This window comes from Parambassis ranga, chromosome 10 (assembly GCF_900634625.1).
Source record: "Parambassis ranga chromosome 10, fParRan2.1, whole genome shotgun sequence".
In the NCBI taxonomy this organism is placed as follows: domain Eukaryota; kingdom Metazoa; phylum Chordata; class Actinopteri; family Ambassidae; genus Parambassis; species Parambassis ranga.
In genome coordinates, this window is record NC_041031.1 from 772,501 (window position 1) to 841,104 (window position 68,604).

At 41.9% G+C, this 68,604-nt stretch overlaps 1 protein-coding gene across 1 annotated transcript; it reads right to left on the reverse strand.

Moving 5' to 3' along the window:
- Window positions 1-835: 835 nt before the first annotated feature.
- Window positions 836-45,313, reverse strand: gfra3 (GDNF family receptor alpha 3). Its single transcript, XM_028416420.1, has 8 exons — window positions 44,896-45,313; window positions 25,071-25,367; window positions 19,287-19,358; window positions 18,551-18,905; window positions 16,743-16,852; window positions 11,777-11,911; window positions 9,883-10,019; window positions 836-2,172 (listed from the first exon to the last, which is right to left on the reverse strand). The coding sequence occupies exons 1-8, from the start codon at window positions 44,942-44,944 to the stop codon at window positions 1,954-1,956; spliced, it is 1,374 nt and encodes a 457-aa protein (XP_028272221.1). The 5' UTR covers window positions 44,945-45,313; the 3' UTR covers window positions 836-1,953.
- Between the last annotated feature and the right edge of the window lie 23,291 nt (window positions 45,314-68,604).

Below are 68,604 nucleotides of genomic sequence, written 5' to 3' on the forward strand. Positions count from 1 at the left end.
AAAAAGCTTTGCTCAATATTCTTATGTCTGTGCACGCAAACATCACATCACATGCCTGGAACTTGATGTTCATCAAACAATGAGAGACAAGTGTGTCATTTGTCATTGAGCGAGGATGCGGCAGAGAGACGGGGATCGCTCCATTCATCACTGTGATAAAGTTTGACTCTTGCGTCGTATATCAACGCCCATTTCTTCTTCAGTCTCGGTTAGGATGACCCACAGACAGGTAAGTTGCAACCAGAGGCGAATCATCATCCATCAATAAGTAAAAAAAAAACAGTTCTCACTGCGGCTGTGGAAGGCATTTCTGAATTTTGGTTTCTTTAGTTTCTCTACTTCTTATCAACTTTTAGGTTTGTTTAGAAAAAAATCATTAACCAAAAGAAAAAGTCTGTGAGGGAGTCACACATCTCAAATCCATCTCGCCAGGCTTCACATTGCAGCCAAACACGATGGTTTGACCCAGTCGCTTCCTTCACAGGAAGCACTGCCAATCAAAGGTGTGTTTTTGTGTGATGATGATACCATGGCCTACACTGATGACACCAACAACAACATTCCTATGTAATCACTTTTTCATAATATTATTTGTACCGATTGTGCCCATATTTTTCATACATGGACAAAAATCCGCCAACATGCTAATCGCTACTTGCTGGCTTTCAAAGACATTCTGCTGCTGCGTGTGTTTCCTCTTTCGAGGTTTCTTTAAGTTAAATGTTTTTTCGAAAGCGCCTGCAATGGCAACTTCCTGCAGATCCACGTTAGCTATAGTTAGTGGATTTGGATTTGGAAGAGTCTGTGGTTGTTCAGTATTTTTATTGTGTTCCCTTTTGATAAATGTAAACATAGCTCAATTTTGCAAAAGCCATGGATCACATATTGCATCTTAAAAATGACGTTTATCTATACAGTGATGTCCTTATTAGTCCAATTAGCTGACTGTTAGCATGCTCAGATGTTTGAATCTACTGTGGTGCACCAGCCTCTTGTTGTTTCTATAGACTTTGGAGCATGTTTCTTTAGTCAGCAGTATATCATAATGTTAATGCAGCCTAATCGATAACGGGAGCTAGAAAGCTAGTCAATATTTTCACTGAACTGTTTTCAATAAAAAATAGCCAATCATTTCATCGATAAATAAATTAAATACATTTGAATTTAAATAAAAAGACAACATAGTCGTTTGTTAGCAAAAGAGCTAACACAGAATGGTACAGTAATGCGTTAGCACGACAAAGTATAGTAGTGGTAATGTGATAGGTAAATGGCATGCTTTCATAGAAAGGTGAATGGGAAATTGTCTGGTTTAGCATCTTGCTAAATCAGACGTTAGCCTGTAAGCTGTGCGGCTCTTTTTATTTTAACATGTTTGTTTTCCAGTGTTTAACTGCCAGGGACAGTGGCAGCCATTTTGGCACGTAGGTGGATGCTTCTGTATTTTGTTGAGCAGTCCAAAATTGCGATCACCAAATTATGATGACACTATGTGGGTTAATATGTGCCAGCTGATTACAGTCACTTCCTGTGCAACATGACACAAACCCAAACACCCCACTGCTAATATTTATTTGCTAATAATAAATTAAGTTTACTTAAACACATGTTTTGGACCTATGACAGGAACAGCTACACTATGCTCATTGGTTGATGGCAGCATGTAAACACCCTACCACGATGAGGTCTCCTGGGCTCCTGGGACAGCAACACCCCACACACTGTAGCTCCAAGTCAGACCACACCGAACAAAGTCCCACTTTCAAATAAGGAGAGAAGCCAGGACAGAACACAGGGATCGGGGGATGCTACTGACAAAGGTGAAGTCCATTTCTTCACTGTGTTTTTTATAATTTTACAGCGATCAGTCTAGCATTGTTGGCAGGTCCATTACATGTGAGTGTGTGTGTGTGTGTAAATGTGTGTGTTTCTGTGTTCTGAATATCCTGTGTTCTACCCCCAGCTGAGGGAAGCAGATAGGAGCAGAAGGAGCAGTAGTAGGGGCTTAGCCGGCCCCGTGTTGAGAGACCCAGCCCCTCCAGTTCCAGAGGAGCCCAGGTTGGACACGGTGGCCCTCTCCGAGTAAAGCGGGATGACATCAAACTGGCCCCCTTCATCATCCTCTTCCTCCTCTGTCTGTGCCAGTTCCTCCTCTTCCTCGCTCTCCACCACCTGTCAGGGAGTAGACAGGGTGAGTGAACATATATATCTATATATCTTACAGTGCTGAAAACAGGCAAGTTCCAAACAGGACAGAGTAGGAGTGAGATATCACTTATCTTAACCACGACCACAAGCACATCTTTATCCACATGTTTATTCAGTCACTATGACAGCCATATTAAACAGACAGGTTTCTGAGTGTTGCATCACAGGATCAGCAGTATGTAACCAACAGACGTAAACAGTAAAACAACATCATGGAGTGACCATGTTATTGTACGTTGTTTACTTCAGTCTATATTAAATGTATAATGTGTGCCATCTAAAATGAAGATGATGGAGATGGAGAAAAGTGATTTATTCGGAGGTGCAGGGGCTAAAGTTAGCATGTACTGTACATCTGAGTGACTTGTTTGTCAGATGATGTGGCTCTTTATAAATTCTTGTTTATTCGGTTTGCTGTATTAAATATGAATGAATTTGCTTTTGAGTATATTTACAACAAATTCATGTGAATCATCGTTATAAGTCTTGTTTTTGTTTCTCTGTGCAGCCTGGGTGTTTGGTCATTGTGGGCTCATTGTTCACTGCAATAAAGAATATTTACTTCTATGGAAAATCCTGAGTTAGAAAGCAGAACATTTCAAATCAAATCAAATCAAATGAGTGCCTAAATGCGATTCAGTTGTAAAAATGGTGGGTTGAGCCTGCTCAAGTGGGCTGTGGTGATTCGGTTTACAGTGTGAGGTTGACAACTTATTAGCTTTTACAGTACAACACAGTAACATGAGAGACTGTTCTGCCAGAAAACCTGAATACATGTCTGCTCACAGATAGTGTGAAGTGTTTCATTAAATTGTAGGAGTTCTCTAAATGTCACTTTTCAGTGAGATCTAACTTTGATGCTGAAGTGATGTTAATAGTGTTGTGATCATGTGTGATCAAACGGCTTCCTGATGAAAGAGCCTCTGCAGCGTGGCAGTGTTGGTGGTTGGAAGTTGATGATGCTCCAGCTGTTTCTCTACAACGATATGTACAAAACATCTGTAGGAGCCCAAGGCCCATGCTTGGATACTGTGCACAGACTTTTGTTGTAACCACTCATATCACTGGAATACTGCTGTATGCATTTTTGACAGCCAACAGCTGCCACAGCCATCTACCCATGACTAAACACACCACTTATGTCCACCTTCCTTAGACCCTGTTCACACTGGGAAAATCAATACAGATAGAATGGGATTCAGGCCATATCCGGATACATCCGGATAGTTTTTTTCTCAGTCTGAACAACGCAAATCCAGATATATCTGGATTGATTTCAATCCACCTCCGAGAGGTGGATCTAGCCAGATTGGCTTACATCTGGCTCAGGTCTGAACGCAAATACGGCTAGCAAATCCTGCTAGTGACGTGATACTTCCAGGTTCATGGGGACAGTGTCCGGGCCGCGTACAAAAGCCGGTCTGAACGTATCCAGTTTAAAGGCTATCTGGATTCAATCCTACTCAGCTGGATGACTTCCTCCAGTGTGAACGGGGCCTAAGTTCACACAGTTATTATGAGTCATCTTCTTTTACTGAGTTTTGTGACCTTTCCTTTGATCTGCTGCTTTTACACCTCCGAAGCCTAAAGAACACTGTAGGATAAGTGAATGGAGCAGACGGGCTTGGGCTCTTTTAAGGAGCAGCATGTCCAGTTTTTTTCTCTCAGCCACTGACATTGATGAAGAACCTGTAATTCACATTCTTCAGCCTGGTGACCCCTGTGCTGTTAAATTAATCCTCGTCCAGCTGCCATTTTTTAGACGGCTGCAGAGCATGTCACAATCAACGTCGCCTGGAACTACTAAAATGGATTTAGCATAATTCAATTTGTTTTTTTGTTGCAGCTTTCTTTTTATGAACTGAATAACATCAGTGTCAATAAATCAATAAATGTCATAAATGTGCCTTGCAATGATTACACACATTTGCTGGCTGAATGCATAAGACCTATGGAGTCAATCCAGTACTCCAGCAGTGTAAGAGGTAACTAGAAACTAGCACAGAGTTGATGTAAACACACCTGAAAGCACACACAGAGCTACAGTTCTGCTTTGGCATGAGGAGAGCACGTCTCATAAAGGAAGCTGTCCTAAAGCACTGGGCGAGCAATAAAACATCTCACACCAGATCAGGATCAAATACAGGTGGACAAGCTTTGGACATTTTTACTTGACAATATGTAAATAAGGAGCCATCAGCAGATGCACACATGCTAATGTTTGGACTACCACCTGTACAACAGGAGTGGGAGAGAGTTAGAAGATATACTCATTTTAACAAACACTGAGGAATTATAAAACACGGTCACTGCTCAATATTTAAAAGATGATGTAAAGAAGGTTCTGAGAAGTTCAGAACCAGAACATGTGAGCAGGATTGCATGCAGGCAGATTTTGGACAGACAGCTGAGGGGCTTTTAGAGGAGGCAGCGTCGCCTGATGTCCTGCTCCAATTTCACTTTGGAGTCTGAAGCTCGCCAAAGCCCACACTTGGGCAATATGCAGCCCATGTGTCCTTATAATCGGGACGCTGGCCATATGCACCATGAGCACACAGGGGGGAGGAGGGGGGACAAGAAGCGACAGCAAAGATTTTCATGATGAACGAGTCAATGGGCAACCCCAGGGAAGGAGTGTGTACTTTTACCAGTGGAATAATGACTTGATTAATGCAGCGATTCCAATATTGCCAATCTCTACCTAAACATCTCATAGAGGACTTAGAATGAAGATTGCAGAAGGTATTTCTTCACTTTTTGTCAGTACCTTTAATTGATTTTTTTTCAAATCTTCTAAATTTTATCAAAATCACATGTGCATTTAAGGGATTAATAAGGAAGTGTTAGCATTGTGCTAATAATAGTTTGATTTAATAACCATTAAATTTGGGGTTATACTTTATAAATTACATGGTAAGTATGTGGTTTAATCTCAATTTGTCTTCATTAAAAATATTAACAAAACAAATCCCTCCAAGGTCCGAATGTTAAACTAAAATGGTTCTGTCTGCAAATAAGAAACATAGTGGGCCTCCGGTGTTCACAATGACTGATTAAAATCCCACCTCACTATGATTGCATCCTCTGTGGAAATGTAACATTTAAAACAAAGCGCAGTCATCTGTGCTTCTAAATTTGACTTCTTTTTCATTCTGCTGGAGCGGATACTCTGCTTTTTGATGTGAAACCTTTCCATTTCTAGAAAAATCACTTTAGAGAAACAAGCAAAAGCTCTTCGGAGAGACAAGTACCTGAGTGACAGACAGATGAGGAGATGTGGAGCAGGTATGGAATAGGGTGTGGGGGGGCATGAGTATGTGAGATGGAATGAGCTGGGAGGAGGAAGACAAGGGTGAAGGAGTATGAGGAGGATGAAGGTATTGAGGAAAGGACAGAAGGAAGAAAGTAAAGATTTGAGGGAAGAAAGAAACGGAGGGGGGGACATATGGGCATGAATAAATTCATACTAATGAAGCTTGACTGATGCACTGCTTCCAACCAACACCTCATCTAATACGCTCACTGGGAGAGAGACACAGACGGACACGTAGAGAAGGAGAGAGAGAGAGAGCAGAGGAGGGCAAGTGAAGAAGAGAGAGAGAGAGTTTGGAATCCCCTCTTGTCTGCTGGCCCAGATTATCTCTGGCAGTGAGGCATGCTGGGAGCTGGGGAGCCACGGCCGAGGCAGATTGTGGTCAGGCCAAGGTTACAGTAGCCAGGACTGCAATTGGATTGGACCATATTTAATGGTCAGCGTTAGACAAGGGGAGCCAGGAGCTGCGGCTCCCAAAACATATGTGTTCTCAGCACATTGGAGCCGGTCTGTGTGTGTGCATTACTGAGCTGGCACACTGATCCAACAGGGCTGAAAGCAAAACACTTCAGGGCCAAGACATGTCTGTGCGCCACAGACTGTGAAGCTCTCCTGGTTAGGAGAGACAAACTGAGCAGACACAGGACTGTTTGTCAGGACAGCTGAATTGTTTGTTTGCTCATAGTTGAGGTGTGATCCTGACCCTCTCACCACCCACCCACCACCACCACCCACCTGGTGATCACCAAGCAGCAGGAAAATGTAACTAAAAACTGAAGGAGCACTCGACTTTTCAACCATGATCAAGGTTAAGGGTAATTACTACTTGCTAGTTAGAAATTGATGTTTTCTAACCTTTGGAAGCATTTAATGGTGATTTACAGAGATCATCTTTACCATGTCCTGAGAGCTGCGTGGAAGCAGGATATAAAATGTGTAGCTGAACCAAATGGCAGTGCTGAGAAATGAAGACCAAAGTTCCAAAACTGCAGATTCTCTTTGACTTCAGTATTCATCCATCTTTATTTATGGTCTAAACAGCTACAAAGTCATGTTCAAATGTTAGTACCAACTCTCACATCATTGTGGAGAAAATCTGGTCCATTCATCTTCATTGCTTCAGTTCATTGAAGTTTTTGCATTCACTTATACACCTCTTAAGGTCCCACCACAGTATTTCAGTTGGGTTGATTTGTCTCTAGAACACTCTGGTATACAGAGGAGTTCATGGTCCACTCAGTGACTGCAAGGTGTCCAGGTCCTGGTCCAAACCATCAGTCCTCCACCACCGTGCTTGACAGTGTGTATGAGGTGTTTGTGTGTTTGGTTTCCAGCAGACATGGTGGTGATCATTAAGACCAAACAGCTCCACTTTGGTCTCATGTGTCCATAGGACATTGTTCCACAAGTGTTGTTCTTTGTTCAGATGCAGTTTAGTGAACCTCAGTCCTGCTTCCATGAGCTTTTTAGACAGAAGAGTCTGTCTCCTGGTAACCCTTCAAACAAACTGTGACTGTGCTGTCACGTTAACACTGAGCATGCTCAGTGAGGTCTGCAGGCTCTGACCTGTAGCTCTTGGTTTGTTGTGTTCCTCTGATCATTGCACGGTCTGATCTTGGAGTGAATCAGCTGGGACGTCCACTCCTGTGCAGACTGACAGCTGTCTTGAATGTCTCCACTCGTGAATAATCTTTCTCTCTGTAGACCGTTGAACTCCAAATAGTGTGAAATGGTTTTATAAGTCTTTCAGATTGATGCAGCACCAGCTGCTGCTCTAACACCATTGTTCATGTCTTTGTATTGAAAACATGTATTTGTTGTTTTTAATAATGACAGTGGAAAAGAGTTCTACTGTATGTTGATAAAACTAAGACCCACTACAATCAAATGATTTTGTATCATGTTTTTACACAAAAACAGCATAGCATAGCAAGAGGGGGTACTGACTTGTGAACATGTCTGTACCAGCACAACTCCATTTGCTCTGTAACAGCCTCAGTCCTTCATGAGATGTTAGCAACCTTCCTCTGAGAGTCTGCTCCCTGACATGATTCATCATTTCTGATTTATTCATGCCGCCAATCTCCTCTCTGCCTTACCACCTCCCAAAGGTGTTCTGCTGGATGCAGATCTGCTGACTGTGGTCCGCTGAACTCACTGTCATGTTGATGAAAGCAGTGCGAGACCTCAGCTTTGTGACATGGTGCATTATCATGCTGGGAGCAGCCATTAGAAGATGGTAAACTGTGGTCATAAAGGGATGAGCACAGTCAGCATTAATACTCTGAGGATCAGACCAGAACTGATTTGGTATTAATGGGTCCAAAGTGCACCAAAAAAAACATCCTCCCTCACAGGCAGACACACACACACACATCTGTCCAGACTGCATACATGATTAGCTGATTGGATAATTGCATGGCTTTGAAGAAAGCTGCACAGGTGTCCTATTAAAGCGCTCAGTGAGTGTGTACAAAGTAGATAAAACTTCACCTGAAGAAGCTGCAACGGTAAAATATCACTTACATGCTGAAGTTTAATCGTAAAGTCATTAACAGCATCATCACTGTGGGCTGAAAAACTCTTTTTTAGCTAATCTATATTTGACTTCCATATCCCAGTATCTTCTGAGTAAGCCATCCTGCACTGATGAAGTCTCACCGCGCGGACCTCAGATGAGACAGCTCCTGATGGTACACGCTCTTGAAGCCTAGCACTCGAGCTGCTTTGATAACTTGTGCCCCGGAGCTACTCCTCTGATCTTCAAATCAAATGCTGACTCACTATTGTGTTCAAGTGCGGCTGCTGAGAGGTTTGACCTTCTCCTGAGGATGACAACCGTCAACAGCAGACTGTCTGGCCACTCAGGTGAAAAACAAATGCAGAGGAAATTCACCATTGGCACTTCCAAATGTCCCCTTGTCACAGTTTTAAAGGTGTAAATGTGCTGCATAGTGCATTGTTCTGTTGGAGTGGTTAGCACTCACATCACCTTAAATAATCTGCTATTGGCCAGGCTGCAGCTCTCAGTAAATCCCTCACACTGACTTGTCTTTGAAACGGAGTATATTTTACACATCACAGTAATGTGCAGCAACCGAGACAATCAATTTTCATGTGACAGCAAATCTCGATAAAAAAGCATGAAAGTAAACTAACCATTAACTTCAATTCTAATATTATCATACATTATTATATTATATTATTATACATAGTATTATGTATTATGATATTTGGAGTGAATGAGCTGCTTTCATGTGTGTTTATATCTCCTATGTGTTCTGAGAATACATGATATTACCAGCAGGACAGATACTGGCCTTAGAATAGAATATCTGCCGTTGGCCAATAAACTGGAGACGCCAGCAGATAAGTTGACAGTGACAAATACTCAGAGTCCCCATTGGACGCATCAGAGACAGTGTCAGTATGTCAGTGAGCGTGTAACTGGGGCGAGCATGTCTGTGCTGTGGAAGCTGTTGGCTTGGAGCGCTGTGTGGAAGCATATTAATGGAACATTGGAAGGTAAAAGGCTGGAAAAGGTGCTGGAGGATTGGTAGGAGCCTGCTGTTGGTCCAGTGTGTTTTATCAAGTCTAAAGAACCTCAGAGACAGTCTGTTGTACCGTCATGAGGAAGATGAGGAACAGTCCACCCAAATAAGAAGATGAGAAAAAGGCCACTTTTTAAAGTGTTATTAGTGATACTGGGTGCCTGAATCGTTATTTTTCAAGCAAAAACCACAAACATGTGAGGCAGATTTCTGCTTTACTTAAAGGCTAGTTTTAAAGACTGAAGAGTCAGTTATTGCTTCAGTGGCTATTTTATGAAGCAAAATAAAGAGAATGCTAATGGATGCTAACCTACGCCTACATGTGTATGGACATATCTGTATCTTAGCATTACCACTGTGAGATGTCAGCAGGCTAACAAAGCTTTGCTATATTTTTTTAACATGCTAACCGTACCACTCTGGTGGTCTAGGTGCGCTAATGAGTTTGGTGGTTGTGCTTGTGTAAGGACCAGAGCTTTATTCTCCATACAGTGCCTAACACTAGGCAAGAAAATAAGGCAGATTGTTGAGAAACATGAAGGAATTGTGGTAAATTGAAAATATTGGTAAATGTGCAAAAAATATTTGTACAAGTCAAAGTTTTAAGTCTCCAAAAACCAAAAACCTGACACGGTAAAAAGGGGAATAAAAGATAAAGAGCCTAGAAATGGAGATAAAACACAATAAGTAAACAGTGTGACAGTGATGTGATGGGCTCAAAGCAAAGATAATAGAAGGCCTGAGGATAAAAGTCGGAGAGGTAATTTAAAATGTGCAGGCGGCGCGTGTGATGAGCCGGAGCGTACTCACGATGTTGTTGTTTTCAGGCAGGTGGTTGTTGCTCAGCAGTTCGTCCTCCTGAACCAGCGGGGAGGGTCTGGGAGCAGGAGGTTGGGTGATATCTTGAGGCAGGGAGTCAGGGCTCCCCATCCAGCTGATAGAGTTACCTGCATGGAGACACAGCCACATCACTGCCTGTGCCTGTGTGTGAGTGGGCGTGAACCAACATATCTATTTGGCAGTTTTATTGTTACAGCTGTCGGCAGCTTGATAAATCACTGAGCTTTATGGGAAGAGCATTGACGCATCGATCCAGGCTTTAGTGTTTGGACATACAGGCTCAGTGTGTATGGACAGCCTTATTGACAGCTGCTGTGATTGAATGGCAGCCGGAGGGGCTTTACCCTTCCAGCTTCTCTCCAGCCAACCTGGTGCACATCCTCACTGCTGCTGTGAATGCTGAAGCTGTAGCATGTCGCTGACGTATAAAGTGCAGTTCAGCTCATGCTGCGAGCGTCGCTGCAGGAGGCAGCCACCCAGACACATTCAGCAGACATTGTGTAGAAGTCATTCTTTAATTTATTCCCTTTGAGCTGTTTCTTGTTGTATCTGCTGACAGTGACACATTGGTGCTGTTTTCATAATTCAGATAGATCTCTAAAAAAACAGCATTATTCAGAGTAAGCCTAATGCATGACGAAAACCAACGCTACACAGATCACTTTAGGAAAAGGCAGTGTGATGGAATTTCAGTTGAACCTGAATGCCCCGTGTGGATTTTAGAAATACAGAGGTCCAACATGACAACTCACTAAGATGAAATATACAAAATAGTTTGTATTTTGCACAATAATGTGATAACAATTAACTAATAATAATTATTGTCAGAGTGATCCTTTCTATTACCAATGATATACAGTATAATGAATAGAACTGTGATTTTTATATTAACAAAATAAATGAAATATAAATTATGTCACAGTATAAAGTCATATTTCTTCATGTTTTCTTAAAGCCAATGAATAAAGACTGAAACCTGGTCCTTTCTTTTCCCTTTTTGGCTGAGCACACATACCATAAAAACTTGTACACATCCACACCTAAAATCCTTGCATCAGCCATCTTGACTGAATTTCTATTCTTTTGATCGTCCATCCACCCACACACTAAACGAGCAATCACACCAACATCAGGATAATCACATTGGTTTTATAAAATCTTTGCAGCAACAGGTAAATGCCTGCAGTAACGGCAGTCCTTCATGTGTGGAACCAAATCTAAAGTATCATATATATTTCATTCTGTATACACTCCTCAGAACACCTACAAATGTACAGTTGGCTGCAGCAGTCACATGACAAGAGATCAGTGAATAACTGGCTGCTCAGCAGGCTTTGAAACGTTGATGAAGTTGGAGTGAAAAACTTTTTTGCAGAGGGTGTAATTGAATTTTTCTGAGATCATTACTACCTGCTGCAAAATGTGTACATGCTGATTTCACATTTTTACATTTGTGTCAAATAAAAAAGAATTTTGCTTTGCTATGATTTTAAGTTTTGTGTGAGCTATTATATTTTTTATTATATATATATAGCATTTTTACAGCCCCCTAGATTTTCCTTCTATTCTGCACATCAGCAGCCCCATTCAGCGATGTGCCTTTAAATGTTTTAGTTACATGATTGCTGCTTGTAAATGTGTCCATCATGGCTTCACAGTAAGGCCGATGAGCACAATTCTTAGAGGATTCATGTAGACTGGTTGTTATCGTTATTGTCTTGGTCTTTGCACCCGTGCATTGATTTGGCCAAATCCTGTAACCCCTCTTTACATACTCATGGTAATATGATTAAACCGGTGACCTTTAGATGGTGATGAGACCTGTCTGAAACATGTGCGCGTGCTGTGGACAGTGCAGACTCACGCAGGCAGGAGTTGTGGGTGAAAAGGCGCTGCAGTCTCTGACAGTCCTGCCACTGGTTCCCGCTGCCCTCACAGTTGCACCACAGCGACACCTCTGCAGAGTTGTTGCTGATGTAGTTGGGCGTCATGATGGTACCTGTGGGTCAGAATGTCAGAGCGTTTTGACTCAGCTTGGAACAAGTAAAAGAAAGTTCTACATGTTTCTTTTTAATGACGCTCTAAAAGACTGAAAGCCTCCTCTGGCTCTCTACACTGCAATTTACTCCTGGTAATTTGGCAAGAAATTGCTTCACGGCAAGAAAAAACAAACATTTCTGTTCTTTGCCTGCAGAGCAACGTGATGTAAAATCTGTGACCTCTGAACGGATGTTTCAAAGTCAGGAAGAAGTTTATTTTTCTGTATTAAGCCATCCTTGCAATTTTCTGGTGCCTGAATTGAGGTGAGATAGCATACAAGGGGTTGTGTCACACACACACACACACACACACACACACACACACACACACACCGGTAACACAAATCACTTTGAAGTCTTTGGCTTAGTTAAATCTCATGTCTCTGAGTTTAATTTTTAGGTGAGCACACAATAAGCCTAGCTTGTGTTTTAGTGCCATTTTGATTTCGGTTGCTTCACTGTAAGCTGTAATATTTTCAATCAGTTTGGATCAATGTTGGGATGTATTGTTGTTGTCCACTGTGTTTGGCAGGGATACAGAGGGTATACACACATGGTGGATCACTGTGGTTACACCCAGTGAATGGCAAAACGCTTGATGGGAAGCAGCATTGTGTTGAAATCAGGAACACGTGTTAAAAAAGTGAAGGGCTGCTGAGTGAGTGACTGGACCAAAAGATGTGATATGTGCTTTTACAGACTGCTGAAATCTAAAGAGAGAGGAGATAAATGGATTGATGCCATTCACAGAAACCGCTGGAAGCCAGCAGCTAAAACATCAGTCTGACTGACAGTCGTAGCAAACATGTATATTTACTGTACAAAGAAGGGCAATGATCTCCTGCAGCCTGACGGCACGCCTTCTTTATTCAGTTTCAAGGCTTTGGTAGCCTCCAGGTTTTGCCTTGTGTGTTTCTGGTTTTAATATCAGGTACATATAAATCAGAAGCCTGATTCCACATGTCAGTGTTCATGGACCACTGCTTCTTTGGCAGTGTGAGGATCACTGCGGAGTCCAGCTGCCTTCAAGCAGATAATGCTCTGTTTTACTGTGATGAAACAGCCGAGTGTTTAATACCAATGAAATGTTTCAAATGTTTCTGCACATTATTGAAGTCTTCTTGGATATAATAATAGCAAAAATAATCAAAGTGGCATTATGTTACTTCTAAAGAATATTTGCTGCTGGATTTTAGTAGATGAGAGATGGCAGCCTTTGCCTTAACCTCACATCATAATGTAGCTGTCTGTATTCATCTCATGAAACAGAAGATAGTTAGGGCTGACAGAAACAATGAGCCAGCATCTGAGTCTGTTGGGACTACATTTAATTTGCTGCTTTAAAAATAACTTCCACTGTGACAATATGTTTGTGTGTTTGTCAGAAACCCTGTCTGTGGCAGGCCACCCCGCTGTAAAGGTTTGTGCCTTTAAAAAAGCTCAGAGAAAAGTCATCCATCACTGTCAGAGCCAGCATAGAGCACTCAGCACCTCTCTATCCACAGCTGGTGTCAGCTGTCGGGCCTCCTCACTTTCTATCTTGCTGCTTCTTCTCCTCCACTGCTGCTCTGCCTGTTCCCCTGGTTTACACACTCTCACTCTCTCTTGTGTTCTGACTACTTATCTTTCTGCACGTCCACTCTCTCTGGATTCTGGACTGCCACCTTTAGTTTCAGATTTTAGCTCCATTATGGAGTCTCACAATGATATATTGGCTGTTCCTCTGTCTTCCATGTAAGTGTCACTCAGGATGACAACGTTGGGTCCAGTCCCAGCTTCTTTTGTCTTTTGGCTTCAGTTCAGTCTCTCTTCATGCAAGCTAGCATGTCCATATGCTGTCTCACAGCCACAGGTATTAGAGTCCAACAGATGACAGTCTTCCAAGCATGAACGTTTGGAAATAATTTTCCTTCTTTGTCTGGTCCTTTCTGGTTTTCACATTCAAAGTTGTCATTTGTTATGTTGCCACACAACTCCGTGAATGAGGTCTAACCAGTTGTGCTTCTCAGTGAAGTTCACACAGAAAGTCTCTGTGAGGAGGCCCAGAGCCTGAAGAGCAACAGCATCAAGAAAAAGAGGGGAACAAACATGCAGCAGTTCATGTCAAGTTTCAAAATAAAACACCAAGTGGACTCCAGCTCATAGAACAGTCGCTGTCATTAACCCAGGTGTGTTGTTAGATCAGGTCTTCCATATAAATACAAAACAATTCTAATCATGCAGCTAGAAGAATGCTGCTGGTTAACAACCATCCGCATTTCAAAGCCACTCACTTTGTTGCCTAACAACGGAAATATAGTATATATATATATATACATGCATAAAACTGGGAAAAGCTTCAGTGGGGATCTGGCTGCTTTATAACACAGCATTTCTTCTGAAATGTGTAGGGTCACTCTAAACTGACGTACAGTCACACTGTGGACAGAACACACGGCAGCAGCCAGGTGCCACAGTCGGAACACGGTGCATGTATGCATGTAAAAGTCACCTGCGGTGTGACCTCATCCTAAAACTTTCAAAAGCATAAAGGTTTGTGCCATTATGCCTGGAACCTTGTATGTATTGTGCTGCAGAATGACATGCAGTTTGCATGTGCATGCTGACCTGTTAGCCATGGGCCAAACCCTTGTGTAACACTAGAAGGGGTCTGAAGAGTCAATCTAGTGTCTAATCTGCCCTCAATCCAACCAGAGGAGATTTAGAGTTAAGTGACTCCTTAATCTATGGCTGTGGTTGGATTATCCACTCAATCACTCTAATGTACTACACAGTCTATCAGCCCTTTGATAGTGCTGTTCAAATCAGTTCACTCAAATTCATCATGTGACACACCGAGAACTAGGGGTGGGCGATATGGCAAAAATTTTATATCACGATTCTTTATTGATAAAATCACGATCTGGATTTTATCACGATTTGTTTTTACATTGACACTAATTTGCATGTTTCTGTGTAAATGACTTCAGGTAGCCTACTCAAAAAAAAAATCAGTAGATTTTAAAGGCAAACAACACTCAGTATTAGTTTTCAATAAACATGAACATTTAAATAACAATTACAGAACAAAATAAAGTTTTATTTCAAATAGGTTAAAAGAAGACTAATGTAGTTCTGTAAAGTATTATTCAACAGTCATTTAAACAGACTGAAGTGTGCCTCCTAAGGTTAAACAATAAATACAGTATGAGACTTAAGTAACTCTTAAAGTTCAATGTGATTTAGAACAAATGATCAAACTTTCATGGGAATCATATCTAAGGACAAACGGAGCTGCTGCTGTCAGCTCTGTCCACCTCTTCATCAAATGCCTGCATTATTGTTTTGGTGACGTCATGTTGCCTCTGTCTGATGTACACACGCGGCCGCGCACACACACACACACAGGCTTAGAAGATGTGCTGCTGCTGCCGGCAGAAACAGCACCGAGCATACAGGTGGAGTTCGTTTTAGGGACCAGTTCCTCTGTTTTCTTTTCGTTTTCAGCCGTAGCATTTGACAAAACAAAACCTGATTCAGTTAGGAGCGGTGCAAAAAAACGTGGCTTTGACGATCTCAAAATCGTGTTGTCTGAGATCACAATTTTTGGTCTAAAACGATAGATCGTTCAGCCCCACCGAGAAGTATACTGTACATAAAAATATACCCTGCCTTGCAGTCTCTCTGTTGTCACTATAAGAAGAGCTGTCGGATATGAAGGTGACTTCTCGCCTCTTCCTCTAAGTGTGCATCAAGATTTCAACGATCAGTATTAGAGTGAAACCATGTCGGATATGTTTTCAGGCTAAACTGTAAATACTGTGATACATTGACACATAAACTGTTATGCCAGCTGCTACAACTGTCATAAAATGATTGTTATCGTATCTGACACAGTTGTAATCTGTCAGTGACACCACTTGACAGACTGACTCAACAAATATAGTAGAACTGCATGTGTCATGTACTACAACTTGACCACAAATGACACCTTTAACACTAAATATTGAATTAGGAGATAGTAATACTATATATTCTATACCTGAGAAAAGTGCTGTCTCTACACTGATTCATGTTTTAAATGATGATTATTATTATGTGAAACTTGGAGCTTGATAGCTCATAAAAACATCCAAAAAACACTGTGAATTATTGATTATTATCCAGGTTGCTAGGTGACAATGCCAAATGATAAACAGACCAGACTGTCCCATTGAAGAACTGCTGGTGCATCATTTGTGCTCATACTAAGTCACTTCCAGAGACAGCCCTGATGTGGACTGCAAGGATGCATGATTGTATGATAATAATTAATAGGTAACAGCATGAGGAGGAAAATCATCTGATGGTGGGACCTTCAGCTGTTATGGTTCCAGCAAAGAATAATAGTATGCTATGTGAAACTCTGATCACAAGCAGTTATGCTTTGAGGCATGCACACGCTGTTTGTAGCCTCCACTAAAACCATGAACACGTATTACTCGTTCTGCTTGCTCAGTAGTTTTGTGATGAATGGAAATCCACATACACACTGTAGGCTTTAGATAACATGTTCACAAATCTCCTTTCAATTCAAATAGTTGGTCTGAGTGTGGCTGTTGCCGAGTAGTTACAGTTTTGGTCCAAATCACTTCCAAAGTGAGTTGTGTACCAGACTGGCTTCTGAAAAAACATGCAGCAAAGCATCCTCACCTGGAAGCGTTGTGTGTCTTTGTGATCGTAAAATGAATACTGCTATTTTATGGCATTCAAACTCTCATCTTCCCTCTCTTGCACCTTGCTTCCTCCCCTGCGCCCCTTTGCATTGTGTACCTATGAGTCCGGCGTAGGCTCGGAGGCAGAGTCCTGCTGAGTCTTTCAGACAGCCGCTGGCCGTCAGATGAGATGGCTGGCAGTTGTTGAGGAAATCAGCCAGTCTGGACCTGGCAACAACACAAACAACAACTCCACATCAAACACTGGGCAGAGGGTTGGGCTGTTTCTTGTAAATGTAGGTTTGGATGTTTGCTTTTGAGTCCAATCATTATTTATTTTCGCCTAATCATTATTGTTTTCTTCTCCACATTTTGCCATAACATGAGATATTAGAAGAAGAAACAGAGAATCTTCACGTGCTGTATGCAGGAGTTCCTGATGATGCTAAGCTAGCCAGGCTTTCAATCCCTGCAGTGTGTGAGTCAGCCCTGCTCTTTCTAAAGGCTTCTGGGAGGTGGTTTAGTGCCGCAGCTGTCACAGATCATGAAAAAAACTCTACCTGTCAGAGAATTACTCTAGATGTCTGACCGGAGACAAATAATCTGTTTTGTCTAAAAATGAGAGTATATAAATGCAGAGTTATTGGAAAACAAGAAGCTCTCTTGTATTTGGGCCAATTGGGTACATTTATTGGAAGATTATTATATTATTATTATTAACTACAAGTTGATTCAGAGAAGCAATATAGTGTACATCTATGATAAGTGTTTGCATAGAGGAACACAGACACCTACATCCATACATCTCTTGTAGAAGCAAGTATCTATCAGGCTTGGCTGCTGAACTTGATCATTTTAATGTTCAGGACTAAACTCACCAGTAATACTGAGCAGTGACTCACATTCACCAGTTAGTGCTGGATGCTGGTATCTGAGAGTACCTCTGTGTGAGAGATTACATATCAGAAAGAGAGTAACACAGCTTGACAGCTGCTCATTGTTATTGTGTCCACTCTTCTCTTCTCTTTATCAGCTCTGTCTCATCCTCAACTCTACAAAAAGTTGTCCTCCATCATCATCATCTAGATAAAAGCAAGTGCTGAAGAATTCATCATTATCAAGTCTCACACAGTCAGTGTGGGTCAGAGCTATAAGCAGCGAGAGCCAGACTGCTCTGTGTTCCTCCAGCACACTGACAGTAAATGCAGTCCTTCTCCAGGACGGTTATAATGAATGAATATGCTTGGTGCTCTGTTTGTCTGGAAACACTGCCAGTCCAACATATTCATGTAAAGAACCACTTAGGCTGACTTACAACTTACAACACATGTAACTGACTGTTTGTTATGTGAAGCTACGATGATTTTTTGGGAGATGTACGTGCATTTATTAGCTGCTGACCCAAATACAGGACAACAAACTGACACATTTACAGGAAATACATCAAATTAGCCTCTATACCATTTCCTTCAACGTCTCACGGAGAAAGTTGTTGCAGCTTTTATTACCTGAGGGGATCATGTTGGAGGTAGCGCGGGCATGATCTCAGTTTCAGTCACCAACACAAACTCCACACAGCTGCTTTAAAACCCCACAGCTGAGAGAACGAGGCGGTCCTAAATCACTTCCTACTCACTATGTAGGGCCCTATATAGTGTCAGTGCCGTTATGTAGTGCTGTCCGAATGTGCAGTGAGAATTTTTAGGCCCTATTTAGTGCCCTCAATTTATCAATGTATACAATTCCGGACTAGCCTAGACTAGATGGGCCTTGTGGATAATCCTCTGGTTCACATTCGTTGTGAAATATTGCAATATTGTTGTTGGTTACAATAATAAAATCACGTTATTTACCAGCTTTCCACCCGGCAGTTGAATAAATAAACCACAGAAAACAGATGTGTTTATTCCAGGCTCTGTGTATTACCTGCACAGGTCGTCCCGGCGGCAGAAGCTCTGCTGGTGGAGGCAGTTGGGTTGCAGACCCTCCATGTCCTGGTAGGAACAGGAGGGTACGATGGTTTTCCTCCTCCTCTCCCCACATAGGGTACTGGTGCAGGGACAGAACAGGACGCCTAGGCTGTACTCCTCAGGCACTCGCTCCAGGAAGCGCCGCAGGGCCCGGTGACACTTGTGCTGGTTGCATCGGTTGGTGCCAGTCATGCGCTTGGTGCAGGCCAGGACGTACTCTGATCGAAGGGAACCGCACTTCTCATACAGGCCGCAGTCCTGTGCTGCCTTCAGGCACTGGTTCTCTCCATCCAGCTGCATGAAAGATGAGGCTGTAACAAGAACAGAGAGACAGACATGCTGAATACTGTAATCACCAATTTAAAGACAGACTCTAAAACAGGAATTCTCTAACACCATTTTATTATGTAAGTATAGATGAAAACCCCTGAGGGCTAATGCATGCCTGCAGACAGAGAGCAGTGTAACCTCAGTCACTACTTACACTGTATTGACTGACACATATTGAACATCATGTCTGTGGTTTAATGATTCATTGATCTGCTTTACTGGCATGTATTTCTCTGACAGACACTGCAGAGCTACAGAGCTGTCATTAAATAATACAAGTGTGACAGTGATGGGCACTGACTCACACTGCCTAATCAGAACAAAGCTGCGTCAGTGACTCAGTGTGTGTGTGAGTGCTTTACCTGCCACTAAGGAGGCCATGCGTGTATCCACTAGTGTGTCATAATAAGGGGAAACTTCCAGCTCATCCTCACCTGCAAAAAAAGGAATACATGCAATCAGTGGAAAACAGCAGTAAGGTGGAACAGAACTGTAAAAACAATCAGAACAATAATCCTCCATTTTGCACAGATAGGTGCAATCTGAACATAAAACCAAAGCATGACGGACATTATGTGAGACAGGTTGTGTGCATCAAGGCCACTGTAAATCAGCAGATGTGGCACTGTCAATACACTGAACAGTGTTCACAATAGTTTCTCCTTTTTGCCCATGCCCCCCCCTCCACATACACATTACTTGTATTTTATTCACATTTGCATTTCTGTGTTTACTTCACTGTACATGATAACATCTCCATCTGCATTCACTTCAGTAATACACAGCTTCTTCTCTGCTTCTGCACTGTGGCCAACAGAGAAACGCCCAGCTCTCTCACCTACTCACTAATGTTGATCACAATTCATTTGCCGAGTTAACCAATTATTAACCCTGGGTTTACCAAGACAAAAGCTGAAATACAGCTTCATAAACCTTTTTGTTTCTACCTCTCTGTGATTTGTCATATCCCATTTTACCCCCATTTGATCAATTTTGATCCTGGGCTGACCTATTAAAATAATATTATGCTGTTTGGGATATGTTTTAATTAAATGATTCCACATGTGCTGATTTTGAATGACGTAAAGATGGTCTGCTTGTGTCTCTGTTGTTCAAGCAGCCCATCTGGTGCTGGGACATAAAGCTCATGCAGAGTGTTAAACATTGGCGTGTTGGTCTGTATAACGTCGCAGAAGGTTCATACATAGTTGTTTAGTTGACTGTCTGGCCCTGCTGCATCTCTGCTCATGCTGACACACTTCTACTCAGAATTTTCCCTGTTACAAAATATACATGTCCCGTTAACTTGTCAATGTGAACCATGCGTAACCAGCCGGGTCTTTGAGCTAGGCATAGGCATTACACATTCAAATATTAAATGTGTTTTATTGAAAATAGAGCATTAATTCCACAAGTCTACAGTATCCATTATATGTGATGTCACAACAAGAACGCTACACCTGCACGTTCATACCCCCCCCCCCCCCCCCCCCCAAAAAAAAAGGCAAAGTAAAAAGTAAAATACAAGGTCCACCTTTGTTTACTTTTATTGAAGATTGTGTTCGTGTTGCATAATATCTTTCAACAGCCTGAGTAATTGAACGTTTTTGGTCCGTCTAGTTTAGCAAGATTAGGTGTTTGGCAGGCAGTGCCACAAAACTCAAAACAACACAACACAACACACTATTACTAAGGACCACTCCTGTTCCACACTGAACATTGCTGTCTCTTAGGAATCTTAGACAAGGTCTCTAAGGTTTTAGTCTAGTGATGTTGGGGCATGTTCAAAACATGTGTGACAGTGAGGCTGAACTCAGCCCACAGCGATGGGGGGGCTCACTCCAGGAAACATTGGACATCTTCAGTTTAGACAGATGCAGCCTGTGCAACAGGAGTGAGTGAAATATGAAACATTAATGCAAATACTTCAAGTTGGCTCTGTTAATGGCAATAATGAAGGCAATCAGATGAGGAAAGGTCTCCTGATGAAATTTAGGCGCAATCCCATTTCAACCCTTGGCCTAAACACATATGTCTTCAGTGAGAGCGCTATAAGACCACCACTACTATACTACAAGTACACACAACTCTCTCCATAACAAGGAACCTGCTTGGTCTCTTCTTTAAACACTAACACATATGGCCATATGACACTCTCAGCTCAAACAAAGCTGCATGTTCCAATATTGCAAATCCAAACTAGTCCTAACTATGGTAGATATTATGATTTACTGTGCTGAACATGGCAACGTGTGCACAGAAAATGATTCTGTGATATATTCAGCTCCGTCTCTAAATTAAATTAGACTGTATTTTCCAACGGTTCACGGTTCTGAACTGACATTTACTTCACAAAAGCTAATTAGGAGAACAAAGCCCTCCCCCTTCATCTCCCGCAGTGCAGATCCCTGAAGTAAAGTCAACCCTGAGCACATTCAAAACTTCCTACTTCCTTTTATGAGTTTCCCTTCACACTTTAGCAGTACTCAGCCTCACTCCCACTGCCACACACTCTACTACCTAAGTAGATAAATAGATACCCACTGTGCAGGTTGTGATTTATTGTTCAGCTTTGAATTTCACCCTTTGATAGCAACACAGCTACATGTGATGGATGTGCTCCCCGCAGTAAGCTCTTTCATTTACCATGTGATACAAAGTGTTTGTGGGAATGTTGACTTTGCTTCATCGCTGAAGATGAAACCTCTGCCATGTCACCTCCACATTTACATTTTTTCATTTACTCACATTCGTTGAGTCAGAGCCAGGAGCAGCTCTGCAGTGGCTGAGCTGGTTTCCTCCTCTCTTGTGATCTCCACATGCTGGCTCAGCTTCCATGGACCTCACGGCATTTAGTCATGTTCATGGTAGGTAGTATTAGGCTATTCCTTCTAATTCATTTGATTATATATGAATTACAGCGTTTATATATGGATTACAGTAGATCAATACATTGATACATTGATAGATAGAGCGACACAGATTCTGTGACCAAGAGTAAAGGGACATCATGTGCAGCTTTACATGGTCTGTTTTTAGTTGTAAAGGTAAGAAAATGTTTGTTTTTAAGACTATTACTTCCATTCACTGACTAATTGTTGCAGCTTTACAGCATATAATGAGGATTTAGATGATAACTTTGTCAGTAAAAACTCAAAGAAATGATCTTCCCAGTTTGTTGTGGAAGAACTTGCCATGTGAGGAAACCAGTGAGGAAAAGACAAGGCAGAGCCGGAGGTATCAGAAAGGAAGATGTTGAGGTTCTCTTCAGGAGTGACAAAGATGGACAGGAACAGGCTCATCAGAAAGGCAGCTCAGGTTGGCTGTTTGGGGGACAAAGTCAGCAAAGCCACATTGAGATGGTTTGGACGTGTTCAGAGGAAGTTATAATGGTAGAGGGATGCTGGAAACGCAGGAGATCAAGAGGAAGGCCAAAGAAGAGATACATGGAGAAGACATGAAGTTAGTTGGTGTGAGAGAAGAGGATGGAAACGATTGAGATGGATTTACTACCTATTTCCTTACATCATTGGATTTTTGCAGACAGTCCCTCAAGACAGCTGGCTTACGGCTGCTTCCTTCCTTAGGACATAGGACTTACATAATGACAACACAAATGCTGACGGTTAGTAGGTAAATTTAATGTTCTCAACCCATGAAATTCAACCTAATGCATCAACCTAAGGATACAACTTTTATCTCCCCCATTATTCACATGAATCATTTTTATTTTTAGTCTGATTAAGAAGGCAATTAAAATGGGAGTGAATGCAAACTAGCCTGTTTCAACTTTACTGATGGAACTGATGAAAAATACGTTAAAAGAGGCCTTCAGGTGTTGGTCTAGTGTGGGACATTTCCCTTCTGTCTTCTGTCTGTTTTTTTTTATCCCAGCAATAGTTTTTCTAATAAAGTCCTAATATTATATAACACAATATTATTTCATAAATGATATAATTACAGAATGTATTTGGACTGAAGGCTTTCTATAAATGTAACATCATCCGTTATCTGACAATAACACGTCCCTCATTTAAATCTCATCACTGTGGATGAAATGAAAGGTAAGACTGATCGGGGGCCAAATCCAAAGACACCATTAGCTCATGTTGTTAAAGGCAGCTTTTGTCCAATTGTGAAATCCATTAGCAGAGCTCTGATTGACCAGTGGACAAGCTGTTTGTTCCTGCAAATTATTTAAGCACACTCCAAAGTGCAAACTCAATCAAGAATGTAATGGCATGTAAAGTGTTTATGTATGTAAATCCTATTCCAGGCTATATATTTATGGTAATGACACGCTAGAGCAGCCTAGCAGCGTTGGGAGCCGAAGAGTGTGTAATTACACTAATGCTCCGATGACTAATAGGCCACAGGGGAGGGGGAGTCCGCTGGCTACTGCTAGCTCAGTTACTGATGCACACATCACACACATATGGTTTGTGAGTGTGTGTGTGTGGGGGGGGGTCTTCCTGACAGGCTGTCACTTGGTTTTTGACACATATCTGTGATGTTTATAGTTGAAATAGGTGATTGACCATTTCCATGTAAACAACCAGTGATGGCTTACTTGGTGAAACATGTTTTATTTAAAATCCCTTGGGCTCCAAATATTGCCACATCCCAGCCATCACACCCTATACTATACTGTTACGTAAAATGACTGCAACTAAACAACATAGTTTTAAAAGACAATGCTGGAAATCCACAGTGAATGCATCCTGCTAAACTAGCATTGTGTGTATGCTAATCTTTTGCACCACAGAGCTGCCCTGTAGTCCAAAAGCTATTGAAAGCACATCAGTGGCCACATAGTTACACTGGGTTCTACTCACTAGAGCATCATTTTACAAAATCTTTGTAAGGTCAGAAATACTCATCTATGCATCTATGCATACTCATCTAGCTATGCATTTGTTTAAGACAACACACACAAACCTCCACACTCACAGCCAATATAGTTCAAGCAGCAGTGAGAACCAAAACAAAGAGCTAAAAGGCTCCTTAGGACCACAGTTTTTAAACATCATGCCTGTCCACTCAAAGACCAAAAACACAATATGCAGAATTAGGCGTGATTTTTATTGTCTTAATTCGGTGACCTTAATTTGGTAAAATAATGATTGTTGTCTTTTAATTGTGAAAAAACCAAATGAACTCAGAGTGAATAATGAATTGAGCCATCTGGCCCCCAGCCACACTCCTCTGGTAGCTCCTTCGCTCCACGCACACATCCTCTTTCCTCACACTTTTCAGCATTTAGCCTGCATCCATCAGTACCCATGCAGCAGTTCAGAGTGCAGGTAGGTATGAATTCACCTAAGTCCACCAGGTCAGAGTACGCTTTATGACGTGCACTAGGTATACTATCAAAAGTCTTACTATTGTGAAAACTGTGCCTACAGCCAAGCACTGATTTAATGTCTTTCTATCTGTCTCAGATACAATCCTGTAAGTCTCCCCCACAGGTGTGTGCACACCATTGTTGATAGTTACTTGGTGTAGAATGGATCTGGATGTAAACTGAATATAATCTCTCCACCCATTTTCTTAACCTGCCTCGTCCTCTACCACAGTCATTTAGCCGATCCATGACCATTTTCACGGTCACCAGTCTATCTCAGGATTGACATCAAGAAACAACCAACCAGTCACACTCACAATTAACCTAACATTATGGTATTCGTATATTGGAGGGGTTAGAATGTGCAAGGAGATCATGCAAACTTTAAACAGTGAGACCCCAGCCAGACTAGGATTTCAACAATCAGTCCCTTAAATTGCACACCTCCCTGTAACATCGCAACCACTTTGTGAATTTATTGGAAGCACATTGTTATCTGAGATTTGTAATCTGTAAGAAAAGTCCAGATTAATCACTATTCAATGCCACACAGGCAGCTGTGGACACCACAGCTGGCTATAAGTTTATGCATCCAAGAGCAGTGACACTCAAAACCCTGAGCAGAAAGCAGCTAAAAGGCTCTGTAGAAGTAGAGTATCATCATGCACTGCTGAGCAGATTTAACAATAACCATTTTAATTTAAAGTGACTTTCAAAAGTAACCCTGCTACACATATTCCCCCAAATAGATGCTAGCATATATACCCCTCCACACTCTGGGCCCAGCTGAGGCCAGACTGACCTGGCAGCAGGCGGACGCTCCAGTATATGCGCAGGCACTGCTCCTCCTTGCGAAAGCCACGCTGGCACTTGCAGGCCAGCAGAGAAGGGTGTCTGGCCAACAGGGCGTCCTGTCTCTCCAGGCACTCGGACGCCGCCTGCTCGGCCAGTGGGGACACGGCGGCGTCAGCTGCGCATAGTTCCAAACCCCTGTACAGAGCCACGCACCGTGGGTCAGTGGCACACTCCCGGTGAGCTTCCAGACAGTCAGTGTGGGACGAAGGGAAGGGGAAGATGGGTACAGACAAAGGCAGCACATCTAGGAGAGAGAAAACAGAAAGCGGTGTAAAGGTCAGATACTTCACCTCACTGTAGTATGAACTTGTAGCATAGTATAACTAGCAGCGTATATCCGTCTGACGGCTAACTAGATAACAGCTTATTCTGTGGTTACATAAAGGTGAAGGGTGCACAGCAGCTTCCTCCATTTTAGAGTCTCTGGCTGACTCTCAGCTCCTCAAAGGTCACCCCTGTCAGGACGACTTGCCATTAATAAACAGCACATATTTGCTTTGCCTGTGATTCCAGCTGAATAATTTGAATTAGCCTTTGGTCAAAAAATGTGCTACATCAGATCTTAGTCTGCACATATCTCACTGTGATTAGTCTGTTCTGGAGCATGTTGTTGTGACGTGACAGACTCAATCTCAAACTGCAAATTGAAAATAACACACGCTACGAGACATCCTGCTGTGCGAGCACATCATGTGATCCCAGCATCTGACAGGGAAGCAAATGTAAAGACTGTGGTATCATGCTACGGAGATTTTAACATAGTATCAGTGTTGGAAAGTCTACTATTGCCTGGTAACATCATCTACTCTGTGTTCTCCTGGTTTATATCAAACATGCTGGATATAAACCAGCTCTGTAAGACTTGACGCTCTAGTTTGAAGGAAGGTGGGTTTTTCAGCACCAAGGACAGCGCTCAGGCACATTGGCTTATCATTGTTTGAATTTCTATACAAGCCAATCTAGCCTGGGCACTGTCCTTGGTGCTGAAAATCCCACCTTCTTTAAATATATATATATATAGTACAGTTATATATATATTACTGTACTGTACAAGTGTACTGAATTAACAGTTTATTTCTATTAAAAACTTTGACCTTGCATTCAGTCTATAAATAGCACAACTTTAAGTTCACAGACAAAGTACCATCACCATGAAGCCATATGCAATCCTTAGACACCTAACCATGTGTTTTCAGCCTATTATTTTTCATGTCAAGGGGCTGCTTAGCTACTAAGTGTCAGGGAGTTCCTTAGGTTCTTTACACTATAAAAAATGCACATATTAACATGGTGTGCTCCTGTAGCCACTCGATGGTACATATTGTAATGAAACATAAAATACTGAAGAGCTGTAAAACGTGTAGCCTCATTTAGTTATTATTAGAAAGCATAGCTCCAGTTTATGGGAGAATTAATGCATTTAAAGGAAAACCTTTCCAGAAGGGCCACGCAAAAACCCCAAATCCCACAACACAACAGCAAACCAACAATACAAAAACAAAATCCACAATCCGACTGCAAGACGCTGCAACACAAATGCACAAACAGAAGTTAGCTTCACGACAAACGCTGATGAAACCGGTGTGTGTGCAAGTTTTCTTATGCCTTCACTCTAATGCTAACGTAACTATGAAGGTAGCTTCATTACAGCCCAACAAATAATAATAACCATGTAAAAAGTTAGTTTTAAAAGTGATGCTACACGAATCTGCTGCTAACAATATCTGGATCAAACAACTGTCAGTCTGTGGTTCCAGATTCTGGTGATGTGTTAATAATAATAATAATAATAATAATAATAATAATAATAATAATAATAACTTTATTTATAAAGCACTTTTTTAAACACTCAGCTTCAAAGTGCTGTACAATAAAATCCAAGCAGGAACAGCAGAACTTGGTTAAAATACCATCCAGTAACATTCATAAACACAAGGTAAGTCAATAAGACGTAAAACAATTTAAAATATTAAAAATAGAATAAAATACAAAATAATGATAAAAATAAGAATAAAGCATAAAAACAATTAAAAAGCAATAAAGTAAAACAATAAATGAATGGATAAATGAACCAGTTTATGAAAACGCTAAACAATAAAAGTGAGTTTTAAGAAGAGATTTAAAAGAGGTCACTGAGTTAGCCTGCCTGATTTCCTCTGGCAGGGAGTTCCAGATTTTGGGCGCATATGCAGCAAATGCGCGGTCACCTTTTGTAATTAGCCGGGTTGTGGGGACTGATAGGAGGAGTTTTCCAGAGGATCTCAGGCGGAGTTCAGGCTCGTGAGGGGTTAAAAGGTCCTGCATATAGGAGGGGGCGAGGCCATTTATTGCTTTAAAAACCATCAGTAAAATCTTAAAATCAATTCTAAAACTCACAGGGAGCCAGTGAAGGGCAGCTAGAACTGGTGTTATATGGTCACTTCTCCTTGTATGAGTGAGAAGCCTTGCAGCGGCATTCTGTATTAATTGTAGTCTGTGAATGTTATGTTTACTGATACCAGAGTAGAGGGCGTTGCAGTAGTCTAGCCTGGAGGAGATTAGTGCATGTATAACTGTTTCAAACAGAGGTGGGGAGAGGAATGGTCGAATTTTTCTTAATTGCCTTAGCTGTGCGAAACAGGATTGGACAACCTTGGTAACTTGAGTGTCATAAGAAAGTCTGGAGTCAAAGATGATACCCAGGTTGCGGGCCTCAGTGCATATATTTTTAGACCAGGTGCCAAGACAGGTGGAAAGGTGGGCAACATAGCTGGGGTTGGGGGTGGAAGGTGTAATGATAATAATTTCTGATTTAGCATCGTTTAACTGTAGGAAATTGCTGGACATCCAGTTCTTAATTTCTGTTAAACAGGACAGGATATGTGAGCCATCAGAGCTACCGGGTGTGAGTGGTATATAGAGTTGGATGTCGTCAGCATAACAGTGGAAGTTAATATTGTGTCTGTGCAGGATATCACTGAGGGGTAGCATGTAGATAGTGAAGAGAAGAGGACCCAGTATGGATCCCTGGGGCACACCACATGACAGGGGGGCGGACACTGAGGATGTGTTACCCAGTATCACAGAAAAGGACCTGTTTGACAGGTATGAGGTGAACCATTCTAGCGCCACTTCACTGACTCCAACAGTGTACTTCAAACGGCTGATTAAAACATTGTGATCCACAGTGTCAAATGCGGCGCTGAGGTCTAGGAGGATTAAAATTGAGTGTAGACCAGAGTCAGCCGCCAACAGAAGGTCATTTGAGACTTTTACAAGTGCCGTCTCCGTGCTATGCATGCTCCGGAAACCTGACTGGAACTTCTCAAAAATGTAATTATTATTCATGAAAGAAGTTAACTGGGAAGCCACAACTTTTTCTAGAATTTTTGATAGAAATGGTAGCTTAGATATCGGTCTGTAATTACTTAGAACAGCGGGATCGAGTACAGGCTTCTTTAAGAGAGGGCAAACGATGGCATGTTTGAGAGAAGATGGGACAATGCCAGAGGAGAGAGAACCATTTACAATGGCTAGGATACTGGGACCAACCGTGTGAAGTACATCTTTTAAAAACCAAGAAGGGATGCAATCTGAGAGGCAGGTGGTAGGCCTTAACTGCGTAACAATGCGTTCCAGTGAGGGGAGTGAAATTTCATGAAACTGTTTTAGAGCGAAAGGGGTGGAACAAATATCTTTTGGTTCGACAAAGACAGAACGGAATTGTTTGCGGATGTCACGGACTTTAGTTAAAAAATAGTTAAGAAATTCACCGCATTTCTCAGGAGAGGGTTCAGCAGGCTCAATCGCAGGGGGACTCAGAACAGAATTTATTGTTTTAAAGAGGAGTGTTGCATGTATGTAGCAGACATTACATCCAACTTAAGCTAGGCACTAAAAACACCACATCCTACCAAACTGCTGTGTCAGCACTCAGTTGTTGTGAATATGATGAATAACTTGATGGCACAAATTAAGGCCCATAGCAGCTGCTGCAGACCGTATAAAACTGGCTGCTCATTTATGTACTAATACTTTTGCATTAAACTATAAAGGTTCAAGATGGCAACACAATGCCTTTAATAAACTTCAGTGGGCTTATGTGTGTGTGTCAGTCTTTGTAGAGTTCACAATTCTCATTTTAACCTTTAGAGCTTCTTCAAAGTGAAACCAGAGAGAAGCATTTAGTGTCTGATTGGTCTATTCAGTCTCAGAGTGTCAAACACATTATATTAACATAATATTCTACTACTCCTGCATGATGAGCATCAGTTGATTGCATGCAAATTTAAATTATGCAATTACATTCACTGACACAGTGCACATACAAAGATGAAACACCAACAAGGTCACCCTAAAAGTTAAAGGTAATTCTCAAAAAAAACAAAGACTGTAGTGTGCAGCAAAGTTTGAAGTGTCCATGAACTGGACAAAAGATCACCTCATCAGTTCTGGATCTGCATACGATCAGATTATCCAACAACAAAATGCTTCTTAGGTCAACAGATCAACAGGTAATTTAAAAAAAAATACTTTATACGACATGTTCACAGCAAAAAAAGTTTTCATTATAAGGACTTAAAAAGCTGCATAGCTTAAGGACATGACTGCTTTAAATGACAGTCAGGTGCCGAGTCAGTTTGCAAGCTGCCTGTTTACACCACCACAGCTCCACCTGTGCTTCATGTTTGGATTAAGCAGGAGTCAGGCAAGATGTCAAGGTGGCCTCCAGGATGAAGTTGTCTTTTCAAACATGATCAGATGGGTGTGGATGCCAGTCAAAAGCCCTCACTCAACACAGGCAGACCTTACTGTGTGTTTAATGTTTAATAATGTCTTATTATTATTATTATGCACCTAAAGCCAAGAGCTGCTGAACAAAATGTCATTGTGCTCTGCATAATGACAATAAAATCTTGATTTGACTCATTTAAATGTTGTCCATTATTACCACTATATAGTAAGTGCTAATAACACACAGACATGTGTTTTAAGCAATGATGAAACGTGTATTTAGTCTACAAAGATGCAAATGAATGAATACTTATTACCAGTAAGTTTCAGGAAAAAGAGAGCAATGATCTCCTACAGCCTGTCTACACGCCATCTTTATTCTCTTCCAAGGCTTTTGTAGCTTTCAGGCTTTGCTTCCTGTATTTTCCCATTGTTACGTCAGATACATATAAACTTTTTTGGTAAGTTTTAAGGGTCACTGTTAAGTCTGGCTGCCTTTAATTCAAGCAGATAATCTTTAGTTTTACTCCACAGTTTCCACTGAAGGCAGCCATGCTGCTGCGTGTTTTGCCACTCAGACTGAGTGAGGAGCATTCTGTGGAGCAACATCTGTGCATATGAAGGTCCACAGACTGCAACAGTCACCTGACTCTAGACAGGTCTTTGTGACTCAGCCAGGTCATAATGATTTTTATTATTGTGATTATTTTATGTTTCAGATTTGATGTTAAAGTGTCAAAGTCTCCTGTAAGCTACACCGAAAAATACATCCTTCATGGTTTAACCCATATATGTCAATACTCAAAGTTCTGAGAATGTTTTTACTATAACAGTATTATATTTGTATAATTTCCTGACAGTAGAGGCAAAAATCAATTACCAACAGCTCGCTTTCAAAACATTCTTTGCAGCTTGTTCTTTAATAATTTGCTGATCTGATTGGTTGAATGTAGCTCATGACAGATGGGGACTGACCGATGGTTTATCTAATCACATGCTAGGTTTTCTTCTTTTTTGACAGAGCCCTTCCTTTGCAAATAGATTAACTAAGGTAACCTCTGTGGTAACATTTCCTGCAAGTACTTTATTATGCTATTTAAAGTTGGATCTCTTCTTGTGCACCAAGAATAAAGACAAACAGGTAGAATGAAGAAACAGTCATCTTACTGCTGCCTCCAGACTTCCTATGACTAATATAAAAATGCATGCATAAAAGTAGGATTCATTCTAAATTAGTGCTGTCATAAAGTTGTCACACTACAGTTCTCTGCACATCAGTGGCTCAGGCATCACGGACAAGTCCCACAGGGTGGTTCCACTCATCCAACTTGTGAGAAACCTGTCCTTGCAAGTGTCCACCCACCCCTGTTTATTTATTGTAGCAGACTATAGCGGAGAAGCTCTTCAACCAGTATATTCACTGCTGGCAGCCACAGATGACGTCCTGTGCTACTTTTCATCTATGTATTATTTACAGGCAGGGTTTGGATTATGTGGAAACCAAAGTTTCTCCAGGAGGACTTGCTGTTTTCTGAAGTGAGGCTGCTTCGATTTGCAATAGAAGAAAAAAAAACAACAACAACAACAAAAAAACAGTGAGGCTCCCCTGGTAAAATCCAATAGCAGATACGAAGAGAAGGGAAGTGCAGAGAAGTAGTCTGAGGACAGCAGAAATGTCATACGGGGAGGAGAATAGGGGAACAGAAAGATAGATGGAAAGGAGGTAGGAGAGCGAGAGAAATAGAGGCAGAGACAGAGAACGAGCGTACCAATGTGAACCTTGATGGGTTGGACACACGCACAGTATGAAGCACAATCAGCATGCACCGCAGAAAATGATGTTCTTAGAATCACACAAAGATGCACACACACAGTCACAAAAACAACAACACAAGACATGCTCGCACACACATGGCTGCCCAGAGAAGGACCCTTTTATGTGTGTGTCCTGCTGGGAGGGAGACTGGGAGGCACAGAACCCATCATTACTACCAGAACACAATACTGCACAACCACAGGGGAGGGGGACAGAGGGCGCAAAGCAATCTGTCTGAGACGCACACACACCCGCACGCACACCCTCCCAGCGCACACACACACACCTCGGTGTCAGAATAAAGTGGCTGAGAGAGCATAAACAGCTTAACATTCAGTGCCGGATCAGTAGACAGTATGTAAATTGAATACTGAGTGTGCTGATGAAAGACTAACCACATACATAAAACATTGTAGGTTGAACAAACAGCCTTTGTGGAGCGCCGCATCCCAAACACTGTGCCACAACTCACTTTGTCCACACATCGCACCAACCAACCGCTTGATCTCATGACCAGAGAGCGTTCAGCATCACATCACCTCAGAGACAGTCACTCATCTCCATCGCTGCTGTGCAGGAAACGCCACCTTTCCCCTTCACAAACTGCTCGTCATGTTCAAGTTCCTCTCTCACACACACACACATCCCCCAGCACGCACACTGCACAGCAGACACTTCTTTTCCACTCAATTTTCCTCAAGCAGCATGTCGTCTTATTTGTATGTGTAGGCTCTCGCTCATCAGATCTCCTGCATCATTATTTCTCATTTCTCTGGTTACAAATATCAGGCAGTCAGAGGCTGGAATGAAGAAACAACAAATAAGACAGAATGAGTGCAGACAGGTTGTTTGCTGAATGGACTGTTTAAGTAAAACATATATTTCCACTCAGTTGAGCACAAACTAATAACTGATGTCAGTATAAAACCCCACATGGTGCACTTAAAAGACTTCAAAGGGCAGTTAAAGGAAGAATCACAATCAATAAAGCAATAAAAGCTTTTTATTCCATGTGTAAAAACTGTAAACTGTACAAAAACAGATATGTTGATGTAATATGGGATTATTACACTTTCCACATTTGAAAGGGCACCTCCTTCACCACGACCTGCGCATATACTGGAAAACAACTGTCCAGAGGCTGAGCTAGATCCACAGCAGCCCACATCTGTGCTTTAAAGAGTATAAAAAAGGACTGTAATGGGAATGGACCAGACTTTATGAAAGAAGTGTGCCAGCATACTGTAGACCAGTATATGATGTAGACCTATCCATCCATTTTCCTAACCTGCTTTGTCCAGAACTACAGCAGCTGTCAATGGGCAAGAGGCAGGGTACACCCTGGACAGGTTGTCTACAGTCTACATCGCCGCCATCCAGATGTGACGATATTAATAAGCTAACAAGCCAAAACAGAAAGAAAAACTGTATTTGAAAAGCACTAAGAAGCACAAAGTTTTTCACTTGGGCCTGTGTAATTAAGATGTCTTGGCCTGACTTTTAGGGATCTGTCAGTTAGTCCATCTTTATGGTTTCACACAGTATGATGTCTGCAGGTGTCCATGTGCATGTTCAGTCTCTACTGTTAACTCTGGAGTAGTAGTTTATAGTAAGCCAATCCCTTCTACGTGGAGCTAAGACTATCAAAATTAGGCCTGAAAGGCGCTGCCTTCCAGACAGTGTAAATATGTACGGTGCATCCGGAAATACTCACAGCGCTTCACTTTTCCACATTTTGTCATGTTACAGCCTCATTCCACATCGTATTAAATCTCTTACCTCAAAATTCTACACACAATACCCCATTGTGACAATGTGGAAAAAGCTTTTTTTTACATTTTTTGAATTGATTAAAAATAGAAAACTAGGAAATCACATTTACATAAGTATTCACAGCCTTTGCAATGCAGTTGCATTCTTTTTTTCCACTGATCATCCATGAGATGTTTCCACAGCTTAATTGGAGTCCACCTGCGGTAAATTCAGTTGATTGGACATGTTTTGGAAAGGCACACACCTGTCTATACGGTCCCACAGGTGACCGTGCATGTCAGAGCATAAACACCAAGCATGAAGTCAAAGGAATTGTTCATAGACCTGCGAGACAGGATTGTCTTGAGGCACAAATCTGGGGAAGGACACAGAAAAACGTCTGCTGCTGTGAAGGTCCCAATGAGCACAGTGGCCTCCATTATTCATAAATGGAAGAGGTTTGGAACCACCAGGACTCTTCTTAGAGCTGGCCGGCTGTCTAAACTGAGCGATCTGGGGAGAAGGGCCTTAGAAATAAGGCGTGAAATATATTCAATAATTCAAGTTTTTCTGAAAGTTGTTCAAATCAAATGTAATTAAAACTGTAACGCTTGACATTTCCAAAAAAAACTGTAATTTAATTACATTCTTTTCTCCAGTATTGTAACTAATTACAAATAGATTCATTTTGTAATTAAATTATGTAACGGCGTTACATGTAATTGGTTACTCCCCAACACTGGCTGTAACTAAATAAGGGAAGATATCATATTGTGGTCATATTACAGTTCATTCATTCACACAAATTTGCAAAATACTTTTCTTATCTATACAGCCACATGGCAGTTGTTATTTACTGTGATATTCCACATATTCCACATAGCTTTCTACTGACTTATTTGCATTATTCCAGTTCATAATATAATTCTATGTTTTGGAATATGTTGGATGCATGACTTTCAGTCATTTAAATGATTTCTCCTGCATGATACTCACATAGTACTTGCCAAGACAGTACAAAGGGCCAATAAGAGACACAACTAGCAGTAGTGTATTTTTGTCTGGAATATTCAGAGAGCACCCCAACAACCCCCACCCGCACCCCTCACAATGTCAGCCAGCCCCATTGAAATCTGCGGGGTTTCCTGTTTTCACAGAAAGTTCAGGCCACAGTGTACGTTGCCAAGTGACAGGGGCCAGACCAACTACAAAGAGGGCCAAGAATGAAAGTGAAATTGTGTAGCTGAACCTAACTTTGGCAGGAACCCTTTGATATTCAGTCAGAGGAAAAATGCTCCTCACTAATTTATCTTTGGTGGAAGAGAACACCAAGTACAGGTTGATAAATAAATGTTCGTGCCTTCGTTTGTGGTAGAATTTTCAAAACCTGTTTGTCATCAGCAGGCGGCAGAAGGAAAGATTAAACTAAGCGTGTCTGCAGGCGGCCTGCAGCACTCTCCATCAGTGCTGGTGGAGTTTATGATTGTTTTCCCATTGAAAACAATGAACAGCCACTATGCCATCTGCTGCACACCAGCGCTGTGTGAATACACAGAAGAGTCTGGACGGGCGCTTCTAGGAAGGCCTCATTCACACTGAGCAGATTTGTTTAACATTCACTTGATCCAGCAACCATGGGTCACGTTCGAAGGTTTGAGAGCAGTTTTTAAACTGAGAAGTGCATGTTGGAGCACACTGTCCCACTTTAGCAGATTTACTGAGCACAGCGACGGGCTCCTTAGTGTTGGATTGATGATCACAGTGTACAGGTAAAAAGCCATGTAGGTTTTACAGTGGTCATTCTACCCATCCTACCCACTTTTGGAGGCAGCCCCTAGAGGCTGTGAGGTGAACTGTAACTTTTAACACTTCTGCATGGACTTCATGTCTCAGCCCCTGAGGCTGCTCCCGCTCCTAACCACAGATATGACATGTTATATACACATGAGTGTGTGTGTGTGTGTGCACTCGAGAACAGAGGCAGAGACATGTGTCAGAATTTCTTATTAATCATAATCAGAAGGTAAAATCACAATCTCTTCTCCTCTCTTGTCCTGCAATTTCATCACAGCATGCATCTAAACACAACTTTCACTGCAATTTTATGGAATAGCTGCTGCAAAATCTATTCTAAATCTAATCTATTTTAGGCTGCAACAACCTGAAAAACGACCCGCAAAATCCTGGAGGGATGTCTAATAGTCACTTAAATAGTCTAATCATGTACTACTTTATGACATCCAAATTGATTGGGTGATGCATTTCAGTGTCCAGTCGTAAAATGTACGTTTTTACACTAGAAAGTCACTTTGTAAAATGTAAAAATCAGATTTTGAGTGAATAATCTGAAGAATCTTAGAAGACAGATGAATGAAGAGACACATGAGGACAGACAGGACAGGACAACAAAATTAAACAGAGGCCACTTCACCTATCGCTCAGCCTTTAATAATGATGCACTTCAGCGTCAATAAATCATTAGTGCATTAATTCTGAGGTGCTAATATAATTACTATGAACAAACAGCAGCTGCTGCTCCTGGCCTTTACACTGTGCTTAAAGCACTTCTATTATTACCACTACAGTCTCGCTGACCCACCAGGTCACATTATACTGCGTACAGGCTGTTATCAGCATCAAATCCCCCTCGTCGGACAAATATCTTCCTCACATGTAGCACACAGAGGCCGTGGAGGAGAAATGTGTGGCGAGTGCTTGTCTGGTGAAAGTGTTCCCACCACCACAGTGATGAGAAGTGGAAGTGATGCGTTTCACATTTGGGGTTTGTTAGGAACAAAGAGAGGAGTATTTGCTTGGTTAGAAGGAGAGGTGATGGCACCCCTAGCCGAATGAACACACAGCTTAAATGGAACATCCCAGAGAGAAAATGTTCAGAGCTTTCAGTGTCTGTGGGGAAAATAGAGGCGTATACGGAGAATCGAGTCTCTGGCATCAGTGCCGTCAGTTATTCATTAGCTGTCCAGTTTAGAATGGCTTGTTGCCTCATTTCCTGGATACAAGAACACAAGGGTGAAGCCAAAAACACAATCAGTGGCTGTGACTTGAGTGTGGAAACAAATATTTGATCTGTGAATATCTGTCCAAATTTGTATAAATGCAGCATGCTGTGGCTTCTAGACTGTCCGTCAGGTCTACAGCCACAAAACACCGCATTTGGTCCACCATACATGATACATCATAAAGACGTATTGCTCCACATATGGCATATTATTATGTTTATGCCAATAAAACCTATGATTGCCCAACATCATCTTATAATGGGACCAACATAACCACAGAAGTCTGCTTTCGTAGGCAGGTGGTTAGACTACAGGCAGCGTGGCAGACCTTCATGCATGGGGTCTGGGGATTGAGCTTTAAGTTTCATCTTCACTCTGTTACCCTGTTTTATTTTCTTTTTAATAGAAGTGTGTATGTGCGTGGGTGTGTGTGTGTGTCTGGGGGTCTTCTTCTGTAAAGCACTTTGTGTCACAGGATTCTGTGTGAAAGGTGCCATATAAATAAAGTTTGATGAGGCATTAAAAACAGGGCTAGGAGATCATACTTTATACTAACACACAAACTCATAACTATAGAGTAGAGAAGACTCTACATGTTCCTCACGTGAAATTTCCTGCTGAGGACGGGCTCTCCACAAAGTCCCTTATCACTGTTCAACAAACCAATCACATGTCTGCCTAGGCCATTTTCATCATTTTCAGCAGTAGATCTCTACTCATGTAGAGATCAGTAACTGTGCTGATCTGACAGCCTTCATGTTTTGTATCAGAGCACTGATTTCAGCTCTGTGTTTGGAGGTTTCCACAAAACTCTCGCATTTAGCTTATTAATAGCAACAGTGTTGCTAATGCTGCAGTAGAGACAAATGAACAAATGTCCTTTGTATGTTTTTAGGATTATGCTACATAGTTACAATATATATACTTACTAGCAAAAAAATAAATAAATATTGTTCTCAAGGGCCACCCTTATTCAATGCAATCTGCTCCCAAGCACACCTCTTTATTACCATCAAACGTCCATAAATGCTTGTCATGGACTACACAGCTAATGCGTATACACTAGCGCTTTCAGGGCCTTTAGCTACCATCAAGACAAGCAGTGTGTAGCAGCTGGTGGAGTCACTGTCTGTAGTGACCAGTTATAGGAAATCTTAGAGTGAGTTTAACCTCACCTTATTGCGTCTGACAGCCTGTTTTTAGTAGCAACAAGCTAAGTAGGCAAAAAAGCACAGTGCATTCTGGGTGTTACCACAGGCTTACCCTTTCTCCACTACTCAAGATTAATGACAGGTCCATCTTGTAGGAAGGAGAGGCGATCTGGCAACGTTTTATTTTTCTATAGTCTAACTAAAAAGCAAAACATGGATGTTTGGTTTTCCTGAGGGCAAATATAAACCTTTCATTGCATTAAATTGAGAGATTCTTCCGTTGCCTGGAACATGCATCAGAGCAGCAGCTTTTTGTGTAAAGCCAAAGTGGAGACAGACTCTGTGTGCTGCTTGTGATCAGTGGACATCTAAGAATCGCTGCATGCACCCTGACATCTATGCCTCCTTAGGACAAGCTTAAGTTGCCAGTCAGCCAGTAACTGGAGTCTGAGTGACCTTTTAACAGAGCAAAAACTTCATCATATTGGTGAAATTAGTTCTGCAGCACCAGGGTAGGTCAACCAATCTAATAAAATAAAATGTGTGAGCAAGAGCATGTGGAGTAGTTTTTAATAAAATCAACAACATGAGCTGAGCTCTGCTCCCCCGCTCTGACGATTTATGTTCACAACCCAGCACTCTGCCTGTCCTAAATGACCAAAAATAATTCATACAGAAGTCAGTGTGTCACCTGCACATTTCTAATCACATTTCACAGACACTCAGAGTCTGATTTACTGAGCCTCCACTCTCTTATTTCCCTCACTTCCTTGTTTATGAACAACAGAGGTAACGCAGGAGCTCTAATTAGTGCAATTATGATCAAAGAGCAAAATAATGGATAAAGTGAATGGTTGCAAAGGTCCTAGACAATGATGAATGCCTCCTATTTTCTTTACATCCTACAAAGGAAGTCCTGCAGTGTTGCTTTGTAATGAAGGAGCTACTGTATTGTGGCAAAGTGGGATTGTCTGTGGTTTTCAGTAGAAGAAGTGGCGGCGATGTGGCTATGGGGGTTAAAATGTCACACAGTAATGCTCCGTTCACACTTTTAAACCCAGTGGAGACACAACAGGATGCCAATCAGGTGAACTGAGCCTCAACCAGCATGCACACAATGCCCACCACTGCTCAGAGATGCTGGAGGTAACAAAGGGTGAAGCACGGGGAATCCAAGAGAGGGCTAAATTTCAGAGGCAACACGTGTCAGTCTTTTATTTCAAGCTTTTATTCTTTATGAAGGCCAGGTTCGTTATTTATAGCTACAATAAAACTTCACACCAGATTTACCTGGCAGTGTGTAGGTCTCAGGAACAATTCCATTCATATTTTTTTTGTTTAGCAATTGCATAACAATCCAAATTGTCTCTAGTCACTTTCCAGTTATCCAGATCCTGACCCTCGAGCAAGCAGTTAAGACAAAAGCTGCAAGAAAAAAACAGGAAGAGACCTTCAGCAGGACCCGGCCTCTGCTGAGGGAGGAGACGGGGAGGTACATAGAACAGAAGGAAAGGAGGAGCAGAACATGCATACAGCATTTACACCTCATACATCAGTCTGGGGATGCACAATGCTGAACTTCTGTCGATGCGATTGCTGATATATGCACATATTTTTTCCACCTAATTGCAGAGAACAACAAGCCTTTGTTGTAGGGAAATTAACTTATTAAATTGGCTAATTAAACATTTAGAGCTGAAGGAATTCAAATGCAGTGCTAGCTTGAGCAGACACCATAGACGTACTTATCCCTTTTATATGCTCAACGCCATCATTTTTCATGTGTCCAGTTGGGACACTTAGTCAACTTATCTTCACCTTGTTGAAGTGCATCCCTGGGGGGATGGTACTACATGCCATCCAGGGAGGAACCCCTCTCACAATCAGTTCTGATCAGAACTACCAATCAGCATCCATTAGCAGAATGCTAGTGTGTTTGATCCTTCTGGGAAAAAGACCAAAGGACAGCCGTCATGTTTTATTGAGTACATTGAGAGTCTGAGAGTCTGTCCTCATTTCTCTAATTGCATACATTGTTGGAGATGTGCACCCAGGACAATGCTACAAACATTCTCAGGCTTCCCACATGCTCCACTTTATTGATTCCCTTAGCAGCAAACCTCTGGCCTATTAACACTCTTGGGCTAATATATCTTGAAAATAATGATTACCTCCCCCTCAGACCTGTTTTAAAGCACTTCCTCTGCTTGTGAAGGAAGTAGAATTAATATGTGTTTCGAAACATATTTCAGATTTAAAGAAACACACTACAATCTGCCAACAAGAAGGGCGGTCTGTTAGAGAGACTAACCGGGGATTTTGGATCCAGCCACAGATCTGAAGCTAGTCTCTGACACATCTGTCATCACGATAGCAGATGGGCCTGAGGTCAGGCCGTGGCTGACCTGGGATCAGCCCAGGCTCTGACCACAGAGAGCAGCCGTACCTTCAGGGACCAGTGACTCTGGGGTAAGGACACACACACACAGCACTCAATCTACTGCTTGTTCACACACTTAACACACACACACACCCACAGCCAAGGAAGCAGAAGCCAACACACCATCTGCTGCCCCTGTGTTTGAGTTCCAAATCCCAGTTATCAACAAAACACACAGAAGACCTCCAAACTATCCCTTTGGATACACCATTCCCTTTAAGAAGAACGTACACACACACACACACACACATACAGTATACGCACATGCCACACACACACATTTTTGCACCCAGATCAGATGAAGCCGGGTGGATGGGGGCCAGGTAAGTTGCTCATTTTTCATTAAATGCAACAGAGGAAGGAAGATGGATTTCCTCACTTCTTTCACCAAGTTCATTCACCTCCACACTTCTAATCCTCTTCATCTCTCTTCCCCCTCTTCCTCCTCTGACCTAGGATGATCGCCTCTCCTTCCTACACCAAGCAGCTTTTTCTACACTTATCATCAAAGCAGGTTTATGATGCTCATTGCTTCAGCCTCATTGCTCTCCATAGACGTCATCGTCTGTCACCAGAGATCAATACAGATAAGACACTCTCTCTCTCTCCCTCTCTCTCTCTCTCCCTCTCTCTCTCTCTCTCTCTCCCTCTCTCTATACCTACTGGAAGTCCTGTTGTTCATAACACACATCTGTGATGCTGTGGTACCATCAGTATTAGGTGTGTGAGCACAGTGAGTCCATGGCCCACACTGAAAAACACCTGACACCTGCATGTGTGTGTGTGCACACATATGTGTGTGTCGGTTTCAGGAGCTCTATGTGGATGTGTGGAGATGAGGTTATGTCTCAAGATAGACACACATACTGTTTGCACAAACAATATTATACAGTGTTATATAAAGTGACCTTTCATAATGTTTTTTTTATATTTAGCATGTCTGACATATTTTAAGTGGTCACAACACCATCATGGCCATAGTAAACTGATTCTCATTGGGTGCAGGAAGGGTTAAATTCCATTGGAATCTTAGGTCCCCACCAATGTCAAAAGCAAATCTATACCCTTGGATTGATGGCATGCCATCTTGGCACCTTTGGCAAAGCACAAATCCATGTCCAAAATATAGAGGAGGTCCCACAAAGGCTAAATATAACAGCTCACAGACAGTATGGACAAAGCTTCTGTGACATCACCCGTAGGCTTCTGAAGTGCTGTTTTGAGGCTCCAATTGTCCCCACGTTGGCAGTGACACAATCAACCTAAACTCCAACTACAGACAAAGAGGTGGAGAATGAGTGGAGCTAGGGCAGGCATTGGACATTTTAACATGAGTCTAGGCTGATTGGCTTCCTATTTGGAGCCAGGTCCTAGAGACTACAGGGGAACTGCAATTTTTAACACTTCCCAGCTTAAGATGCAAAAAGGTGTGCATTTTCAGCACTTCCTGTTCCCTCATCAAGAAGTCAATAGATTTTTTGAATGCATTTGCACTGCTGATTATACTGCTGAACAAAAACTACAAAGGTGAAAGCCTTTGGAAAAATCCCGAAGACAACCTATGACATTATCCTCTTTATCTGATAAAAAGATTTTAGAGCCAATAGAAAAACTAAAAATGAAGTTATATGGAGTGCAGCAGGGATGGTATATTTTTAACCAGAGCCCAGATAGGAGCTCCCTCCCAGCAGTCTGATCTGAGGATGAAAGAGAAAAATCTCCATCTCATTTTGACCAACCGGTGTCTGTTACCAGAACGCTAGCATTTTATGGGCAAAATCGCCTACAACTGTAAGAATAAAGGTCAAGAAATGGTTTGTATGTAACCTGGTAAACATGACAGGACTGGACAGCACTTCCAACATATGTCAGGTTACTGTAAATCTATGAGAAACACTGATAGCAACCACACACTTGGTTAATGTCACATTCTCAGGACGACACATCGTAAAATGACCACCACCAGAGATGGTTTCATATCAGAGCTGCAAGACAATGACTCCAGAAGTCACGAGTGTTAGGGCAAATCTATGAGAAATCTGTATTCATTGTATCCTTCAAAGATATTTAACTCAATGTCATATTATTTACTGATCAGTCAGGAGACTTATTCGTACAGCTCAGACTGTTTTCACACAATTTTGTGCTTTCTGGGCTGAAACCATTGTGATTGCTTATCTTGCAGTTAATCAAACGTGATGGGAAGTGTAGCCATGCAGACAGGCTTAGGTATGGATGAAAGAAAACCAGTTTATCCTAAAATAAAGCATAAAATAGCTCAAAACAAAGTATCACCCACAGCCGAGGGAGAAGGAGAACTCAGCAGAACGGGAGGGAAAATAGTGAAACGGAAAGTAAAAGTAGCTGAGTGACAAAACAGGCCATTTAAAGGGTTAAAAAATGGGCCACATATCCCCTGTGGACAGCTCCACTACCAGAGTATCGGTATCAGTTTGGGTCTTCAAAACACCACTCGTTGCGTACCCAAAATGAGCCCTGTCAACCCTCCCACCCCTACCCCCTACAAACACACACAAACACGCACACCTGCCTGTGCACCGATAAGACGTCAACCACTGCCGCTCCAAATGTGTTTGCACACCGGCATCGGTTGACTGCACTTCCTCATTGAACGACTTGAACAATTTATTCTGACGAGCAGCCGAATCCAAGGGGGAATTTAGATTGAGATTGAAAAAAAAAGAGAAAAAAAAATCAAGACACGACCTGAAAGCCTTGAGGGAGGGAACGCCTGGGGAGGGAGGGGGAGGCTGAACCTCAGCCAGGCAGACAGTGAGATATATGAGCCTGTCAGTCAACATTACGGCGTCACTACAAGCTGGACAATCATTAACACGGCTAATGAACACAGCAGGGCCGCGCTGCAGCACACACGGCGCTCACATTTAAAGCCACTGTGGGGGAATTTCATTAGCCCTGATACAGCAATGATATAATCCACTGATCGTCAAGCTGGATGCGTGTAACAGGAGGGACCGCGGAGCAGCTCAGGTCCATTATAGAAGCAAACAGCATGAGGTGCTGTGATAACATGGAAGCTTGGCTGGGTTAGCTTCATTTATGGATGGAACCAAAAGTGAAACATGTTTGAGTGACATCAGGTGAAATGATCGTCCATGTTCGGAAGGTGAATCTGTGAAAAGTGATGTGAATGAAGAACAGAGCAGCGTCCGAATCTTTTCTCCATAAATGATACATTCTCAACCTCTGTTCGATAAACGCTGCTTGCAGCCAGTTACTGCTTTTAAAAAGTTTGTGGAGTTTTATCTTTGAGCACTTTTTCCTGTCTCGAAATGTGGCATGATAATCAAACACCCTCTGTCAGCTTTCTCTCTCTCCTTGTCATTCCTGGCATGGGCGTGTCTGTTTTCCCACATAGTCTGATGACTATGAACGCAGCACCAAATCTCACTTTTACACATAATGTTGGTGTGTTTCTCCTGTGGACTTTTGCACTCATACTGAACTTTACTCGCAGAATATAGGGCCACTTTTCCCCTCTAATCTGCAGGCCTGGCAGGAATTTCCGTAATCCCTTTATTGTAGGTGACAAGAAAGGCCTTTGGCCCACTGACCCTTCACACTGCTGGTTCTGTGGCCATAAAGAGTCTTCTTCATTTACAAGCTTTTAGCACACACACACACACACACACAGGTAACTTCGGCACTGAACAGACACAGGAAAAAAGGAATAAGCCTAACCAGTGTCCTTCCACACGTGTGTGTAGCATCAGTGATGATAAAGCTTGTGAAATCACTGTTTGAACTGTTCTAGAGTTAAAAGTATTTGTAGGATCAATGTTTTTTTAGTTAAGCGAAGCCCAGATTATCTGAAAAACCAGCATCCTCACCACATCAAGGGAAAACTGTCAAAGTGGAAACTAAAAAACAAAAGATTGAAAATATATATAAAACATATTATGTGTAAAATAGTTTCATTGGAAAAACACTTCTTTACATAATTAACAACACCTTCATAAAAGCAGCTGTGGATAAAAGTGTAAGAAAAATACTTGTTTAATCTTAAATTCTTGGATTTTCCCTGAGGCCACTTCTTTAATGCCTGAATCTTTTCCTCAGAGCAAAGCTTAAATACACCTGAATCACCAAAGACGGACTGAGGAGCAGCACCAAATGACCTAGTCTGACTTTTTCCCCTTTCATTGCTCTTAATCATATTTTAACATATTCTCTAATTTAGGCTTTTTATTTTAGATGTTGCTTATAAATATTATTATTATTATATTAAATATATTATTATTATATATTATATATATATATTATTAAATATATTATTATTTAGAACTTGATATATTTCTATTTTAATATTTTAAATCACAATATGCCACAACCAAAGTCTAAAACTCCTTATTGTAAAATGGTATCATTGTTTTAATAACCGTCTTCCCTCCACATCACGGTAATGTTCTAGTTCTGTCCCCGTAAAGTTTCGGGGCTGAAGGGCGTAGCCTAGTGGCGTTCAGGGCGCAAAAATAACCCAGAGACTGGGTCTGAACTAGAGGCGCACGCCTGGACTCGTGTTTCTAAAATTAAAATGAGTCCTGAGGATTACGCCGGCTGTAACCTCCATAGAAGGCTGTTTTCACTCTGCTGAAAAGTTGAAGGAGAGAAAACATCTGTCCATACCCCTGGCTCCAAAAGCGTGAAATTGACCAAACGACCCCCAAAAAGCTGCACCTCGGAGTGATGAAAGAAGATGATAAAAGAAGCAGACATCTCTGACAGGCTACTCATGAAGTGCGACTTTTCTCTCTCCATCCCTCCATCCAACTTAGACTCATCCAGACACAGACAGGGGTGACTAAAGCTTTCTGTAATAATCAGAGCGGTGGACGTACCTGAGAGAACGAGAACCAGCACGCTCCCGAGGACAATCATGTTGGCCATGCTCGGGACACCAAAACGGGGTGATGTGGGACGGGACTTGGTGCGTTCTCGGCTGGTGTCCAGCAGCCCCGCTGTGCGACCCCGTAGACAGACACCCAGCCCGCCGCTACAGGCAGATCACCGCTCCGGCTCTGGTCCCTGTGTCCACCTTTTTTCTCGACGATAAAGTCCCTCAAGTTTCCAATCCCTTAGACGGAATGACGGAAAAAGCCTCGGAGCAATGTGCCCGAGCGAAGAGCGCGCAGCCTTTGACAGAGAGAGAGTGTTTGTGCCAACTCTCCAGCTCCAGCGCCGCGCTGCGCTCAGGAATCAACTACTGCTGGATGGAGGAAACGTCAGGCGTCACAGGGCTGCAGCTCTGCCCGCCAACGGTCATCACGAGGCGGCTCCGGTACTGAAGGGGGTCCCGGTGCATTCTGCGATCATGATGCTGACAGGCAGGGGGAGGCTGGGGTTATTAACTGGTAATATCCCTCCTCCTCATCTTCCTCCTCCTCCTTTCAGATCATCATCATCATCACTCCCACCAGCACTGCCTGGGACAGGCCGTGTTCATTGAGGTCATCACAGAATGTAAGTTTTTGATTTGGAACACTGCAAAACCATCACCATCAAGTTCATGTTAACGTTTGGCTCACCAACAACAAGACATGGCAGGTTACATAAGGCTAATATTCTGTTAACTGAAGGAATTTTATGTAACGATTTACAGGTGTTTCATCTCAGTTTTGACACATGAGCCTAATCCTGGTGTGTAATTTGACAGAAGGAGCCATCACAGACAAATGTTGCTTATTTAAATGTTTTATTCCGATTTTCTGTGTCTGAAAAACAAATGAATGAGGCTAAACTAAAAGATAACTCAGTGAGGTGATCACGAGACAAGGACTTTATGCAGAAGTTAGCTTTCCACCAAATAGTGACCTCGACCTGAGAAGTGAAAGCAACGTGTCAAAACTGCAGTTCCCCCTGTGGCCTCTAGTATTGCTCCAACAGTGAGTCAATCCCCAGGCCTCCGTGATAGAAACGTCTTGACAGCAGAAATAAACATGTTTACAGCCTGGTACGAGACAGATTCGGGGTTTAGGGCTACCACACTGTGATAACTTATGCTGCAAACATAACCTTGTTGGAACAGGTTAGGTTCAGAGTTCTTAAGTGAGCCATAAAAAGCACTGCTCTTTCATTGGCCACCTACTTTAACGCATCATCACCTCACAGCCAATTCACTGGACCTAAAGGTCAATGCTAGTACCTTCTGCAGACAGTCTTTATGCAGCTGTCAGCACCAGTATGAGTCTTACATGAAGAATATGTATAAGTTCAGTATGTATATAAAGTTATTGAAATTGTTGCATTGGTTTAAATATTGATAGGGATTGTGCATTAAACGGTCACATCACCATACGATCAACACTTTTTCCCTCTTTATCCCGCTCTATGATTTGCTGCAGCTGTGCTGCTTTTTCATTATGATGACAGTTATTTACTCTCCATATCTGTCTATAATAACCACCTGTTCCTCCTGAGACCAGAAAGCAGTTTTTCTTGCAGAAAAAAGCATGTAATGACATGTCGAACTGCCTGCCCACTTCAGCGCCACTTCTTTTTCCATACCGGGAGTTTAGGCAGACTGTGATGCTTTTAACTTGGTGACAGTAAGAGCCTCTCATGGGGACTCAAAACAGCTCCTCAGAAACATATAAACAACGTCACAGACACTTGGTGTCTTCACTGTCCACCCGAGGACCCAACTTCTGTTGGCTTTTCCATCAGAGTTTACCAAACATGGGAATAGTAATATAGCCTCATGTGCTGACACCAGTGTTAGGTGGACGTGGGCCACAGGCTTCCATGGCCAGTAGCTGTGCAATGAGTTCTGGTACTGTGATGAGGGACTGCAAATGCTGTGCTAAAGTGTTTAAGTAATGCAATTTGACCGCTGTCTGGCTTGTTTGGCAGTTCGACACATTTATTATAATGCATATCATTACATGTTGCACAACCTGTGTGTGATTGGTTAAAAGCTGAATTGGCAGAGTTGGTTGGAGCTGACAGTGGACAGCACAAAGCACACCACCTTCACAGCAGGGTCCACAGGTTCCATCCTGACTCCCTGTCTGTGCTTATCTTAGGTAACAAAAGAGCCCTTTGGTTCATGTTAGGCAAAGCACACCAGAGCACATTGAATTATACAGCAACAATCAGAGTGCTTCAGGGTACACAGACCAAGTACAACAAGAACAGTAAAGAAGCATCAGAAATACAAACAATGGAATCAAGCAACACATGAATAAAATGTTCCTGAGAACCAGGGAAATAATGTTTGGTACCATGAGATCAGAGATCATAAAACAAAAAAACACACAGAACGCACTGCACTAGCTGACTTATTAGCTCATTGTTGTGAACAACAGCCAGTTAAGTACTCAAAGCACTTTACACTACTTCACATTCACCCTTTCACACACAAATAGTCCAACTACTGCGGGCATCTTCGAGTGAAGGGCAGGAGACCACACCATCAGCCTCATTGTTAGTGGCTGGGCAGTTAACTCTAGCGCCTAAACCATGGTTATCAGACTTTAACCTAATGCCTTTAAGCAGGTAGAAAATCCATATAAACTGGCTACTTTATGGCTTTGTCTAACCAATAGCAAGTCCCCACAGACTCTCATACAGCGTCTGATGGAAGATGCCTGGATACTGTAGAGTTAGAAAGCTTCTTTGTAGCCCCTAGCCCCATTCCCTGACCTTAACTATCACAGCCAAGTCATTTACCCTAAAGTAAAGATGGAATCGAGCCTTAAAAGTGAGGCTCCCGTCAGGTTCGTGCAAAGATCCTCAGCTCTACCCTGAAGTGAATTCTATCCTTTACACTACAACCAAGTCTTAACCATCCAATAGCCACTTGGAAGGGTCTTAAAACGTGAAGGTCAGCCAAAATGTCCTCATGCCTCACATTACAAACATGTCCTCACTTCAATGGTCTCATACTCATACTCATACTCCCACAAAGATGGCTGCACAAGACACACACATAAAGAGAAGATTTTGTTTAACACTTAAAATAATTCAAGTCAATTGCAGAACGTATAAAACATGAAACTCATTTTGCTTTACTATAATAGATATCAATGAAAACCCTTTTACATCCATATAATTCATCTGTTTTGGGCAAAGACGTGTGATCCCATTGGTATACTTAACATGTTACATCATTCGTCTACCGTTTACTGCACATCAGCTCCATCTCTTGCTTTGGAGCTTGTCTCAGACATATGTGCTGCTGTGTTCCACTAACTGGTGCACAGAAACAGGTCTTTACCATGAGTACATTAGTGAGATGAAATACAGTTGACATGAAACACGGCGCTGCTTCTGCTATAGTTTTGGCATGGTTCTAGTGGAACTGGCACGTGGACATTTTAGAGATGACACCGCTGACAGAAGCCAGCAGGATGGATGCTGGTATACAGAAACATTTCCATAGTACTATTTTTTCCGCTTCTTTGTGTTAAGTTTTTGTGATCTGTGTGCACTATGATAATGTTTCTTGTGTTTTTTAAGCTTTTAACCTCCTCTCAGCTAGCAGAAAGATGCACTCAGTATGCCACAGTAATACATGGAACTCTGTAAAGATTTCACTTATATGGGGTGACACGAATGAGGCAGAGACATAAAAGAGACACAAATATGGGGGGGATTATGCAATGTCATAATAATGGTCTACTTTCCCCCCATGCAGTTATTTTGTCTGTGTAAGCAGTGGATTACAAAGTGGGGTCATTTAGACGGCTGCAGGGGCTCTGCCTTTTAAAGCACTGTAGCCTCACTTTCATTCCATTTGCACATAAGACCACAGCACAATCATAAAACTGACTCTCAGTGCCTGAAGTATGAAATGCTGTGACATTATCATAATAACACTAGCTGTCTGTCTTCTTGTGAAGTCCCTCAGACGAATAACAAGCTAGATAAATAGAAGAGAAGTATCATATTTTAATCTTTGAAATCACATTTAAACCCATATCGTTTTCACAACAGTGGAAGATCCTCTCTTTCTCAATTTCCCTTTCCATTTCATCTTTAACCTTTAGGTTTTACTGGAGGGGATAGAGAGTCAGTACAGTTGTTCAGGGTCGTTCATAAGTACCTAGCAGTGACGCCGAAGACACATTTTCTCCTGTGACACTGCACTCTAAGAGAGACAACAAGGGGATATGCGTTTTGTGCAGGGTGCCCTAAATCAGCCCCTTAATTTCTTTGGAAAAATACCATATATTTATTTTCTTAAATGTCTTGTACAGGTTTACAGGAGGTTGGAGCCTATCCCAGCCCTCAGTGGTCGAGAAGAAGGGTACACCCTGGACAGGTCGCCAGTCTATCACAGGGCTGCATAAAACATAAAGAAACAAGCAACCAGTCAGACCCACACCTAAGGCCAATTTAGAGTCCCCAATTAACCTAACATGTACGTCCTTGCTGTGTGGGAGGAAGCTGGTTACCCAGAGAGATGCCACACAGGCACAGACTCTGCACCACAGTGCCTTTCAAAAAGACAGTACCTTTGTGGAAAAAGATGCTCGGATCAAGGTCCAGGATATATTTCCCTATTGTGGGACTAATAAAGGTATTCCTAATCTTCTTATGATGCAGGTAAAAGAATTTTATTCTTGCATATTTTTTTCACAAGCCACTCGAGTGAACATGGGTTGTTCACCAAGTGGCAAGAGCTGGTATTGAAAAATGAAGCCACCCCTTGAAATACAAACAATAGAATCAAGCAACACAGGAATAAAATGTTCCTGAGAACCAGGGGAACATTGTTTGGTACCACAAGATCAGAGTGTCTGTCAGAAAGCACAAACACTGTTCATATCAGCACCGGAGCTACTACAGGTTATAGAAGTAGCTGAACATAAAACAAAGCTTACACACTGAAAGCACTGCACTTATTAGCTCATCCCTGCAGAGCCAAAACCTGCAGTTCCTCAAGTGGCCATTAGAGGCTGGCTCCAAAAGAGAGTCACCTCCTTGTTTCCTTCTTACATTACATAAAAGTCATTCATATTTCTGGAGTGGCTTTGTCTGACAGGTGTCTCAGGGTGCAAGCTTCCTACTTAACATTCCGATGTCTTTAGGCAAACCTGTGGGTGTTGTCACAGAAGGTGTGTCCATCTTTATTTTGGGTCTATATTGTAAAGGATTCAAGTCAGCAGCCAATATTTTATCACCATGGTCTACACCATGAGTGTTGGTGTATTTTTCCATTTTGTGTCAGATTTTGTTGCCATCTGTTTAAAATTAATTGTTAGATCTTGAAATGTCTGCAGGCGAAACTATTTATATGGCCATATGTCTGTAAGTAAGTGAAACCCAAACAGCATGTCTACAAAAGTATAATGTGAACACCAGCAGCAGTGCTGCTCCATCTGTGTGTCTTCATGGGAGGCTGCAGCGCTGAGCATAGGTCACTAACATTTTGGAAGTGCTTAGAGCACAATATGACTGCAGTGACATGCAAAATGAAGAACCACGCTTCTGTTCTTTAGGTTATAGCAAGTAAAACATCCATCTATAGCAGCTGAGGAAATATGAGGTTCATTAGTTTTAACTGGGCAGTGCTAATTGGATGTATTTTGACCCATAGATTTCATATAGCTGGAACAGATTTTTCTGTATTTAACCAAATGGGGACTAAATCTGCAAGCAGGTTGAAAAAAAAAAGCTGCCAAAACACGTCAGAATAAATCATCAAATTTAGAATTTTCAGATGGTCTGTGAACTAGCCCTGCATGTAAAAAAGGTTAAAACTGTAAAACTGTACATTTGAAAAGTGTCAATGTCACAATTAAAAATTCCATATACAAAAACTCTTAGTAGAAACATCTACTAAACTAAAAGTGGATCAGAAGTGATACAGGGGTTTTTTAAAATGAAAACAGGAATCGGAATTTTAATTTAAATTTTTTTCTTATTTTATCTCAGAGAGAAAAATGAGGTGCAAAAATAGCTCGGTCCCCACACCCCAGAGGGTTAAATAATTAGTCATTCATGAATGACAAAACATATATCCGCTATATTGTCTTCAAAACCCTCCCTTAATAAATGCTACTCTCAGCTAAATGAGCTGTCCTCAGCTGCAGCTCCATTATGTTGCTGTGACACTGACCCACAGCAATACATTTTACACCCATCCCATCACAGATGGACAGGGGTGCCCTCTCTGGGAGCACAGCATACATACTCCGGAGAGGTCATCCATGGCCACCACAAAGTGCACAGCGGGTTCCTCAGATGACTCCCACAGGAGAAGTGTGCTTTGCTTCTGACTTTCTCGTGAAAGTAAAAAACTTGAATAGGTTTTAGGCACAAATAGCTCGTTGCTTGGGTCTTGGTTACCATCCCTGCCTACAGCAGATTTGTTGCCTGAAAAAGGGCAAAGTTTTCAATATAAATCCTGTTGGATTCTTCCATTGGCTTTTGGATTATTGTAAAAAAAAGAAAACAAAGAAAGAAAGACGCTCAAAGGTGGTGCACAAATGCAATGTATCGTTTCACTTATATTTATTTATATTTAAAACATAGACATGAAGCAAAATGGGTTTCGGTGGTCTGTCGATGAAGACCAGTCATACAGGCCGTTTTCATTTTAGAGGTTGAATTGAGGCAACAAAGGAGAGCTTTGTGAGACAGTAGCTGAGCTGGACCCAGCTATACATACCCACAGAGGTGCTGGAGCGTAACCAGCTGACTTCAGGAAGAGGAAAACAGCAAGAGTTACCTGAGTGTAGAGGATGAAGCGCTGCTTTCATTGTCCTGCTGTGGTGCTTTCATACTGTGACCATGCTACCTGGCCTGAGACCACCTCTTGCTATACAGACTCAGATACATTGTAACGGCCTTACTGTGTATTAGACTGTCACCATCAGGTGAAATATGACCACAGTACTCCCTCAGTGCTATTTAAAATCAACCAAGATGCTGACAAAGACAACAGAAGTTTAAATGCATACAATGGGTGTTAATACTATAATTACCACACTGTGAGCAATGCATATAGATGTTGGGCTATAAGCTCACACATTAAAGAAACCCTCCATTGTAGAGCAGCACGCATTCAATTACATTAGTGCACATATCATTAAATTTCTCACAGCTTGTGGCTTTTGTATTGTGCTTTTTGTTCCGGTGGGTTTGAACGCTGGACGTGTAAATGGTGTGTGTGTGTGATTTGTTGCAGAGCAGGTGTGGAGCGGAGCACCGCGGCTGCTCCTCATCCACAGTGCTGTGGTACAGGCAGTTAGGTGCACTGCTGGACTGGATGATTGTGTAAATGGAGGAGAGAGGAGCTGGAGGAGACACTTTTACGGCTGACCAACCGTAAATAGCAGTTACAAAAAGCCACACACACACAGATCACATCATGTGTGTTTAAATTTCCTCACATCCAATTCCTGTAATTGGTGATAGAAGCAGCTGAGATGGCACCCAGGTTTTATGAGCGAGCATTTACAAAATGCTAATGCTTTAGTGTCACACATTAGTCTCACTGACAACAGGAGAAACAAGATAATAGAATCTGAACCAAAGTATGTGGTTTTGTTATGCACAGAATCATGAGCATGAGATGAGCCTGCTCCACAGACAGCCGAGATGATGACAATGCAACACTTTTGTTTATGTATTAACAGCTCTTTCAGCTTCATGTACATATGCCAAACTGTAATCAGAGAGGCCGCTTTAATGAATATGTGCATACACACACATACTCAGAGAAGTATTACAACCTTGCCCCATCAAGCAAATTACATGCCTCCCTGTTCACCCCCAGAGGTCATTCAACCTCATGGCCTGTTGGGCAACAAGCTGTTCAGCTAATCAGCGGAGAGCCTCCTCTCTCCGGGGAGAGGCATATGGTGAACAGCAAAGTGACATCACAACAAATAACAGCCGTCGTGACAAGACAATAGAGTCTTTGCAGCGCCATTATAAATCTCTGTGTGAGCACATCTGGCTCCACCTCGGAGGTCCTCAGCCCTCCTCCACACAGTTGTAGACAGAGCAGCCTCTAATGTGACATGGTGTAAGTATGCAAGTGCATGCAGGTCATGCAATGATGTCATGATACATAAAGCAGTAGCTGGCAGCTCCACATCATGTAATGGCACAATTACTGCAGGGACAGTATAATCCACATGGAGCTGTGTTTTACATAAAAAGAGCCATAGTAATCTCACTATTTCTAAGGAAACATTCACTGTCAGTGGGTTCAAATCTGAATGAATGCAGCTGCCTAAAATGCACAAACATCATTCATAATCATGGGATTCCATTAGATTCTGTTGACCCTGTGCTCCTCGGGTTAACCCAGCCTGTCATCAAAGCAGAACATGAGGGGAGAGTCCATGTCAGAGGGAAGTCTCAGACTGCTGCCCCTGCAACCAGGCCCTGGAGAAGCGGTTGGATGGAGTTAGATTCATCTGTCTTCATCTGTTTTAATGTACTTATTTAGTAAAAAAAAAACAATGGGAAGCTAATGAACCATCATGACGGCAATCCCCCCCATGGGACAATGTTATTATTATTAATAATAACAACATTAGTGTGTGTTGTTGGGGTTGGAGCCTCAGCTGCTGGGGAGGTTCAGATGTTATAAAAGCATGTGGGTGAGGTTAAGGGTAGCTTTTAACACTTAACCTTAAACTATGTGTTAAATGTGGAACTTGAGGTTCAGACCTGATGCTCGCAGCATGGCCACATCATGGTGTGCAATATGTCCAGATGTGTTGTTTGGGGGTAAGCAAATATTTATGCAACATTAGTGCTTGTTTGTAATGATGTGTCCAGCCAATCCATAACTTTATAGTGCGTATAAACAAGTCAAGGTTTTCAAGAGCTGGATGTAAGGCTGTGGGTCAAAGATTTGTTGTAGAAAGGAGCGTTTAAAACACGCCCTTTCTATAAATGAGACAAACTCCTGCCCAATTTATTGCTGTAAAAAATCTGTGTGTTTCAATCTTAACTGTGCAACGTAAAGACAGCAATGGCCACAGCATGTAAGCATTCCCTTTAAAAAATCATTCACTTCCAATGAACTTGCAAAATAATAGAAGAATAATGACAAACCCAAAGGAAAGCAGGCTGAATTATACTGCCTTGCTTTAAAGTCTCAAGGGAGTGTTAAGAAAAGACAAACGTCCTTAAGTGATGTCACTTCACAGCAGTGGTTGATCAATTTGGATGTCTGTCATTGTTAGTAAAGTTGGCCTGATGACAAAGAACACACACTGACTGCAGGAACACGCAGCACGAGTCATCTCAGACTTAAACACTAGCTCATCAATCCAGCAGCTAATGTTTCATAACCTCTTTCATTTCTGAATGCTAACCTGACATTATTGTTGTTGACATTATGGCAGCTGTCAGTATCAGCCTGATCGCTGAATGGAAAACCAGACAGTTCAACACTATTGCTGTCGATGAGGCCGAGTGGAAAAGAAACATTCTCCACATCTGTGCGGAACGTCAGCTCACTGAACCACTCTCCTTCTGCTATGTGATGTGGGGTTTTTACGTGTTGGCATTGGGCTGTGAATGTGTCTCAAACGGCTTTTTTTATGCCACCCAAACAACCAAAAGGCAGTTTTTTTATGCCATAAGGCATTTTATATTATTATAATGATGCCACATAGCACTCAAAGTCACTGTAAATGAACTGTAAAGAAGGACACACTGCACCACTTCATCACTTTTTATTGTGCTGTTTTCATGTACAGTGTCATGCGGGGCTTTAGATTATTCAATTATTAAAGTGTAAGGATAAAACAATAACACGTTATTGATGTGCTAGACAGTAATGAAATATTATGGCTTGGCATTATTACTCAGACCAAAGTGATCCTCCAAAGCAGATAAGTGATGGTGCAGTCTGTCTGTATTCTGTGTGACGTTCAAAAAGAAGTACAGTTTGGTAGCTGAACACGTTATGGGGCAGGGATCATTATAATGTTAGAGAACCCGGTATGATTGTTGTCATTTGGATCATTCTCCTTATCCCCTGGACTGAGCGGGAACATGAGTCATCTGTAAAAAATGGCTCATCCTCCCGAAGCTTGTAAACAGCTGTAAACACCCCACAGGAACCCCTCTGTTCAGCTGTGACACTTCTTCACGGCTGCTTGTCCAATATTTTGTTTGATGATACTGATACTGAAAATCAGGCACTAATAGCATTAAATGCACTGCTGCTGTTTCTGGTGCATTACTGGAGATACAGGCCAAAACAAACAAACAAACAAACATGTTCATTGGAAAAGCCTTGTCGCATAGGAAAAGTCTAACAAAGAGTAAAGTTTCAAACCTCAGACTCACCACTGCAAAGATAGTGTATATCACTGAGATGTTTCACTTGGTCCTGTTTTAGGACGTCTGCTTGTTTGCTGTATTGGGAGGAGTGGATGCTCACTGTTTAATCGATGCAGGCTTTACTGCAGTAAAGGGAGCCGTCAGTGGAAGAAGCCCAGTCAATCCAGGATTTTAGATGCGTATAAGAGGTGTTACGGTCAGGGACAGATTATGGGTCAATTGGCTCCTGGGCCCAGAATGATTTTATTCATGCTGCTGTTGCTGTCACGACCTGGTAGTTAGTTCTGGTTTTGTTTCCTTGTTTTCCTTTTGACCGCACTGAGTGAGATTTTTGGGGTTTTTTTATTGTTTTGCCCTCCTGGCTTCGAATAAAGGAGCTTTTGTTAACTTAACCGCTCCGTGCCTCTGCATTTGTGTCCTCCTCCTGACAAACCCTGACAGTTGCATGTAATATACAGGCACTCAGCATACTGAACACACACCTCTAACAGTACAAATAAACGGTATAAACAACATAATCATTATTTACAGCAAATAACATATTAGGACAGAAACAAAAGTGTGCCATTTGGAAATTAAACCTAGCCAGGATGCAAAGGGGGACCAGGAACCAGGCGGGTCTTCCAGAGGAGTGGCCCCCTCTCCAGGCTGAGGCTCAGGAGATGCTGGAGATTATTTTTGATGTTATTAATATGTATAACACTCTACAACACCCAATCAGAAATATGGTAATAACATACCACATATATGATTAAGGGGCCCTATGAAGATCCCTCTAATCATACAACAAACATAACAGTGTTACTTGGCTACAGGACCTCATTACCATATCGGAATGGATGTCATAATAGTCATAGTTGTAAATATATCAGTTTGGAACACTTCAGGGCCCCATGAGCCCTTAGGCCTGGGCCGTTATCCTGTACAGTAATCCATCACTGTTACAGTATGAGTGCTCCGGACAGCCAACAAAGCAAGGTCCAGATTTCAGTCAATATTCCTCAGCTTTGATAAAACATTAGATGAATTTGCACAATGTATGATGTCATAAGCATATTTTATATTTACTTAGTCTCAGAGCCTCAGAGGTCACACACTGTGTCCAACAGCAGCTGTTTGTGCCAAAAGCCCTTCAGAGGTGAAGACCAACCTTTAATGGGCTACTGTTTATGATGATGTGGACTATAACTACGGCAATTTTCATGACCCACTCACTGTACCAATCTATAGAAAATGAATGAAATTCCTGGCCACAGCCATGGGCTTAGGTGTTTGTGTCACCATGGATTTCCTGAACTAGACCTATGAGTAACATTTGGATCATAGGGCGTACGATACAGAAGGCTTCAGTCGTACCAAACCTTACCATTGAAAACCTTGAATGCATTTGATTGCCGTACACTGCAGAGATTTTGCAAGTGTGATTGGTGGACAGCGGGGCCACAGACCCAATGTTGAAAGCCTTAGGTGAGCAGGAAATGTTCAGCTGACAGCATGCACACCAAATGTATTAATTACAATAATTGACTCGCTTGTGTTTGTAACTCAAACTGCTCTGTGGGAAGACAAGTTAATTGTGTCTGTGTGAAGTGTGCAGGGCTTGACGCACTGTCCCCAGCAGCAGCTCTGGTTTGTCTTCACATCAGTCAGTGATTCAAGTTCATTTGAATCAGAGCTCGGCTGACTTCAACATGAAGCACAGAGCAGTTTAAACCTGCTGCTGCTTAGTTTTAATTCCAAGGCATAATCTGTCTGAGAAGACAAAGGAGGCCATATTTGTAGGCCTTTGAAATGGCACCCATCATACATACAGTCATATCAGATGTGTTACAGGGGACAGGGTTGGTCACCATGGGGGCTAAAAAAGGGGCAGAATATGCTTGGTTAGGTTTTATTGGTTTAACATACACAGTGTAAATGTAACTGAAGTGACATGAAGTTATATACATCATGTTATGTCCTTCCATCAAGTGAGAGAGATATGCACAGTGGATATTTCATAGTATTTGAATAGACTAGATGATACAGGTGCACAACATCACTGTGTTCCTGTAGTTATCCTAATTGATGGAATCATATATAACTCAGACAGCATCACTTGTTTGCTTGCTTGTTTGTTTTGTATGAAACTACTGCACCAAAATGTCTAAAGTATGGCCTCTAAATGGAATTGTGCTGTACATGTTCTGTCCAATGACCACATTACACCAGCTGCCTAAAATGTGTTGCTCCTGATGTAGGTGCATATCAATCAGACATGATGACGTGTTTGTTATGGCAGATCCAGATTTCTGTTTTAATCCAGACGATTGAATCATGTAGGGTAATCAATGAGAAATAAGCCATTACAAAGTGTCACACTCAGTTCCTCCTAACATGGGATTATGTTTTGAACAACCTGTAATTCAGTTATTATTTGGCCTTTGATGCAGTCCTTTACAGTCCATATGACCTGAAGAAGAGGTGCACTGCTACCAGTATCATTCAAAGTTTTGTTTGGCTTCTGGTTGGACTGTTTTTTCAGATACTGTAGATCCGCTCTGGGTGTTGGAAAGTGTAAACCAGTTCAACTTTTATAACCTTTTATTTGGAAGTGTCTTGTCTTTTGGTTCAGCTGGCATTTGAACCTTTTCAGAGTGTATTGTTTCCATTTTATTTCACTGTAATAATGGGATTCCTACCCGGGTTCCTGAGGATAAAGCCATCCTTTAGAGGAACAAAAAGTGCTGAGGGAATAAATTCATCATTTCAGGCCTGCTCTGGGACATTAGCATCTTTCTCCATCCCCTGGTAGGCAAACAGATGGCAGAGCATGGCTATTTAACATTTGGGTGTTGAGTGTATTGTAGACATAGAGTAATTATATTTGTGTTGTAATAATGAAATATCGGTGCCAAGATGTCGTCTCACAGAGCCCCATTCTCACTCCTAGCATAAATGTGTTGGATTACAACAAGGCAACAACATCGTCCATGATTAAGAAGACGTGCCCGATAAAGCTAAGTAGACCTTTTCTGTTGTTTCCTTATCACCCCTCACTTATTATATAACACCACATCTTCATGTGATTATATTTACTCATTTGTGTGTATTTTAACTCCTCTCATTTATCTGATACTGGCACTAAAGGTCACTGTCTCTCTGACCTTCCTGTGATTGACCAGCTTCTGGAAACACCTACATTTGACATTCCTCTGACCCTTCTTATCTCCTTGTCTTCAAGCCTTGGGCTGTGTCCATATTTGAACTGTGTCACACTCCTGGTGTGACGGTGTGCAGTGCTGCAGTAGACCAAACATTAGCATGCAAGCCCACATTCTGTGCTGTAACTCTCTGCTGAAAATTAGAAAGTTGATCTGATCTGTTCTATTTGATTTCACAGGCAAATGTAACTGCATCGTATTGCCCATAGCGATGGAAATGTATGTGGAATATTTCCCAGAGTGTGTGAGGTGAGCTGAATTGGTTTGAGTACAGAACAATGTTGAACCCTCGACTATAACTGTTCCATGCATACTATGACTTCAACATTCTTACTGACCTTTAGTGTTCAAAACATGATGGAATGAGTTCTATTATCATTGTGTCGACCTTACATATTCTTTGAGAAAACATTAGAAATCAGCTCAAAATCTGCAACTAACCCAAATTATTAATACATGTATGACAAACAAACAAGCACCAAACCATGGAATGCTTCAAATCACACAGCAAATACTCTCGGAATCATTATTTCTTCTTTTCCATTCATGTTTGATGGTGGTCATACATGAATGCAGCTAAAATGCTGAGAAATTATCATGATTTCTTCAGGATATTGTAATGCTTAAACGTTGCCAATTTTATCTCCTAAGTTGCACAGCAATGCAACAAGAGTTCTCTCAATGTGCATATCACGTTTGATGTTTGTCACTCTAACAATACTGGTCTCCTAAATATTGATTTTACAAGTATGAAGTAGTATGCCAGCCAATGAATGCCCTGCAGCAGTGTGTTGGTGGAATGTATCTTCTGTCCATGTGTGGAGCGCTGTGGTGTGTGATGTGGAAGCCAAAGTCTTTTCAGCAATCACTCTGCAATTTTGTGAAGAAAGTTAGCTTGTTCTCAGTTGTGGATTTGACATGTGATGTCAACATCATTTTACAATAGTGGCCACTACAGTAGATTAACAGCAATGCTGAGCTGAGACTCAGTGTCCAATTCTCCAAAAATACTAATGCTTGTTACACCTTCTGTGTAGACTGTCTTAGCCAGCCTGAGCAGACAGATCCAAAGGGCTGTGTGTTAAAAGGTATGAAATACATGCATGAGCCTTGCATACAAATACACAGTTCTTTAGCTAGATGCCTTAGATCTAATAGTCACAATGTCCATATACAAGCTGTTTTGACGATGTGGGAACTCCTCCTCCACACCTCTGCTGCACTAGCATCCTTAGTTGTCTGTAAATGGGAAACCTGTCTATAGCAGAGCGTGAAACTGAGTGTAGGTGGCAACCCTGTATGCAGTCGATACAATGGAGTCCAAAAAAAACAAAAACACTGTGTGCCAAAAGAGGCTTAACACTGCGGAGCCGCTGAGCTGGAAGAACTGTGGATTTGGTGCTATTTAGCAACCAGTCACATCCCACTATTCTGATTAACAGTGTGTTCAACTACTGCTTAACGGAGCTTTTACAGTTGATGTGTGATGTCTGAAACTTGTGTTAGCCGTGGTCCCTCTTCTGCCTTGATGGAAGCCATTTGTTTCAGTAAAACTTTCCTGACCTTCTCAGCACCAACCCCAACATGCCAACCACATCCTATCACTGCTGCAGAGGTTAAGAAAAGAATCAACACTCAGTGAGGAGGGACAGGATGGGCGCAGATCCACGCAAGCATGAAATGACCAGATACTGTTACTAAATCTCACAAACAATTTCAGATGAGATTTCTCCCACTCAGCCGCCTCTAACTGCTTATACCTACACCTCTCTTATACCCTTTGTCTCTCCCCATCCATCTCTTGTTCCCCTCCTCCCTACTTCCCTCGTACTCTCTCTCTCTCTGGCCCCCCTTTCCTCTGAATGTCTCTCTCCTCTCTCCAGGTTGCCCTCCGCCTCCTCCCGTCTTTCTCTCGTTACCGTTTTATAGGCTTGTTAGTTCCACTTGAAATGCCAAATGACAAACAATCTAAATCCAGTGAGCCGCTACCTTGCTGCCCTCATAGACTTGCAGAGTCTAAACAAACAGGATATGAGCTGAAACACTCACACAGTCCGCCTCCGCCCGCCCACCATAAATCCTCATATAGGATTTGGACACTTGAACACACATGAGCTGTGTAACGACAAACACAATCTGTTTTTTTTTTTTTTTACCTTTGAGCAGGAGTCGGTGTACAGGGATACACCAGCAGCTGTTTCTGCCGTGCTTCCTACCTTTAGCAGTTACAAGTTTGATATGTTTATGGTCAGGATTGTTATAAATCTTTTAAGAAGGTCTGTATGTAACCCTGTGCCATGTCATTAATGCCCAACCTTAACGAAACTCGAGACACCAGCTTGAAACAAAACAGCTCCTGGACTTCCTTGGACTCCTGAGTGAACGTTCGAAGTATGCTGGACCCCCACCATCTTCAGCCTCTTCACCATCAGCCATCTCCACCTCCTTACTCAGACATTTCAATCAGGAGAGACTCAGGTGACTGAACGAGAGAACATTTATTGGAATACAAGAATTAGAATGTGCTTTGGCATGATGTCCTAGGTCTAAACCTGGTGGTGGTAGAGAAGGACATATCCTGACTCTGAATCCTTAATAAGAGAACTTCAAACTATTCCCATGCAGATGGTCTCTTCACTGACATGCATAAGGCCTTCATGAAACAGGTCTATGGTTTGTTAGGGATCAGGAGAAGGAGAAGGCTTTTTAGTTAAGGTTAGACGGTCATAAAAGTCTGCGGTCTGTACACAGAGAGCTTCATCAGTTCTAATGTGAAAGTGTTGATTAAGGGTGAAACTAGAGGAAATTATGACAACAAAATCCAAGTTCGAAAGCTGCTGCAAGCCTTGTGTAGTGTTTTTCAGAAGCGGCCACACAGAAGGAGACAGTATTAAAAAAACATCAAACCTATGAGACACCCCAGCTCCACCATGGCGAGCTCTTCTTTATCAAACATCTGCTGTTTCTGTGTTTTGCTGTTGGCTCTGGTCCTCAGTGAGTGACTGTTCCATGCCACTATCAGAGCCATCACCACCCTGTGTGTGTGTGTGTGTTTTCTGCGGTGGATGGGGAGGAGGAGGGGGTGGTGAACAAACATGTCCTTTTGAGTCAGTGGCTGCAGAGCTAATATTGACCAGCAGCACGCTCAGTGACATGCAGCAGGTCAAATTAAGCACAGTAGCGACAGTCTCGGAGCACAAAGAGCCAATGACACACCTTATCACCTGGGTGAATTAGCCTCCGTCTGTCAGACTGAGCGCCCGCACAGCACGCCGCCGGAGGGGGAGGGGGGGGGGGGGGGGTGAACACAAGCTTCACATATATGTGCTGCTGTTTTTACCACCTCATGCACAAATAACGCGACCTGGAAAAGGGGCTCATCGGGAGGCACTTATGAAACTATTAACCCTCTGCTGTTTGGAGATGTTTTTCTGTGACATTTTTAGTCAGTGTGGGCTCACGACTAATACAGACAACCTCAACCTCAAAATGAAAAGACATAACACATACAAAAGAAGAAATATGTATTAAATGTAGAAACATAAGCAGAGATGAACTGAGGTCAGCCAAATACTCACTGAGTGGATGTCGGGATGTGACTGAATACTGAATAAAGTTTTTTTGTTTTTCAATACGAGCATGTAAATGTTTTATTTTGAGCTTTTATTAGTTGATACTTGCAGTGGCTTTTATTTGATGAAAATAACACAATTTTAAGTCTGGTCGGTTCTTTAGAACCAGACATGGTGCATTAAAGACCATCAGAAAGACTTTTTTCTTCCTTCAAGGTTCTGAGTGTTCTGCCTAGTACACGACTTGTTGTCACATCATATTTGGATGGCAGACGACAATTTGCTCCATGCTCAATAAGATGATTGTCCCTGAGGCTTTGCTGTAAGACTGTTACTTAATCTCTAATGTACTGTTTTGAATAGGTGGAACAGTGTCACTAACCCTGTGGTGTGGAAATGTACAGAGAGTATGGCTGAATATATATGATGTAAGCTTGAGAATAGTGATCATCATGCATCATACATCATACATTATGATTTTTTGATTTAAAAACTATTTTGGTAAATGGATGTTACATATGTAAGAGACCACTCCACTTTATACATTTTCCAATAATTCTGTAATAAATCTATAATAATATCAAAAGGTTACTTATAATTTAGAGTTGTATTCTTGATGCCAGCTGCAGCATATCAGCTTTTCTTGGTTTTTAATCCTTGTGATAGAGCTAGACATTTTTTTCCAATGTATTTGGGTCAAGTTTTTTGTTTTATGTTAGGCATGTAATGTTCGACAGTAATACCAGCAACATCATTTCTGTAATAACTTGTGTCATTTAAATGTAACATACATTATGAATTTCAAGGGGATATTGCAGAAGGACTGATGGGATGTTCAAGTCATCACAGACCACAAAAGTGACTTGGACTGAAGATAAGGTAGCATGAAAAGGGATGAGAGTAAACTCATAGATGATGAAAAGTAAGTCATGACACATTGCATTGAAAGGTGGGATTCAAAACAGACAAAGGAATAGCACTGAATATTTTCTTTCTATTGAAATGATAGATGTATCTCTGTGACAGATTTCTTTATTGTATATGTGGGAATATGCTTCTTCTGTGCTCATCTGCCATCGCAACGAGTCCTGAGAACAGGGCCGCTTCTTAGTGGGGGCCCTGTGCCAGATGCAGTCTGGGGGCCCCTAGTTTGTCAAACTACAATGGAGAGATTCCTAACCCTTAGATCAGGGATGTCAAAGTCAAACACACAGAGGGCCAAAAAAAACAAATTGGCTATAAGCCGAGGGCCGGACTGATTCAATGCAGTGTTAATTTTGTTGACGAATCATTTTCGTCATAGTTTTCATTAACGACCTTTTTTTGCTGATAAAAATGAGACGATAACTAAATAAAAACTAACGCACGGTGCCAAAAACGAAGACGAAATGTACTGACACTTTCGTCAACGAATAAAAACGAGACGAAATTATTGATGGAGACGAGATCCAATCAGAGCAGATTTTGTTTGTGGAAGGGAGGGACGAATCAGGAGACGGCGGCAGAGAGCCAATCAGAAGTGATCTCTCTGCGTAAGGACGTTACCCCGCGATGCTGGAAGAAGGCGTCCTCATGCATGGTAACACAACACAGGAGAAGAACACACACGGACACGTCTGATGTCAAGACAAACAGGACGGTTCAAACCGTGTGGAGCGACTATCAGCGGTAAAAACACAACAAACCTGAAGCAACATTTGCAGACAAGTCATCTTAACTTCCGTTCAAAGATACACGTGACAAAATCTATAAATGAAGACACCGCTGCTGATGGTTTTACAGCATGCGACCTGTTTCTAAGTTGTCACTGAAGTGTTTTGCTGTAGTTATGGAGGATTCATGAAGAAGGTCATGACTGAACAGTGTGTTCAGGGAGAGCAGCTCACTGTTCACTGGTTCTTTAATGAAAAGATCATAGTAATTAAATAAAGAGGTGTTTGATTCAAATAACGTTAAAGCTGTGCCTGTTTTTATTGCACTTCAAACCTTAATTATTTCATGAAAAAATATATATCATAGAATTTTAGTCGACTAAATCTGCCGTGGATTTAGTCGACTAAAACTAGACTAAAAGTTAAAAAATGTTGATGACTAAAACGTGACTAAAATCAAGACATTTTAGTCACAAGACTAAAATAAAAACTAAATCAGAAATTGCTGCCAAAATTAACACTGATTCAATGTTTATTAAAACATATTGAAATGATTGCACGTAGCCTATTGAACCAAGACCTAACACAGTGTATTATTTAATGATTAAATGAATAATCGGGAAAACATTTTTCAGCAGGCACACAGACAAGAACAAACTGCCTTCAAAGAAACATCACATGTCCTGTACATTCTTCTTCTGTAGCCTTTGTTCCGTGTCCATATTCTTGTCTTTGTCTGTGTGTTTCTTAGACGTTTCATGGTGCCTTCTTAAATTGTATTCTTTCATTACAGCCAAACTTTCTCCACACAGAAGACACACAGGTTTGCCATTTACCTCAGTGAACATGTACTCTGCCTCCCACCGAGCTTGAAACCCCCTGTTCTCAGCATCCACCTTCCGTTTAGCCATTTTTTGGGGAGGAGGTAGCTGAAAGTTGACATCTGCTCTGACTGCTAACGAATGATGAAGCTGAAGTCCGCTGGTTACCGTTGCATTGTGGGAAATGTAGTATTGGTGCGTGCAAAACACCAGCAGGCGGCTACGGCCTGCGGGCCGGTTCTAATACTAATCAAATATCATCCCGGGGGCCATAGATAATTCATTCGGCCCGCGGGCCCTGACTTATGTGACATATGTGCCTTAGAGATGCTACCATCTCTTAGACTTAACCTGCTAAGTGGAGCCACCTGAGCAGTTTAAACTGAAAATAAAAACTAAAAACATTATAATACCAAGAAAACAACAATCTATCAATATTTATCAATAAATAAAACCGATCCTAAAAGTGTTTGAAATGTTTACTTTAAATTTTAGAAGACTGGAAATAATACTTATACATCACCGTGTTACACAGTACATTATGGTTAAAATGTCGCCAGTGTGTTGCAAAGCTTCCAACTGCACAACACACACATTTATTTTGGAATTTCCCAAATAAATCACATTTTCAGAAACATTCACATTATCTATTCCACGACCATATTTTTGTTAGAGTCATAAAGCTTAGATTTGTTGACCTCGCTCTGTCGCCGTGGCCCATCTCTGGGGTGGGGGGCTGTGTAATGTTGCAGCTCTGCAGCTGCTGATAGACCCACTTGGAGAAGCTATCAGAGTTTAAATGTGTAAGCAGCAAGTGGAACAAAAGTGTAGGTAGAATCAGCAAACTGATATTATAACAATTTAAACAGCAGTTTCCACTACACCCTATGCGTCACAACATACACACAACCACAGAGAACCACATAGCTGATGCCCAACACCCTCAGAATAACTCTATGTCTGTCTGAATCTCCACTCGGCTTTAGCCTGATGTCAAAAAGGTATTCTCCCCGTGGACTGTCATATACAACATTTAAAACTGCTTCACATCAACGTGCACACTGCACTGAAGCCTTTAGTATGCAGATTCACAAGTCCCTTGAGTGGATTTACTGAGCTTGTTATCGGTGTTAATTGAACAGAGCAGTTTCAGCAAGACGTGTCTCCACACAGGGAGACAAATAAATATGAGAGGCTTGTGGCTAAATGAAGGTAGGGAGATCACTGAAATCAATGCAGCTAGTATATGGTGAAAATGATGCAGAACTCAGTGGCACAGAAGAAGTGTTAATGAACAGTCTGTTGTGATGAAGAGCCCCAAACCTCAGAGAGCAGATCAGTGAGATACAGTAAAACAACAGAGTATTTGCATCTTAGTGTATTTTTAAAGTGAGCAGTAGTCGCTGATTTATTAGCAATAAAAGGAAAACGTCAAACACTCCAGTTGTTCCGGTGTGCACACAGCTGCGGATGCTTAATTGTATTTTAAAAGATTTAGCTAATTACATTACAAAGGAAACAAAAGCTAATTTACCTTTTCCTGAAACCAACTGAAGGGTTCCTAATCACATCAGGACGTCAGTGGAATGTGATTATATGTAACACTTCACCTCATGACTGAATCCACAACATGGTTCGAAAACGTGTCAGGAACCTTGGATTTGTTATTTTATGCTGTTGACAACACCAGCAGACTCCATTCTGTGCCACACATTTCAAACTTGAATTTATCAAATAAGCAAGTAAATGTGACTTTTTCTTCCTCCGCCCACTGTGAAATGCTGGTATGTCTAGTCTATCTAAAGCGTTTGACCTTGTTACCCCTCTGGAGAAGTGGTTTAGAGACGCTCCTTTTCCTCTGAGATGCAGCTTTCTTCTACATATTCGCTGCAGCCTTGAACTCCTCTGGAGGGGATGTATGTGAGAAAACAAATGTCTAAATCAGTCAGACAGCTTTTATCCTTCTTTGGACAAAGAGCTTTATTCAGCTTTATGACACTTGTTCATGTAACTGGTGCAAAACTGAAAAACAAGTATCTCAAGGTGAGAGGGGGTCAATGGCACAATGAAGACATGTCCAGCTGGAGAGCTGACATTCTGCCTGTAAGAGCCTACCGTTCAGTAAAATCAGATCAATTCTACAACACACTTAATCACTGTTTCAGTTATGGGCCACCTCTGGAGACCATGGAGGACATATGTTGTTGTTGAATAAGCCCGTCTGGTCTGTGGACTTTCTATCTCCCATTAAAATGCCTTTGGTGTCTTTTCCAAAGCTGCAGTTGATATCAGTGTTTAAAAGTTTAGCTTAAAGATCAGGAAGGATCCAGACTTTCTTTGGTGGAGTCCAGTAAAATCTCATCAGTTCACAATGTCAGGGGGCCCAGGTTCTGAATAGGTTCTCCCAAAGGTATGGTACGGTAAGAAACCATGTTGCTTGGTCTTAAAACTCAACTCAAGAGCCAGCAGATATATCAGTTCTACAAAGTCTCTTAAAGCGACACTAATCCCAGCAAACCTTTATATGATGGTTTGTATTAGCATCTGTTGTTCATTGAAACTTTCGAGACGACGTTATTCACACATTTGTATATACAGAATCAGCCCCTGAATGGAGGGGCAGCTTTGCCAAATTAGTATCAGACCATATTCCATACACACAACAATATGATTTATGCACATTTTTACTTTTTTTACGACCAATATAGCCACAAGGGTGGGGGCTGGTGGATGGATATCCAAAGCACCAGACCTTAACTATGGATTCCAAGGATCAAGTCTCCAAGAATTCCTAATGTTTCATTATTTTACAGAATACTTCTATAACACAACATCAATGATAAGCTTACACAAAGACATGTACCATAGACCTGTCTGTCCTTATTAAACACAAAAACATGTGGTTGTCCACTAACTGGAAGGTCGGTGGTTCGACCCTGGCTACAGGCCAATGTCTCCTTGGGCAAGACACTTAACCCTAAGTTGCTCCCAGTGGTTGCAAATGTGAAGTAGCGTGAAGTGCTTTGAGTACGTGAGTGAAAGCTACTACCCCATGAACCTCTACAGATGCAAACTTATCAGCCTCATGCGATGTTTATCTGGTGAGGATGGACCGTTTCTTCATGTCTTCCTCAGTAAACAAAGTTAAACCAATTCAACTGATGCCACACAGTAAGTTTTGACTTTAAAAAATGAAGAGGTGATTATAAAATGTAGAAAAAAAGGAAAAGAGGGAAAGATGGGGACCACACAGGGCTGGGCCTCCAAACATCAAGGTCCCTTCATTACCGAGCAGCTGTTGAACTGCAGTCAGATGACTCAAGTTGATTTCAAAGTCTTTAAAGAGTTGTCACAGCCGGGCTCGGGCTTGTGTGTATCAGAGGGGAATGAGGATTGAAAAGTGATGGAGAGTGACAGCCGACAGATTGCTGCCGCTCGCAGCTCAGCCTCAGGTGAGACTGGGGAAGACAGATCACCCCCGCTGATGTTTAGATGAGGGGGGCAGAGAGCACAGCTGTGTGTGTGTGGAGAGTGAGAGAATAAGCATACAGTATAAATGTATACACACACATCTAAATCTGTGGCACAGTGTGTGTCTGACAGTTCTGGCCTGTGTGTGTGTGTTTGCACATGAGTGTGCGTTACACAAGGCCTGCGGCTCAGGATCTGCTGTCGCTAAGCAGCTGACACTTCTTAGTGACAGACTGACAGATTTTCATAAACTAATTTGACTCTGAGGAAGAAGACATGAGATGCTCATGAAACTTTTTACATCCTGCCAGTGGAAAATATATGAAGTACTCATTTGATGATGATGAGGATGATGAGCTAACCACAAAAACTTTGCACATACACACAGTGAGAGTCGGGGAGTGACAGCACACCTTGCTGACAGATCACCTGCTGCATTATGGCAGCTTTGTCACTACCGGGTACACTCTTCCATCACAGTACACCCTGTTTTAAGCACCATTAGTGTGCTTCCTTTGAGTAATACAAGTGTCCTAAGAATGCGTTCACTTCTAATGTAACCAATCAAAC

What these genes read in the sequence shown, in the direction of transcription:
- gfra3 (XM_028416420.1), bottom strand. Translation starts at nt 44,944, where the DNA reads ATGGCCAACATGATTGTCCTCGGGAGCGTGCTGGTTCTCGTTCTCTCA. An exon ending in GCTGGTTCTCGTTCTCTCAG is followed by an intron (nt 25,368 to 44,895) that starts GTACGTCCACCG and finishes TCTCTCTCCTAG; the next exon opens with ATGTGCTGCCTTTGTCTGTA. An exon ending in GAGCGTCCGCCTGCTGCCAG is followed by an intron (nt 19,359 to 25,070) that starts GTCAGTCTGGCC and finishes CTTTTTTTGCAG; the next exon opens with GTGAGGATGAGCTGGAAGTT.